At 35.4% G+C, this 71,932-nt stretch overlaps 5 protein-coding genes, 1 long non-coding RNA gene and 2 other non-coding genes across 9 annotated transcripts in view; 3 read left to right on the top strand and 5 right to left on the bottom strand.

The window, feature by feature from the left end:
* Positions 1–5,134: 5,134 nt before the first annotated feature.
* Positions 5,135–7,797, bottom strand: LOC129941327 (N-acetylglucosamine-6-sulfatase-like). The gene is made up of 7 exons (XM_056049926.1): positions 7,657–7,797; positions 6,968–7,399; positions 6,850–6,909; positions 6,577–6,780; positions 6,084–6,396; positions 5,388–6,034; positions 5,135–5,331 (listed from the first exon to the last, which is right to left on the bottom strand). The coding sequence occupies exons 2-7, from the start codon at positions 7,118–7,120 to the stop codon at positions 5,179–5,181; spliced, it is 1,530 nt and encodes a 509-aa protein (XP_055905901.1). The 5' UTR covers positions 7,121–7,399; positions 7,657–7,797; the 3' UTR covers positions 5,135–5,178.
* Positions 7,798–12,888: 5,091 nt separating this feature from the next.
* Positions 12,889–20,295, bottom strand: LOC129940014 (CLK4-associating serine/arginine rich protein). Its single transcript, XM_056048232.1, has 7 exons — positions 20,007–20,295; positions 19,837–19,934; positions 18,146–19,735; positions 17,946–18,087; positions 17,573–17,666; positions 17,400–17,505; positions 12,889–13,549 (listed from the first exon to the last, which is right to left on the bottom strand). The coding sequence occupies exons 1-7, from the start codon at positions 20,103–20,105 to the stop codon at positions 12,985–12,987; spliced, it is 2,694 nt and encodes an 897-aa protein (XP_055904207.1). The 5' UTR covers positions 20,106–20,295; the 3' UTR covers positions 12,889–12,984.
* A 6,430-nt stretch (positions 20,296–26,725) lies between these two features.
* LOC129943080 (symplekin) lies at positions 26,726–34,221 on the top strand. Its single transcript, XM_056052299.1, has 5 exons — positions 26,726–26,928; positions 26,987–27,180; positions 27,236–29,334; positions 32,895–33,808; positions 33,881–34,221. The coding sequence occupies exons 1-5, from the start codon at positions 26,842–26,844 to the stop codon at positions 33,989–33,991; spliced, it is 3,405 nt and encodes a 1,134-aa protein (XP_055908274.1). The 5' UTR covers positions 26,726–26,841; the 3' UTR covers positions 33,992–34,221.
* Trnai-aau (transfer RNA isoleucine (anticodon AAU)) lies at positions 29,558–29,631 on the bottom strand. Its single transcript has one exon. It is a non-coding gene; the product is annotated as a tRNA-Ile (tRNA).
* Positions 29,781–29,854, top strand: Trnan-guu (transfer RNA asparagine (anticodon GUU)). Its single transcript has one exon. It is a non-coding gene; the product is annotated as a tRNA-Asn (tRNA).
* A 5,280-nt stretch (positions 34,222–39,501) lies between the features above and the next one.
* On the bottom strand, positions 39,502–57,855 carry LOC129943081 (interferon regulatory factor 2-binding protein-like A). 2 transcript variants are annotated; one of them, XM_056052300.1, is made up of 4 exons: positions 56,231–57,855; positions 41,271–41,543; positions 40,789–41,198; positions 39,502–40,615 (listed from the first exon to the last, which is right to left on the bottom strand). In XM_056052300.1, exons 1-4 carry the CDS (start codon positions 56,985–56,987, stop codon positions 40,475–40,477), a joined length of 1,581 nt encoding a protein of 526 aa, XP_055908275.1. In that variant the 5' UTR covers positions 56,988–57,855; the 3' UTR covers positions 39,502–40,474. The 2 variants fall into 2 exon arrangements, with proteins under 2 accessions (XP_055908275.1, XP_055908276.1); XM_056052301.1 differs by having other exon boundaries at positions 56,240–57,854.
* On the bottom strand, positions 48,006–48,521 carry LOC129943082 (uncharacterized). Its single transcript, XR_008781160.1, has 2 exons — positions 48,229–48,521; positions 48,006–48,116 (listed from the first exon to the last, which is right to left on the bottom strand). It is a non-coding gene; the product is annotated as an uncharacterized LOC129943082 (long non-coding RNA).
* A 13,887-nt stretch (positions 57,856–71,742) lies between the features above and the next one.
* LOC129939876 (uncharacterized) overlaps positions 71,743–71,932 on the top strand; it is a 2,563-nt gene continuing 2,373 nt past the window's right edge. Inside the window, exon 1 of the mRNA XM_056048054.1 lies at positions 71,743–71,932. This exon is cut by the window's right edge and continues 925 nt beyond it. The gene's annotated coding sequence lies outside the window, so the exon portion shown is untranslated.

Here is a 71,932-nt window from a genome sequence, read left to right on the forward strand (position 1 = left end):
GTGTGGAAAAAAATGTATTAAAAAATGCATTTCAAATATTTCTGAAGGTAGGAGAATTGAAATAAATACTCAGTTTTGGTCCTTAGATTGGCTTGAAAGGCGACATTTTATATTAAATTCAACACGCAAACAAAATACTGCTCGTAATACAAAAAAAGATAAGTTATCGTCAAGGAGAAAATTTAGCTTTTTCTATTTTTTGAAAAATGAACAGGGTAATATCTGTGCTGTTTGCAAAGCCTTCTACCTTACTACCTTAGGGTTTTCCAAGGAAAACAACAGTGTAGTTTATGACGTAATTAGGACAACTCCTCAAAATTCATTGGCACCCCTTAATGATAAACGTGGACGATGTGGTCGTTCGCATCCTAGATTGGACACACAAAAAATAAAAGAGTTTATTGAGGCGATTTCTCACTATCGTCGAGAGCACGCTCCTCTACGCCGTTATCTTCCAAGTGACTTAACCAGGAAAGGTATGCACGATGAACTTATCAACAGCCATCCCGAAATTCGAACTTCGTACCAAAATTTTTGTAAGATCGTGCGTGAAATGAATATCTCGTTTGCGTCGCTTGGACATGAGGAATGTGAGCAATGTGAAAGCCACAAACTGCATATGGCTAGCAAGCATGTGAACAAAAACGTGGATATACAGATCAGCGACGAACAAGTCTGTGATATTTGTAAAGATTGGGAAAATCACAATGACCGAGTCAAATTAACAAGAGCAGAGTATCAAAAACACAGCAAACTCGATTCCAATGAAATAGCTCCGGATACACTTGTTGTGTCTGTTGATTTGCAAAAAGTGATTATGCTACCGCGGTTTGAAGGTTTTAAGGCTGTCATCTTTTCGAAGCGCATTATAGCTTTTAACGAAAGTTTTGTGCCACTTGGAGAAAAAAGCAAAGAAATCCCATTTGCTGCAATTTGGCATGAGGGTACTTCCGGACGAAAGAAAGAAGACATTATAAGCACTTTTAACGCTTTCTTTTTGCACCATCGGGATAAATTACAATTGCGCGGCTCAAAATAAAAATTGGGCATTATTTTCATATCTTGTAATGATTATCAATTCAGATGAGATATCTGCTACATCAATAACACTAAACTTTTTTGAACCTGGTCACTCGTTCATGTCTGCTGACAGCTTTCACCATCAGGTTGATTTCTCTATGAAACGGAAGGGAAAACTATACGATTTCCAGGATTTCTTCGATTGTGTTCAAGATGCAAACTCTTCAAAGATTTACGTTAAGCAAATGTCTGTATCGGATTTTTACGACTGGCCCGATTGCTCGTCCTTATACAAAATAAACAAATCCACACCAAGACCGTATTTACACGATATAGCATGCATAAAAGTAGAGAGAGGAAGCAAACATTTGTTCTACAAATTATCCTTTGAAACGGATTTCATAACACTTAATTTTCTAAAAAATAAATATATGAAGTCAGGATTTTATAGGCCGGCTTCAGTCGTTCGTTCTCAACCAAGAGGAATTGCCATCGAACGAAAAAATGAAATTGAAAAAAATTTGTTTTCTTTGTTTCCTGAAAACCGCAAGCATTTTTGGAATAATCTTCCATTGACCGAAGCTGAACCAACTCTGGATTGAGGTAATTTAAACGAATAAATAAAAATGTAAAACAATAAAACAATATAACAATTATTAATTGCAGGGAGAAATAAGTTCCAGATCAGCAGTATTTTTTTGTTTACGCTTTTTGAATTAAAACTGAATATAAAAATATAAAAATATGAATTTTTTAAATTTTATTTTAATAATGACTTTAAATTTGTGTGTCATAACTCATTAATAAAATATTTGAAATAAATTAATTTAATTTAAATTCTTATTTCATGTTTTATTAAGGATTTTTAATAAAGTATAACGTAAATTGTTGTACATAGGGCCTTTATTTTTTTTTCGTCCAAAGCTAAGAAGCCCTATCTACCTTGTTTTCCAAATGCATACAAATTTTGAGTTTAAAACTATTCCAAAAAATAAAGCAATAAAAAAGCTTTAAGAAAAATATTTTTTGGTATTTTTCACTTTTTACCTTCAGGTCGCGGTTAACGATTTAGTGTTTTCATCATTATCTCGAAATAGTGAAAATGTTAGTTAGGGCCTTTACGAGATTATGGGCAGCATAGGCTCTTGGAAAATAAGAAATGGACTTCAACTGTCTGTTAGCGCTGTCACAATACGAAGACGTCTTTTGAAGCGAAATTACCAGGTTGAAGTCCACGCAAGGTACCATTCTTGACGAAAAGCCATGTGGCAAAGAGAATGGAGTTTTCCAAAGCGCATATAAAATGGGCAAAAGAGAAATGGAGGAATGTTCTGTTGAGCAATGACAGCAAAGTCGTTCTTTTTGGATCCAAGGGTCGCCGGAAATATGTGAGAAGACCCCAAAATGCATCAAATGATCCACGGTACACTATAAAAACAGAGAAGCATGGTGGAGGAAAAATTATGATATGGGCTTGCTTTTCATACTACGGTGTCGGGCCTATTTATCCCATCGGGGGTATAATTGATGCAACCGAGTATATGAAAATTATCGAGAAGGTTATGTTACCCTTTGCTAAAGAGGAAATGCCGTTTGTTTGGGTATACCAAAAAGACTATGACCCAAAGCATACGCCAAAAAATGGAAAATCATGGTTTGCGCAGAAGAAGTTATCCGTTATGGAGTGGAGGGATGTTAAAAACACAGTTCATAAATTAAATCCCAAGAATTCGAAAGAATTGTGGGAAGCAGTGTGTGCGATCATCAAATGATCTTCAATCGAGAAGCTAGTATCTGGAAGCGAACGCAAGTTATAAAATGTTATGTATGCAATAAAAAATGCAAAATCATAGATAAAGCTCATGAAATGGAACTCCAGTTTAAAAAACCACGAAAAATACTTTTATCTTACCTTTTGTATTAGCTTGTAATTTAAATTACGTGTTAATAAATAATAATAATAATAATAATAAAATGTGCGGGTATTTCTACCGAAACCCTTGCCACGCACTTTAAGCTTCTTCTCTCCAATGATTCCAGCTTTACAACTTTCACAGCGGATAGTTTAATCTCTGACCAAATATTAGATGCATACATTGAAAGCGAAGAAATTCAAGCTTTGTTAAAAAAAAGCAAAAAACAACAAGGCACCTGGTGAAGATGGAATTCCTAACGAATTCTTTAAATATGTAACTTCTATGCTTCTCAACCATTTAAAAATTATTTTCAATTAAATTATGAGTGCCTACATACCTTCATCGTTCAAAAAATCCGTCATTTTCCCTATACATAAAAAAGGCTCACTATACTCACCCGAAAATTACAGAGGAATTTCATTCATGAATGTAATTGCAAAAATATTTTGCAGTATACTAGTTGTAAGGTTCGAAAAATGGATCGAACAGAACAATATTTTATCTGATGTATAGAGGCTGGTTTCAGAAAAAACTTTTCAACGATCGATCACATTCACATACACTATCATCTATAGTCAAAGCGTTTCAAGCTCGTAACAAAAAGGTCTTCGCATTTTTCGTTCACTTTAAAGCTGCTTTTGACCTAATCAATAGGAATGCTCTTATTTATAAGTTGACACAAATTGGTATATCTACAAAGTTCCTGAAAGTAATTAGAGAGATGTACAAGGGTACGAAGGATGCTGTTTGGGATGGAGTAAGCTTTTCAGAATGGTTTAGCACCAGCACAGGAGTCAAACAAGGATGCACACTTAGCGCTCTTTTGTTCTCGTTATTTATAAATGATGTTGGGGAGGAACTTCCTGGGGGAATAAGAATGTGAATATGTTACTATAAGCCGATGACTCGTTATACTTTCAGAATCACCCGGAGGTTTGAAATTGATGATTAATCGGCTATCTGCATATTGTAACAGATGGGGACTTTCTATCAACACGACAAAATCTAAAATCATGGTATTTGCCCGTACACAAAGCGCTTATAATGGAGGAAGCTGGAAATGTAATGGTACGCAATTGGAGGTAGCAAAAGAGATCAAATATCTAGCCTTGAAATTGAATAGAACATTAAATTTCAAAATTCATTTATCGGAGAAAGCCCAAAGCTCACAAAGTTTGATAAATTTAACATCGAAAAATATCTTTTACAGGAATTTTATAAAGAAACTTTTCAACCTTCCTCTGAATACGCCTAGCTATGCGATATATTTAGAAACAGAACTGCCAAAACTTCTTTTATATGAGCTGAGAAACAAGGACTGGTGGTTTGCAAGATAACAATCTGTTGGCAATGAGTGCGGAGTGAGATTAGATGATGATTACAGCAATGTAAACCATGTCAAAAGAATAAATGTACATCATCATAGAGAAAGATGAGGACATAATGAGGCATTCACTGATAGAAGAAGCTCAGCTATAATCTTGGTGCCAGAAATTATTTCAAGGATTCACTGAGTTATGAAAAGAGATATCCCTAATCTTTAAAGCAAGATGTGAAGCTTTCAACTTAAATGGAAGTTTTAATCAATTCTGTACGCTGTGCAACTTAAAATCAAAAGAAGATTGTCTACATTTCATTGGTATCTGTCACAATATTCAATTCTCAAAGGCCCTACTATACTAAGATATTTACAAGTATAGATTGTTATTAATAACAGAATTATATTAAGTTCAAAACATACACATACATACATATTTAAATATTCTTATTTTTTTTTTGTCAACCTGGCTGACGGCATAGTCATAGCATCATAACAGCATTTTTTGTGATTATTCAAACACTTGTACCTAGATCCAAGAAAAAGACAACAAAGTATTTCATTTTGTTTCACTTTTTAAATTCGTTGTTAACATATTGAAAGCATACATCTAAAGCTGCACTTTCATTGGCCAGTTTATTATTTAAAAAGATGCGAGTCTTAAAAAAATGATATGAATTCAACATTAATCCAAAATCTCTTACCCTAGCTTAGAGTAAAAGGTAGAGAGTAGCAGGTGTGAGCATCACATGTCTTAAAAATGACTTGTTGAACTTGGTCCAATAATTTATGTAGACAATGAACACTACCAATCCTTCAAAAACCAATCTTTAGACAAAACTAGATCAATTGATCAGCCAATAAAGAAAAAAAAATTAAATATATTTTTGTTTATGCTTATTTTTTTAACAACATTCATATTTATTAAAGATTTACAATTCTGCATGAACTACCAATGCAAGTTGTTAAATTATGCAACGCAAGGCTATAAAGCGCTCTTTCAATTGGCAGCATCTCGTAGCCAAGATTATCCATTTGGTATGGGTCTTCATCTAGATCGTAAGATTCGACAAATTGCTACAAGGTATATTATTAAAAATTTAAGAAAAAAAAACATATTCTGTAAAACAAACCTCATGATCTTGAAACTCACAATAGAGTTTATTGGTTCCAAATCTAAAGTGACGAATACAAGCATAAGTGTTATTCCATGAATCCTGACAGTGACAATCTGCGTCCATAGTGCATTCAGCTAAATTATCAGATTTCTTCCATGGACATTGGAAATTATATGTTTGACTATTGCCTTCACCCCAATACTGGACTAGAATCTCCCGATGGAAACCTCTATCTAGCAAAGGATTATACTTTGGATTCATGAGGTATGCCTGAAAGGATATGCCATCTTCATTGCCCCTTGGTATAATTCCTGCCCATTCATAAATCGTAGGAACTAAATCGATCAAACTAATTGGTGCTGAAATAATTGACTTTTTGGGTATATTTGGACCTCGCACTAGGAATGGCACCCTAATATCAGTCTCATAAGGTTGTCTCTTATCGAATGGTTGTGCAAATTGTCCAAGATGATAGCCATTATCGGACGTAAAAACAATATAGGTGTTGTCTAATTCTCCGGTTTGGTTGAGAGAGCTTATAATGCTCCCTACCATTTCATCTACCGCCAACAATGACTCCCATCGTTTTTGGAAGAATATGTCTAGGTTGCTTATTAGTCGGGTTGACATCTTTTCTCCAAAAGCAACCAACCAATGTTTATCTATAAAATAAATTTTAAGTATTTGTTTTGATACTCTCGTTGCGTCTACCTAAATTTCCAGAAAGGACATTGAAATTAGATGTTCTTGGTGCTTTTAAGCCAGCGAACGCATTTCTATGTCTTGGAGCGGGAGTGAATGGAGCATGAGGTGCTGGTGGAGCTATCATTGCGAAAAAAGGTCTCATCCCGACCTTGCGTTCTTCAAAGAACGAAACTGATTTTTCAGCTAGCAAATCGGTTAGATACCGATCAGTGTATGAATTTATGCGGCCGTTTTCATTTAGGCTGTAGTTATAATAGCGTGAATTACCCTGCAGCCCGTAGAACTCTTTCCAACCTGGAGGAACATGTCTCCCTGAAAACTATATACAAACAAAAACATTTCTTTTATCTAACTCGCAATCACTCAAATAGGTATTTTTTGGTGAAGTCTCAAAGCTAAAACGTTAACATCCCTAACCGTAAAAAGTTAAGTCATTTAACGAATTCTCTTCCCCACGCTACCCTTTAAGAAATCAATGCAAAAGAATTCTTATGCTTACATCATTGAGATACTTCCCAGCAAAGAATGTATCATAGCCACTCTGCTGCATAACAACAGGTAGAACCTTCGGTTCCACCTTCTTTCTCCAATACGAGCCATAACATCCACCTGACACAGAGTTGTTTAATGTCCGATGATTGTGTGCATACATTCCACTTAGAATTGAAGCTCTAGAAGGACAGCAAATCGGCGAGCTCGTAAACTGTTTATTATGTAAATAAACTTATAGCAATTCTTTTTTCTCTTTTAAAACAGAAATATAAGTACTTACAGCATTTGAAAATGTGGCTCCATTTGATCCAATCAATTGTTGGACATTATGCATAGGAGTCTACAAAAGCCCACAGTAAAACACACAATTCGCACCGAAAATCGTTGATTATACTCACCAACCCATGAAGCACAATGTCCTGATCATCAGTTAGAATTAGAAGAATATTTGGTTTTGGTTGATTCCATAAGAATCCAGAAGTGCTCACATAAGACACTTCAAGGACAACCATAAGTAGTGACAAAACTACGCTAAATACAACGCAATTCATTTTCCTCTCAAAAGTAAAAAACCGCAACAATCAATTTAAATTAATAATATTAACTTTTTATTACGATAGTGACGCTAGAGCACTACACAATGCATAACAAGCGAGTGTTTTCCTTATACTAAGTACTTCGTACTTCCGTGTTTAGTGACTTGATGTCTTTTTGTCAAACCTCTTCATAGCTCTTAAAGCGGTGTAATGGCGGGCATAATTTCCACACCGACGAATTCTTTTGCAATTCGCACGCCAAGCATGAATATTCCGAAGCTTTTGACCACTGACCTGCGAATATGATAAATATTTTCTTCACTTATGATTTCGTTTCGGTTTGAAAAATGCAAACAAATTGCAAATACAAAATTATTTATTCTTAAAAATTTTGACACTTCAGATTCAGATGATGACAAAAAGAAAAAAAAAGTGGGAATGGAAATGGAAGGGCATCGTGTTTCTTCTTATGTCAAAAGAATTCCTTTGAAGTTCTTTCTTTTTTTGAATATTATTTTAGGTTTTATGAATTAGTTTATTTGAGTATTTACCATTGGAATTCATTGTTGTAAATGCTCTTCAAAACTACGATGGGATTGATACCTTTTTGAGCCATTTTATGTGCGGTTTTTTCGATAATTTTACCAAATCAAAGTTAAGAAATAACACCTTTACGGTTTATCGATACTGATTCTAGAAATGAAAAAAAAAGATTTTTTTGGAAGTGTAGAAATCTGGACGGAGGATGGAAGGTGGAGACTTATTAAATCGATTGGGTCAGTTCACAATCCTGGAACTTTCAAATTATCCCCCATTTGGAGAAATAATTATTCAGAAATTAAATAAATTGCAAAATTTAAAATCTTGTTTAAAAATCTTACCCGAGACTCCACAAAGTAAAATCCAATTCAGCTTCTCTTCCGCAATTTCATCTGCAATCCATTGTTTTTCTTTTACTGGGCATATTATGTCTTGCCTTGAGCAACTTCAAATGTCACATTTGACATTAGAAACGGTTAATCTGTTGTTTACTTGTTTTTATTTACCTTTAGTGTCGCTTGTTATTGGTTTTGGGTGAATCGAAGTAAGGGAACTTCATGATTTGGAGGCGCGCCTACTCAAGGACTTACTATGGAGTACAGAAGAGACATGAAGACTGTGGAAAATGGACGCTCACCAACACATTCAACACAAACGTCAAATTTGATGACAGGATTTTGATCCGCTCGAAAAATCCAAACTGCGATGACCGGATCATGGGCTGGATGTTGGATTGTTGGTCACTATTGGATTATCTGATGATAGAAATGTTCAATGGAGACCACAAGTTAAGAGAAATGTTATTCGTCTTAAAGAAGTAAGCTTCTGATGCAAACGAAAAATTGGTCTTAAGGCTAGGCGCACACATGCAACTTTTAGTTTCGAAACTGTTTGGTTTCTAATCTGAGCACTATAGACTTATACGAGAGTCCGCGCACATGCAGAAACCATTCGGTCGCCCATTCGAGCAACTTTTTAGTTTGTGTTTTGACACAAACTAAACGATCACCCCAAACCAATTCCTTAGTTTGTGTCACAAGGAACTTTAGGTAACTGCGCCACCATTCAACTAAATCGTTGAACAATTTTCTTTAAGTGCAAGAGAGAAAAAAAATGAGTCAATGTTTTCCTTTCACAAAAAATTCTGAGGGAAGAGTACCACCTTACATCTCAATTTCACTAGTTTTCTCTTTCATACATTGAATGCGAAAATTTATTAGTTGCTTAAACCCATAAAAAATGTCTGTATCCTACTATGATACAAGTAACTGCGCGCACATGCAACTAAATAGTTTCTTTGGTATGCATGTATTAGTGCATTTCAGTCAAATGATTCTTTAAAGTGTGACGAGGCTAGTAGAATACTTCCAGACGCGCAGAATAATATATCCTTCTCGTAAGTTTGTTTTCATAATTTAATTTGCTACTTTTTAAACGTCAAATGTATTTATGCACTGAAAGGCGATGGTTATTATTATTTGTAACTCAAAACAAAAAACATTTTTTAATTTTTTTTATTTTAAGATTATTATGTACTTCAATCAAGTGCGTCATCGTTTAAAAAATGGAATAAATGGAATGGAATAAAGCACAATTATTTCAAATGAAGTTTCGCGTCTCACAAATGGGAATGTCAAGAGTAAAACAACGCTGTCGCCGTCGAATGCTATTAACCAGACTGCAAATGGAAATGTATACAATAAAGAGTAACATAAACAACACTGAAACGGAACACCCACAGGAGCAGCAGTATCAGAAAGAGGAGGATTCTATGATGATCCTAATCGGAGCAAATCTTCATTCGAAAAGGTTCCTCTACACACAGCCTTCCTAGTATATCTTGGCTTTTACCTTTCAATTGATCAATCAATTGATGTGTGCCCCAAAAGTAGCTAAAGAAAATAATCGAGAGGTAAGATGACGATTTGAATCGATTTGAAATTCACGAACTGACAGACTGAGTCTGAAATTCCATTTTTTTCCAGGGCTATGTTACGCTATACGATGCCTTCGAGGGCTTCTATTCAGGGTATGGATCGGAAGGTTCGAGATTGCTGGAATTTCCCAATTTGCAGATCGCATTACCAAGGATTACGGTTGGACATTTGAGTTTACTTTAAAAGAAACAAGATGCTTGAACAGCGTTGCAGAACAGACGGCTTGGCTTTTTTTTTCTTGGTGGTTTGTTAAATATTTGGTTTTATAATAAACAAATATAATTCTTTTCTCTTCTAAAATATATTAGTTATCCCAAAAGTTCACTTTGAGTCGAATATTATTTGATTATTTATTTGTAAAATGTGAATTATATAAATTTTATTATTTTATTTTACAGAGCTGTAGGTAGGTCGTACACAAACTTTCCGCAAGGTAGCGGTTGTTGGAGTTGGGTTTCCTGCCACTCCAATTGTGGAAGGACGTACATATACGCTTAAGAGTAGTTTGATTGATGAAATAAGTGATTCAGTAATGAGTTGGCCTAAAGTATTCATGTAAAGTAAGAAATTCTAATCTGATTATTTAAAAGGAATAAATAAATAATAATAAATAAATGAATAAGGTCATTTTATAATTCGTTTAGTAAGAATTTCATTTATTTGATGTATCTTTCCATATATATATAAGTATAAAGTTAGTTACTAAAGATCTATTATATTTCTATCAATTAAAATAAATAAGTAAAGCAAAATTGAAAGATGTTTTACTTTCATCGCAGTAGAAAAAAGCGGAGGCGTTGTGACTTCAACGGGTGAACCCAATATTGCCTTTTGATTGCAGGTTTATTCCTTCTTTTTAATTCAAACGCACATATCAGTGCCATTTCGTAAAAATCCATGTCTAGAAAATTTTATTGACTTTCAAAAAACAAAAAAATATATTTTATATAATTTTGTAATTTTTTTCTACTTTTTTCTTCCATAAGCAAAAGAGTAGGACAAATTTGAAACTATTTTGTTTCGTGTATATGAGATAGAAATAGTGAATAAATGTTTTCTGTGTATTGGTTTATTTCGTTGATTACTTTTGGAGTTGCTTATGTGCGCGATGTTTGGGCAACTGACGATCAAACTATTTGGTTTCGAAAAAGTTGCATGTGCGCGCCTAGCCTAAGAGTTATTATGTCTTTTTAAATTATGCAATTCTAAGAAGGCCCAAATCAATGAGATACAAAAAAAAGCTGCAGTTTCGCCTTACGTTTACGAGTTCAGCCATAAAAATTCAATGCATGCTATCACAATGAAGCTTCGACCTCACGTTTCGTTTGACAATCAAAAGGAAAAGAACGTAATGTAACATAATGTGACTCCAAACGGAAGCTCAAGTTCAATTATGTAAACATTTGCTTTATCTGAAAGCTCATGAGCTGTACAAAAATGTCAACAACCAAAATATTTGCTCTTTGGAGGGATGAAATACAAATGTCATTAAGTATACATGATCTTCCACTATTGGCAGATTGTTTGCAAAACATTTCAACCAATTTTCTATCAAGCAAATACCCAATTTTGTCTGTAAAAAGTGACAGAAAACAATTGTCAATCAATCGTCGGCAAATTGTCTTTCAAAAAATTGGCCGTATTCATGCAATCGTTTGTACTCAATAAAACACCCAATTTTTTGTATTTTTATTCCGCATATTGGATGATGTTCTTTCCAAACAATACTATCCAAGTTATATTGGCAGAAGGTTTTTGAGCAGGAAAAAACAGTTTACCGGATTTTAAACGAAATTGAAAACTACGAAAATTGAAAGAAATGAGAAGTCATCCTTAGGCAAAATAATGAAAAAGAAACTGTACGAAAAAAAAGGTTAAAAAGGATTGGACACACGAAGTTTTTAAAGTGTCATACATTTATAACTCACAACTTTCCTTCGCCTTCCTCTACCTTCAGTTCATTATAAAAAAAAAACTACCAACAAAAATAAAGTCCATTACAATTTGTATTTTAAAGTAATTGTACTTTTTTTTTCAAAAACATTATTGAGCTGAAAATAAATAATTCATAGATTAAAAAAAGTTCAGGTTTCAGTTGAATGATAAAAACATGATCAACTGTCATTCTGACATAAGGAAAGTTGACTTGATAGCTAGGGGATCCCTGCCAAACTTATCTGTTTGTGCAGAACGCACAGTGCTCTATTAAGTTCGGAAAACATCTCACCGAATCATTTTAGACAAGGCGATGCACTGTCATGCGACTTCTTCAACATTATTCTGGAAAGAATTGTGCAAAACTGAACCGTCAACACTAGAGGCACGATATTCCAACGGTAAATCCAATTACTCGGATAAGCAGATGATATTGACATAATTGGAAGATCCAAGCGTGATGTCAGTGGAGCGTTTTTGAGCATTGCGACTGAAGCGCAAGTACATATAAGCTGTCATCAAAAAAGGACACTAAACAACGACGTCTTGGACAAAACGTCAGTATGGACAGCTATAACTTTGAGGTAGTTGACTTCGTCTGAAAAACTCAGACAACGACACCAGCGCCAGCGTTGAAATAAAACGAAGAATAACTCTTGCAAATCACTGCTTCTTTGGACTTAGAAGACACTTGAGTAGTAAAGTCCTCTCTCGAGCATCTAAAATCACCATTTTTATCAGACACTCATCATCAGGGTTCTCATTTATGGCGCTGAGGCCTGCACCCAGCCAAAGAAAGATGAGGGGGCCTTAGGATGTTTCGAAAGAAAAATTCTTCTGCTGATTTTTGGTCCCGTGTGCATAGATGGAGAATGGAGGAGAAGATATAACGATGAAGTGTACGGGCTGTACAGCGTCACTAACTTAGTTAACAGAATCAAAGTCAACGGCTTAGATGATTAGGTCATGTAGAGCGAATGGACATCAACGCTCCAGCAAGGAAGATCTTCGAATCCAATCCCTTGGACCGAGACGCATGTTGGTTCAGGCCCAGGTCCGCCTCGGACTGTAGCTGTAGCGCCACCTTAAGTAAGTAAGTTTTAATTGGTCGTAATAATTACAATTACAAAACAATATTTTTTAAAAGGATTAAGTTGTCCTGAATTCAAATCTCGCATTTGAATTTCTCTCTCACAAAAGGTTTTTAAGATATACCCCTTCAAAAATCAATTTGAGATTTTTTTTTCTTAGAACTTGAAATGTCGTTGTGTTGATATAAATTACCTAATTTAAAAACTAAACAAGGACCTACAACCCAACTATAGGAATAGTTTTAGTCCTCCTTTATTCATCCAAGTTAATTAAAACAACTTTAATTTAGTTATTTCTTTTTATTTTTGTATTTACAGTTACACATGCAGTTCATTATATGAACTTTATAGTTGGTAAATAGAGAATTTTAATATTTCAATAGTCGACGAGCTTTTTTAACTTCGGCGGAGCTGAAATAACAACTCTGTAGCGGTTATTTCTCTCACTATCATTTGTTTGAGTTTGAGTTGAATTCGCGGCACCACCTCGATCATAGTTTCTTGAAGGAGGTTGATATCGATTTGTTTCTCGATATCGATTTATTCTTGTTCGAGATCTTGATCTAGATCTACGAATACGAGAATTATCACGATCACGATGATACCTTGTACGATCTGGACTTCGTATACGTTTGCGAGAGTTGCTACGTCGATTTCTACTTCTCGAACGTGAATTTCTTCGTCTATGTCTATGAGTTGATCGACTGCGGGAGCGTGTTCTTCCACGATATTTATCACGACTATAACTTCGTCTGGATCGGGTTCTATCTCGATCGGGACTATTTCTGTAATTGCTTCTAGTACTTTTTGAAGATTTTTTACTACACTGAGATGCTGAACGACTTCTGGGCTTTGCTTTTATTACATCGGCCGTTTCTTCCTCAGATGTTTTGCCATCACTTGATTTTGGAGTACCATATTTGTGTCGAAGTTCTCTTTGTCTAGTAAAAAGATAAAAAAAATAATATTAAATTAATTTTGATTTCTATCACATAAGGAGGGACATTTTAATACAAGTTATGGGAGGTTATTTTCGTTTAAGCTATTCACACTTTAAAGCTTTACAATTTCAACAACAAAGATAAACTTATGGGCATTCTTAGAAGCGCAAGTATTACGGTAAAACTATTTAAGAATTGGAATCCAACTGGCTTTATCGAATGGTGAGACAAGAAACTTTATAACGATGTGCAAGCGACGTAAATGATTCAAAGATGATATGATATCATTTTAAATGCTTTACGTTCTATACTTTCTAAGGACTTGTGTAAGTTGCAGGAACATCAACCCAAAGATGGTTGATACGTCGCAAAAAGTCAGTGTAATATATGCAAGTGCCACTTATAGATAGGTGCAAAAGTGGTCTATTATGTTTTTATGACAGTGAGCAGCATTGAGTTTTTGATTAATTTAATTTTATTTTTGATTCTCCATTTAAAAATGCTATCTAGGTCAGAATTTAATGAGTTTTTAACATTCCATATCCACATATCCAGAGCAGGATTGTGAATTTAAAAATAAATATGAATAGCTGCGAAACAGGATTAGAAATTTCAGACAGGAGATCCATAATACAAATTAAAAAGAGGGACGGAGAACTCATTTATTTTTTGTTTCTCAGAGTTTAACTGTCCAAAAGACAACTTCGAGGGCACGTATTTTCGATAAGAGGGCCTAATGCCAAGGCCTATCAAATGTTTTTTTAAATATCGAGTGCAATAATCTTACTTTCTCCAAAACAATGTAAAGATTTGTTCTACTGTTCGGTGAGATTGGTAGTCAAACTGACTTCCGTGTAGATGTAGGGTTGCTATATGGTTGTCTATAATCTGGAAGGAAGAAGCGCTTACTTGCACCTCCACGTGGTGGCTCCTGGAGAGCAAGTTAGAGAAATCAGTGGAGCTATCAAATTAAGGCTTACTGCCAGGTGTTGATGTTGTAAAGCATTATTCTCTCTGTTCGGTGAGATAAACCAACAGATAAGTAGTGGCCTATTGCTATGAAATCCGTACTGCAGGTGATCTTGAAATGAAGGGACGTAAGTGCAATCGGTCGTTAATAAGAGGACGATTCGCCTTTGGAATGGGATGGACATCCGCTTTCTATCTACTTGGATCGAAAAATTAAGAGTAGAAGAGATGAAAAAGCTTTTGCAGGTATTCCCAACGTTAGAGAAAATCTCTTCGAAACAAAAGCGTGGATGCCATAGGAGCCAGCAAATTAGTGTAAAGTAGACCCGTCAGCATAACAATACAATACAAGCACTACCTCAATACAATTTTAAAGTCATGTGTAAGGCATGAACTGCAATCCTTGTTGAGGAACTAGATCCATCTCGTTCTTAGGTGGAAAACAGAATCCTTAGAACACTATTTACTTCCGCAATTGCTAACCACAGTCACCTCGATACTCCCACTAGGGAATCTACCTCTAAGGCAAGTTGAACTAAGCCCACCAGTTACAATGAGATACCAGGACCGACAAGATCCAGGGGCTACTATCTCCCGTGATACCAAAATGAAGCTTTATAAAAAATTTCGTAAGGTTAAGTTAAGTTATGGTTACTTCCAGATAGACTCCTTACAGTTCAACTTGGCAGCATCACAGGCCAGCACCACATCGATCGGAAATTAACAAGAAGAATGAGCTCAGTATCGACCAGTGGAAGTAGGAAACTAGTGATTTATTAGCACAGAAAGAGAGATCTATACAACTAAATCTAAAGCAACCTTCTCCTACGAAAAGTTTATTAGAATACACTTCCAGAGAATACCATTGAATTCCAAGACTCACTCCGTCTGCGTATGATGGACCACCATCTCCATGAAGAGAAGATACTAATTTAAAATTAATTGAGTGACTTGTTTATATTCTTGTTGTAATTAAAAACAAATGATTAACACATTTATGGACAGTGAAATACTTAGCCATATGTCGTCGTTCCAAAAAGAGCTGGCATATGTTCAAAATCTAAACTTTACAAACCAAAATTACCGAAATGTATTTTCCTTCCTTTAACTGAAAATGTTTAACATATATTTAACGGAAGCTAACCGATCATCAGATCCAATTATTTGTGTCAGAAGCAGACCTTGCTTCGCGATAAATTAGCGCTGGAAAGCGCCGTTTTGGTACCATTGGTACCATTAACTCGTTTGACCTATGTTTTGAAAAATAAAAATAATTGTATGCCATTTCGTCGCATTCAAAAAGAAAATCAGTAAATCAGGAAAGCTCATATAGATCTTTAAGGAACGCCCTTCCGAATCTTAACATAATAGAACCGGCCAGGGCACGACATTTACAGAGAAAGTGTATCAAAGTTTCCCTTTCATGTTGGTGTCCGCAGCTACTACAGTGAGTATTGTGAGGGATACCCAGCTTTGCTGCATGCTATCCTATTGGCTAATTTCCGGAATTTGCAGTGAACCTGGCTGGGTCTGCATTAAAATTCGATAGAACATTTTTTGTTATAGGCCAACTCATCATCCCGTTTATGTCACTATGAACTGCAACTCAAATAAGAGTGACACGGATGTTAAGGTTGAGGCTGGATAATTCATCCCCACATTGTAGGACTAGTATATATGATGTTGTGGTCATATTAATAACCATAACAGCCTCCTGGCTGCTAATGCAGATATCCGTGTTTCTATTTTGGTTTGAGTACTTTGAATGATTCTTTCATTGCTAGTCATTTTGCTTGAAATAATCTTTCACAATCAGGTAACCAAAAAGACTTGAAAACATTTAAGGGCTCAGAGAAGATTCCCGTCCCAACTCCAAACCCCTTCTTTGAACCGTATTTCGAACCATCCTTCTAATCCTTTCTGACAGAAAAGAAGACTTGAAAATCTTTACCGAGGTTCTAGGGTGTGAAGTAGGCGGTGTCTGTTTCAAACAAATCCACTGGAATCAACTGACGCTAATGAAGAAATGAAGTTCGAAAGTTTTGTGAGCAGGTGAAACGAAATTCACAAGTACATAACCCTAGAACCGAACGCTGCAAAGACGAAAGTGGAAACATCATAGTGGAACCGCAGCCAATGCTGAGGATATGGAACGACCACTTCTGCAGACTGTATAACGGACGAAGAATCGAATTCCGCTGTCAGGCAGGATGATCCATTTAACACAGACGAGAAAAGCTAACAATCCCATCCTCCCGACTTAGACGAAGTAAAGATTGCCATATCTAAGCTGAAGTCTCACAAAGCCGCTGGCTTGAATGCAGAGCTCTTCAAAGCAGCTAGAGATAATTTGATTAGGAACATGCACCAACTTATATGTAAGATATGGTCGGAAGAAAGCATTCCCGATGAATGGAACCTCAGCATTTAAAGGGTTGAACTGTATAGAGCCATGTCAGTCCTAGCATCACTGCCAAACTCGTCCGTTTGTGCAGGATGACCATGGAGAATTCATAAATGTTGGAAAGAACTTAACAGAACCTTTCCTATCAAAAAAGGTTCTAGACAAGGTGGTGTGCTGCCATGCGAGAGGCGGCAAAAATGGGTTTAAATGAGGGAAAACAAAGTACATGCTGTCTTCAAGAAATGACCTATAACACCGACGTCTTGGTCAAAATGTCACCATCGACAGACGTAACTTTGAGGTAGTCAAGGACTTCGTCTAGCTAGGCTCCGCTGTAAACGCAGAAAACAACACCAGCGCTCAGATCAAACACAGAATAACTCTTGCTAACCGCTGTTTCTTTGGGCTTAGAAAGCAATTGAGTGGCAAAGTCCTCTCTGATAACGAACAAATCTGCAAATGATAAATAAAAATTACCTCCTTCGAAGCTTTAGCGCCAATTCACGCATCTCATCTTCTCGTTCTTGTTGCTGTTGAAGTTGACGTTCAGTCTTCTCAATTTCAGCTTTTTTATCAGCTTTATCTAAACAAAAATAAAAACCGAAATTTCATGCATTTAAAACTGATTTAATTGTTTTATTTAAACTTACATTGTTTATTTAGAAGAATTTGCATCTTGCGTTTTAACCGCTCCCTTGGATTAAGGAGTGTTTTGTTTCCATTTCCATTGCCACTACTTGATACCTGCAAATAGTAACTTTGAAATATTAAAAATGGGTAGTTTCAAATTGGAAGGGGCTTCGTGGTCATTTGTTTATTTTTTGTTTTTGTATTCTTTTTCTTTTTACGAAACCCCAACAACTCTTGGAAGTTGTTTCAATATTTTGATGTCATCATGCTGCTAATGGTCGCAATTATTATTTTTTTTTATATTTTTTTGTTTTTGAGATATAAAGAAATAAATAGAGAAAGACAACAAGGCAGACTGGTGCCGAAAGAGAGATTATTGTTATTCTTACTGACTTTGGTCTCGGTAGAGCTAGAAAGATTTGTGCCATGTGCTGTGAGAAGATTTTTGCTACTCTGTTTACCAGTACCAGATGGTGCAAGACCGAAGTTTACCCCCTGGCCAGATGAATGGGGGAACGGATAGGATTTATCAGAGCTTAAAGAAACAAAAGTTAAATTAGATAGTGACCAGTTGATGTTTGTGGGGATCTTACGATGTTTCAACGTCCATTAATCCTTGATCTTCCTGTTCGGCATCATTACTGTGTTCATCTTCAGTTTCGCCTGCAGCAAGAGTTGTGTCTTCATCTGAATCCGACGTATCTCCGGGCTTTTTTCGACCATAGTATCTCTTTATGGGTGGTGGTTCTTCGGGCAGAGGCTGAGGAAGCTCAATTTTAACTTTTTCGGGAGCTGGTTTTGTCTGAGCAGCAGCAGCAGCAACATTTCGACGGATTGGTAAAGTGGGATACTGAATCATAAGAGGACCCACTGGAGGCGGCTGCAGCGGTGGCGGTTCTGTGATCACTGGAGAAGGAAGAATTTTAGGAGGAACTGGCACAGTTTCGATTAATTTATCAGGTGGCCATGGTTTTGTTCCCGACGACTTCGAAGTGCTTTGATTTCTTGGTGAATATCTTCGTTTCTCCCCTCGATATTCCGGCGATGAATTACTGGATGAACTGCTTGATGAGCTATATCGCTTTCGACGATGAGATCGAGACGGCGAACGCCTTGATCTGGATCTTGATCGCCGGTATCTTCTTCCTCGCGATCTACTTCGGCTCCTTCTGCTTCGTTTCGATCTACTCGAACTCCGACGATACCGCCCACGACTGCGACTTTTACTTCGACTTCTATATTGATACTGCTTTGGACGTTCTTGTCTTTTTTCATTGACCTGTTTAAGCTTTTCGAGATTTTCTTTGACCTTCTGAGCATACGTTATCTGTCCCGCTTGCGATAAACTACTCTCTGCCATCGATTTTATCCCCTTGTTAAGATTAATAAGGATTTTTGAATGCGGTTGGAGTTCATCTTCACCTCCAAACGATGTTATGTACGTGATTTTGCCGGAATTCTCCGGCGATGGTGATCGTGAATCGCTTTCATTTTCCTGAGCTTCGCCTGTCGTTTCCTCTTTTGCAGCATAGCTGGGCGGACTCAATGGCCGCCCGGCAACACGTCTCTCCTTTTGAGCTCTTCGTTCTCTCCTACTTTTCCTTCCACTTAGCATCATCTTCTCTTGTTCCTCCTCGCGAGCCAGACGAATTGCATCTGCTTCGTCGACATCCTTTGTGAGATAGGAATAGAAATCGTTGCTAAGCATCCCATAGTTCCTGCCGCATGCATTCAACTCGTGGGCCTGAGATGTGTCAAGCTTTGAAATATCTATCGATACGTCCATATCAATCTCCGACCCCACCGAATCATTATCATCGTCATTTTGTTGCACGGTGGTCGCACTGGGAATATGGCTGAAGGGCGTTGAGCTATCTGCGTCGTCATACGAGTAAGCTATTGCAGCGCCTGATTGCTTTTTCTTGCTTAAATTTTTCTCCGCTTCTAACTGAGCATTGGCCCCATACTGCTCTTCGAGATACAATTGATGCAAGAATTTTTCTTCTGGTAAATTCAAGAAATCGTTCTGTGCTAATATACGATAACGTTCGTAATTACATTGCCTTTCATCGGATCCGATTTCCTCGCACGTCGTGGTCTTCGCAGCCACTGGTATATGGTCCAAATGGGCACGCACATCGAATCGGTCGATAAGATTGTCCTGTTGTCCTTGCCATGGAACTCTGCAATAAAAATAAAATGAGTTTTTGATATCATGGCTCACTTACAGAAAAACTCTGTAATTGTGTTGAGATTTTGTCGGAATATCCGAAATATCACTTGCATGATAGCGGCGCCGTCGCCTGCTGCAGCTACTGCTGGGTCTAAATGTATTTTGCATTTACGTCCGTGCAATTGTATAAATTGAGTTGGATCGGCTTTCTTTCAGATAAATCAAAAAAAAAGTTTAATTAGCTTTAAGGACTTTTTGAAGTTTTAGATAATAGATCTTACAATTTTTTCATAAAAATCTTGTCTCCGCTCGGCTCTTTTCCTATAATCCACAATCATACCACGAATTTTTCGTTCTTGACGCCGAGCTTCGTGCCACATTTTGGTTTAACTTTAGCATCAACTTTTCTATTTATTATACTATGAATATTTTAGGGAAAAAGTTTGTATTATTTGAGTAAAAATTAAACAAATCACAACCAAAAAATATACAAAATAAAATTATTCAGAAAAATGCCGCAAGCCACACCACACCACAGAAAAGGTACATACAAGAAATTACTTCGGTCTTCGGTTTGAAAATCTGTCATGTCAAACATTCATGGTATTTTTCTTGTTAACCGATAGCAGCGACATTCTGCGGCAAATAGAAGTTATATACTTTATGTATTAGGTGCGTTCGATATTAAGTTGTTCCAGATGGATTGTGATTTGTGATTTATTAAATAAATTATAAATTATATATTATTGACACTTTTGTAACTATATAAAATCTATGTTATATCATTTTTTTGAGTTCATCGTAACCACAATACGGCGTTTAAGGTTCTGCACACAAAAGGCCAAGTAATAAATCTGCATGACCAGTCACGATTACCACTTGGTTCCGTCGTCATTTTTGTATGGTATAAATCTGAAACTAAACGAAGTAGTTTTAAATTAAATCTCAAAGTGCTTGTGCTCACACAATCAGGGATGAAATCGGCTTAGGTGATTATTAATAAATGACAATCAAAATAATCGAACTTGATTTATGTAAGGTGATACTCAATGTTCGTCTTGACTTCAGTACTCAATTGTGAATATTGAATTGTTTTTCAAGTTAATAATATCCTACAAATAAGCTTGTTAAAAGAACTTAAATTTAAAAAATTATAACTAACGGCCTGTGTTTTGGAAATTATAATCAAATTTTATTTGTCAATAAAAAAAAGTGCGTTTCATAAAATTAAGTCATGGTCAATCAGAACATTGTCCAACGGGACAGTCGGAACGCACCACTACCCTAAATATTGTTGTTGAGTATGTGCGCAGAAAAAGATTCTACAAACTTCTAGACTAATCGAATCGAATAAAAACACGTCCGTTTTGGATGAGGACAAAATAGAGAGTGATTTATTACGTTACGTTATTTTATTAGTTAACAAAGAGTACTAAGAAACATAGGGTGCATGTACATCAAATAGGTATTGTATATTCTATTTCAACACCCCCACTGAATGTACAATCTATTTGAATTTAAGTCCAATAGCTGAAGAGCAAAACAAATGTTTTTGGTGATTAACTGCCTTCGTCAGAAAATCGGCTGACATCTGTGATGTATTGATGTAATTGAGCTTGACTTCACCTTCGTTTATCTTGTCTCGTACAAAGTGGTGCCTGACGTCTATGTGCTTCGTCCGTGGGTGATAAGCAGTAGTCAACGCCAAACAAATAGCACCTTTGTTGTCACAATTAATCGTTGTTGATGTTGAAGTACATGGAACAAGTTCCTTTTCCAAACTCTTGAGCCATATAGCTTCCTGCACGGCTGAGGATACTGCCATATACTCAGCTTCCGTTGATGACAGGGCGACAGTCGGTTGTTTCTTCGTATTCCACGAAACTGCCGCTTTTCCAGAATAGAAAACGTAGCCTGTAGTTGATCGACGGTCATCACTATCGTTCGCCCAATCTGCATCGCAAAATCCAATTACTTTACGATCCTTGGATTTACAGAACTCTAGCTTAGCATCAGCTGTTCCCTTCAAGTAGCGTAGGATTCTTTTGACAGCGGTCCAGTGTGGCTTGCCATAATTGTTGCTGAAACGAGATACATTACTTACAGCAAAACTTACGTCGGGCCTTGACACCTGCGCAGCAAACATGATGCACCCAACCGCCTCTTGGTATGGAATATTGGACAATTCATTTCTTTCTTCTTCACATTGAGGACACATAAGTTTTGTAAGCTTCTGGTTATGGTCCATCGGCGTGTTCACAGGATTGCAGTCTGACATTTCGAAACGTGCCAATATCTCCCTGATGTAATGTTCTTGGTCAATGCTGATAGACCCCTTCTCACGATTTCGTTTTATTTGAATTCCTAAAGCAAAACGGGCCTCTCCCATGTCCTTCATGTGGAAAGAACTGTGAAGATACAATTTTAGTTTTTTCTTTGTTTCAAAATCTTTGGAGAAAATTAAAATGTCATCGACATATACAGCTACAATAATCGGACTTGCATTCTTGTGAGAAAAATATACACACGGGTCAACTTTTGATTTCTCCAATCCAAACTGTAGAAGTGCGGTGTCTAGCTTCTCATTCCAAAGCCTACTAGCCTGCTTTAGACCATATAGAGATTTCTTCAAGCGACATACTTTACCAGTTTTATCAGAAAACCCTTCAGGTTGTAGCATGTAAATCAAGTCCGGTAAATCTCCCTGCAAGAATGCAGTCACTGCATCCATCTGGTCTATATCGAGATCATACTGAGCGGCTAACGAAATCAAAAAACGTATTGTACTGTAGCGCACCACCGGAGAAAAGGTTTCCTTGTAGTCGATGCCTTTTCGTTGTGAACAACCTTTTACTACCAAGCGGGCTTTATAGCGACAAATTGCACCATCGGAATTGCGTTTAGTCTTGAAAACCCATTTACAGTTTATAGGTTTTTTATCAGATGGCAAATCGACAAGCTCCCAAGTATCATTCTTCTTCAATGAATCTAGCTCATCTGCCATTGCTTGTCGCCAACATTCCGAATCTGCTCTACTAAGAGCTTCACTTAAAGTAAAAGGGTCATGCAACTCACCTGTTTTTACTGCATACGATATGTAGTCGTCTCTCTTTATCGGTTTCGGTATTCGATTGCTTCTCCTCATCTGGTCTGGTGCTTCTATCGTGCTCGAAACTGAATGCGGTAGAATGTATTCGATTTCACTATTCTCACTTCTTTCAATGGTTGGCTCATCAATGGTTTCCGGAAATATCTCGTCGATGTTGTTGATCTCACTTGCAGCATCAGAATATTCATCAGAATCACACTCAGAGACCTCGCTGACAACGCCTGGAACTTCACCATCTTTACCTGAAGCTGAACCAATCTCGAAAAAATAGGAACTTAAATCATCATCCACTGGATATAGATGCTCATCTTCGAAAAATATAACGTCACGGCTAATCACTATCCTGTCTTTGTCTTGATTGTAGAGTCTATAATTTTTCGTGCCATCACAGTATCCAAGGAATACACATGCCTCTGACTTCGCATCCAACTTCTTCCTTTTCTGCTTCGGTATGTGCACCATCGCCTTGCAACCAAATGTTCGCAAGAAATTCATATCAGGCGCAACACCAGTCCACGCTTCCTCAGGGACTTTACATGTTGATGAACTACTCGGAGATCTATTGATAAGGAACACTGCTGTAGAGACTGCTTCTGCCCAAAAATGCTTTGGGAGATTAGCATCAAGGAGCATACATCGTGCCTTTTCGATGATAGTTCTATTCATCCTTTCAATTAGACCGTTGTGTTCGGGTGTGTAAGGTGCTGTTGTAAGATGCTGAATTCCTGACTGACGAAGTAAACTCTGAAATTCTTTTCCACAGTATTCAGATCCATTGTCTGTTCTCAGTGCCTTTATATTCTTGTTGCATTCGTTTTCCACACGGGCCTTAAATTCTCTAAAACGATTCAACGTTTCTGACTTCGCACGCAAAAAATACACAAACGTCTTCCTTGTGAAATCATCCACAAACGTCAAAATATAACGTGCACCACCCATGCTCGCAACATTGATCGGCCCACACAAGTCGGAGTGTATTAACTGCAACACATCACTTGCCCTGGCACCTGGTTTCTTAAATGGCCTACGGCACTGTTTGCCCTTGGCACAGACCTCACAATTTACATTTTCCTGAGTACTTTCTAAATTTGAATAACCAAAACCATTTAGAATGCTTCGAACGCTACTAAAATTTAAATGACCCATTCTTCTATGCCATAAATTTATAGCATGATCTACACGATTTGCTGTAAAAGCAAAATCTTTATCTGTACAATCCAGCTTGAAAAGCTCTCCATCAAGAGAAGCTGAGGCCAATAAATTATTATCTGGATCATAGATTTTACAACCTTTAGAGTCAAAAATCACTTTATTTCTTTTGCGTACGATCTGACTCACAGAAAGAAGGTTAGCACAGAGGTCAGGTATGCATAACACATTTTCCACCTTGACCTTGCAATCATCAATTGGTAAATACACATTTCCAGTACTCTCTACATTCAATCGCATATTGTTAGCCACTACCACCTCGCTGTTCACCTTCACACCTTGATTGACATCCGACAAAAGCCTTGGGTCTGAGCACATATGTGCGGATGCACCGGAATCAACATACCATGCACCTGGTTGCACGGATGAAACAGAAAACGATGTGTATAAAGACGTCGGTTTGACTACCTGTTTGTTGGATTGCTTCGAAGGACAATTTCGTGCAAAATGTCCAAAGTTGTTGCACTGGTAACATCTAGGACCACTGCTACCACTAACGCCACCACCAACGCCACCACCGCCGGTACTACTGCCAACATCACGACCACTTGAACCACCACCAGCACCATTGTATCTCTTCTTCTGAAAGCGACGTTTGCCACCATAAAAAGCAACTGCATCCGACTCATTCAACTTCACATCCTGAAGTATCTTTGTCTTGACTGAATCGCCAGTGATTTTCATGCCGCAGCTCTCAATACCCATAATCATAGGCTTGTAATTGTCACTTAATCCAGCCAATAACAAAGTACCTACCCATTCCTCCGTAACCTTTAGACCGATGCCATTCAGTTTGTGTGCTGTCGAGATAATGTCGTTCACGTACACCTCCACGGATGAACAGTCTTCTAGCTTTGTGCTAATGAGTTTGCGCAACAAACCCACTCTCCGAGACAGCCCGTTGTCTTCAAAAGCAGACTGCAATCTATCCCAACATTCCTTTGCAGTTGTTGTGTCCTGGACATGGACATAGTTGATGGGTTCTAAGAGAAGGATTATTCTCGACCTCGCCATGGTGATTCTCTTGATGTCTTCTTCCTCATCGCTCACAACGCAGGACCACAAATCCTCAAGCTCGAGATATGCCTGAACTGCGAAGCGCCACGTGTCGTAGTTTTCTCGCCCTTTGAGTTTCTGAATAGATGGGAGGCTGTTAGCCATTATTATAAATTTCGTCTGTTGTTAATATAATAATATAAATGAATAATATAAATGCTTTATCTATTTAGGAGCTTCTGGGCCCATAACCTGTTGTTGAGTATGTGCGCAGAAAAAGATTCTACAAACTTCTAGACTAATCGAATCGAATAAAAACACGTCCGTTTTGGATGAGGACAAAATAGAGAGTGATTTATTACGTTACGTTATTTTATTAGTTAACAAAGAGTACTAAGAAACATAGGGTGCATGTACATCAAATAGGTATTGTATATTCTATTTCAACAAATATTCTGATACGTCAAACAGAAGAAATTAAATAAACCATGAGAGATCAAGGTATGTATGTTACCTCTGTCACCTCTGCGGTGGAAAATGTGTGAAGATCTTTGTACAAATATTTCCGAATGTCTCGAGATCAATTGAAGGAATATACACTGTTTGTTTTTGTTTTTTTTTTTTTCAATCTGGTTTGACGTTTGACCGTTGAAGTTCTTTTAAAAATCTACAACTTAGAATTGTATGTCGTGTTTCAATTTTTAACCACAGGCCTTGATCGTTTTTGAACGAAAACGGATAATTTTATAGAAGGCAGAGAACACGATGGGCAAACTTTTTTAATGTTGACTTCAAACTTATAGTAGACTTGTTTAAGGCTAGGCGCGCACATGCCACTTTTAGTTTCGAAACTGTTTGGTTTCTAAACTGAGCACTATAGACTTATACGAAAGTCCGCGCACATGCAGAAACCATTCAGTCGCCCATTTGAACAACTTTTTAGTTTGTGTTTTGACACAAACATTGCGGCTACCGTAAAAGTACAAAAATGCGATGGCGATCGCAAATCCACTTACGCTTATTCGCAGTTTAAAGTTGGAAAAGTGCGTCAACTGTATGTGACAGATGTCAAACTTTGGTGCTTCCAGTTCAAAACCACGAAATAAATGACGCTTTACAATCAAATGGAATTGAGTTGAATCACGCTACGGAGAGACATGTATGTATTAAAAAATTCTTTTAAATTAAGTTGGGTATGTCTGAAGTACTTTATATCTCTTGCACGCACCTAGTCTTATTTACACTTTACACAATTGGGTAGTTTATATTTCTTAATAAAATTTCGCACACAAATTTCTCACTTTTCCTGTCAGAAATTTTGAGAATAAAGTTTTTAAGATTCAAGTTGTAAGAAATTCCATATCGTGTATTGCAAAAAGGAAAAAAATAAATGTAGACTCTACACAATTAGCTAGTTTATTTTTCTAAGATCTCAAGGATGTCCGTATGATAAGAAATATAAACAATATTTCTCACTTTTGCTAAAAATTTATCGTTTACTCTCGAAAGGAAGAAAAGAAATGCAAAACTAATATGATTGCTAGGTGAAAATGAATTGTATTTATATATCATTCTTCTGCTCTGTCAATCCCTCAATAAAATCTTCAGAAATATAAACTGACCAAATTAATTAAAACACTTGGCAGCACTTAAGATAATACAACTGTCATTTTTTGAGAGCCGCGATTTGCCGATTTGTGTAGACAAAAATTGTGTGCTGCTGTACTTTCTTCAATATTACTTAACTTATTTTTTTAAAATTCCAATATTTTATAAGAAAACACACATTTTGTTTTGCTACAATGTCTGGAATACTCGGGCGCACACAATTCCTGGGTGAGACATCGAATCTTTTCACAGATGAAAAAACGGCCACGGCTCGAACCAGGGTAAGACAACGAATTTATGGGAAGTACCTATTTTTGTGGATAAACAAATCTTTTTCAGGTTGTTGAATGGTTCAATGAAATGATGGTGGCGGAACCAGCCACCAAATGTGAACTCCTAGCCAAAATCCAAGAAATTATATTGGCAACCTGCCCAGAGCTGATAGAAGAATTTCTAGAACACATTCTATCTTTTGGTCATGATCCCCACACAGATGTGCGGAAACAAATAATCGGATTCATGGAACAAATATGGTATGTAGACTTGCACGATCCTAACTTTGAGACCAAACTAAATTACGCTCTTTAGCAAATTAAAACCAGAATTCATGCCGCAGATTGTGAATGTCATATCAATGCTCCTTCGAGACTCTTCGGCCCAAGTAATCAAACGTGTCATACAGGCATGTGGTTCAATTTACAAGAACGGTTTGAAGTGGATATGCACTCGAGCAGAAATCACAGACAGCACTGAACAAGCTTGGAATGTTCTTAGTTTAGTCAAAGCTCAGATCCTTGACATGATCGACAACGACAACGATGGTATTCGTACAAATGCTTTAAAATTCCTCGAAGGAGTAATCATTCTTCAGACCTATCCCGATGAAGACAGTCAGAAGCGAGAAGACGACTTTTCCTTGGAAGATATTCCACTCACTTTGAAAATCATGCGAAGAAGGAAACTCGAAGAGGAAGCTATGAATATTTTCGATATCTTGCTAAAGTTCCATGCTGCCACTCATGTATCGTCTGTAAACTTAATAGCTTGTACCGGTAGTCTGAGTACTATTGCGAAAATGAGACCTAGTCTCATGAGTCCCGTGGTTGAAGCTTTCAAGAGTCTCAACGCCAATCTTCCACCTACTCTCACCGATTCTCAAGTCAGCTCAGTTCGAAAGAGTTTAAAAATGCAACTCATTGGATTACTGAAGAATAGAGGGTCATTCGAGTTTCAAAACGCCATCAAAAAAATGTTGCTGGATTTGGGTTCGTCTCAATCGGAAATAAGTCGTGCTACTCCAAAAATGGACAGACAAGAAGTGAATTTACGTCAAAAAAGAATTGTCGAAAATGCTGCACACAGTCTGAGTAAAAAAATGCGCCTCGATAAGGACGATTCCAGCAGCGGTGCGGTTTCAAAAGACGGTACCGTCATTGATTTAATGGAAGTTGATATGGTTGCGTTGGAGAAAAATATAGAAACCTCAACTAAAATCAATGAAAAGTTCATTGCGGATAACATAAAAAATTCTGAAATTGCGGTTAGCTTGGTTTTGGCTTTTATGAAGCATCTGCCGGCCGAAGTACCTGATGTTTTCTTCGAGGAATATGTACCCGTGAAGGACACCCCGTTGCCAGCACAAATAACAAAAATCGCATCCCTATTGGCTTTCCAAATGACCGAGAAAAAAATTGGTCCAGGTGGATCAGTCTTTTCAAAGGACTACGATACTAACGACGTGGAAATGACGGATATACCTCATGAGATGGATGAGCAACAGCGCAAAGAAGAAGCAACCAAAAAGCTGCGTGAGAACATGGAAAGGGTGAAGGGGGAACAAGCATTGCTAGAACACATGAAGCAGCGAGCGAAAACGCTTAAACTGCAAGAGGTGACGAAACCCTTCCCCAGAGCAACAAAAGCAAAGTTTTTAGTCGATGCTGTGAAGAGAATTTTAAGTGCAGAACGCCAGTGCATCGTGGGAGGAGTTTCCGTGAAGCGCCGCAAGATTTTAACTGTTATGGCCGCCACTTTCCCCGACAGCGTTAGAGTAATAATTTTTGATTTTATTATGATGGACATCAAGGGACGCATAGACTTGGCCTTCTCTTGGCTCTACGAAGAATACTGTCTTCTGCAAGGCTTCACCAGACACTCGTATGTTAAATCTGAGCATCGTCCAGATTACGCTTACAATGAGCTTCTCAACCAAATCATCAATGGAATTTGTACAAAATGTGATTTCAAAGATAAGTTGATTCTTTTGCGGAGGGTTTACCTTGAGGCACCTTTGCTGTCAGATGAATCTGTGAATAATTTGGTGCAGATGTGCCTTAGTGAAGATACGGGCAATTATTGTGTTGACCTAATAAAAGAGTTGACTCTTCTACGTCCTCCGAGAAAGCTTCGTTTCGTTCGAATTTTACTAAACTTTTGTGTGCACGAGAAATCGGCTTTGCGGGAAAAAGCATTGGATCATGTTCGCATTTTGTACTCAGAAAATAAAGTGCTTCCAGTTAAAATTGAAGAATTCGGAAAGGAATGGTTAAATCATCTGTTGAAAGAAACTCCACCACCTGAAATATTCGGTGCCGATTATGGGCGTGATACAGTGGAGATTGCCTGGAAGGAGGATCTAGCAAAAATTTGCTTGGGAACCATTTTAATATTGCTGCCGTATTCAGAAAGTGAGTAAAAACTAAAAATTTATAATCTAAGGGAAGAAATTTCTCAAGGTCATTTCTTTTCGGCAAAAGCATTTTCTTTCTAAAGTTAATCGTAATCTTTTACATTTCTAGTTTTTACAGGTCACATTTAAAAAATGTGTACAATAATCATTTTTAGATAAGACTGTGATTAATTTTTGTAATTTATTGTGTTGGAACGTCAAAAAATTAAAAAGGAATTTCATGGCCCATGGGGGGATCGAACCCACGACCTTCGCGTTATTAGCACGACGCTCTAACCAACTGAGCTAATGGGCCAGTTATTTGTCAGGTGTAAAAATATGCATTTATCGACAAAATTCAAGTTTAAAAAAGTTTATTAAAAGTTTTCTCTCGGTGACAGAGGTTTCGTGAGCTTTAAAGCACTCAAAAGTTTATGTAAGGCATCACATAGTTGAAATTTCGTAGCCTCCGTGGCGCAATTGGCTAGCGCGTTCGGCTGTTAACCGAAAGGTTGGTGGTTCGAGCCCACCCGGGGGCGGTTTCTTTTTTAATTACAAAACATTTTAAATTTATTTTTTTAAAGAAAAAATGGATTAATCATAAATTTTCCCTTAGCCATTTCAAAATTTTGGAGGAAACGCACTTATTATAAAAATTATACAACTTTCTGTATAGCAGGCATATGAATAGATCGTAAATTAAATTTCATATCGCTGAATTTTTACATCTTACTTACTTAAGGTGACGCTATAGTCTGGGCGGACTTTGGCCTCAACCAACATTCGTCTCCAGTTTTGCACGCCAATTTGATTGAGGTCTTCCTTCACCCACCTGCGTGCGCCACCTGAGTCGCGGTCTTCCTCTAATGCGCCGTCGTCCCTAGGGATTGGATTCGAAGCCCTTCCGGGCTGGAGCGTTGATGTCCATTCGCTCTACATGACCTAGCCATCTAATCCGTTGGGCTTTATTTCTGCTAACTTCGTCAGTGTCGCTGTACAGCCCGTACAGTTCGTCGTTATATGTTCTCCCATATTCTCCATCTATGCAGCCGAAGAATTTTTCTCTCGAAACATCCTAAGACTCTCATCTTTCTTTGACAGGGTCCAGGCCTCAGCGCCATAAATGAGAACCGGAATAATGAGTGTCTTATAGATGGTGATTTTAGATGTTCAAGAGAGGACTTTACTGCTCAATTGCCTTCTAAGTCCAAAGAAGCAGCGAGTTATTCTTCGTTTGATTTCAGGGCTGGTGTCGTTGTCTGAGTTTATAGCGGTGCCTAATACTTGGTCTTGCCCTCATTGACCACTAAACCCATCTTCTTCGCTTTCGTACCAATGCTCAAAAACGCTCCATTGACATCACGCTTTGATCTTCCAATTATGTCAATATCATCTGCGTATCCGAGTAATTGGATGGACCTTTGGAAGATTGTGCCTATAGTGTTGACGGTTGAGTTTTGCACAATTTTTTCCAGAACGATATTCAAGAATTCCCATGACAGTACATCACCTTGTGAGATCTTTTCCGACCATGATAGAGCAGCGTGCATTCTCCATCGTCATTCTGCACAAATGGATAAGTTTGACAATGATGCAAAAACTAGACATTGCTCTGTACAGCTCTTCCCTATGGATGCTGTAGTACACGGCTTTAAAATCGATAAAGAGATGGTGAGTATCGATTTTAAGCTCTTGGGATTTTTCCAAGATCTGCCGTAGTGTGAATATTTGGTCAATAGTGGACTTTCCTGGTCTGAAGCCAAACTGATAAGGACCTATCAGGTTGTTGACGAACGGCTTCAAACGTTTACATAATACGGCAGATAATTTTGAGGGTCTCCTTTCTTATGTATCTGGAAAACTGCGTTTCTACTACGATGTTTCCCTGATTACAGGCTTTAATTCATGGCTTCATTGTAGCCGTCTAACGTAGAAACTTCTCACAGTACTTCCTTGTTTTGGCTTGGATCCGGATATCCGGCTACAACGAGGTAGTGGTCCGAGTCAATGTTGGCCCTTCGGAAAATTCGGACATCCTGTATACTGGAGAAATGTCGTACGTCTATCGCAATGTGGTCAATCTGGTTGACAGTTGATTAAGATTTCCATGTCCCCTTGTGGATATCAAAATCGATCAGCCTTAACCCTATGTCGGAAGTAGTGTCGTGCAGGCTGTATCTCCCGATTGTGCCACCAAAGATGTCTTCTCTTCCTAGCTTGGTGTTAAAATCTCCTAAGACAATTTTAATGTCATAGCCAGTGCACTGCTTATAAGACTTGTTCAAGAGCTCGAAGAATATGTCTTTGGCGTCTTCATCTTTCTCCTCTATTGGGGCATACGCGCATATTAGGCTTGGTTTAAAAGTTGGTAACTATTTCAAAGAAAAAGTTATTTGTGTTGTATGACAAATGATGCCACGCATTATGGGACTTAATGAGCTCGAAACGTTTTTGAAAAATTTTATGAGTTGAAAAATATAAGGATGGCGTCTTGAACTTGTTTTTCCTTAAATTGTAAAACAAATTAGTCTCGCCTATTCCAAATTCCATTGCAATCGGAAACTTTAACGAATTCCGAAATAAACTATCCCGTGTTGAATAATGACTGCTCAGTCGATTTCAATGGTATTCCCCCGATATTAGTTACTCTAAAAACAGGCAAATTTCCCAGTATATGGAAGAAGTCATTTCTAACTCTAATTTTAAAGAAAGGTTATCAAGGCGGATATAACAAACTACTGGCCCATTGCAAAGCTCTCTAACATTCCTAAATGGTTTGTGAAAGTGTAGCATTTTTAAGTAAGAATCTCATTTGGGAACAGCAAAATGGTTTTTTGAAAAAAAAGATCAGCCAAATCTCCTCACATTCTCAAACATATGTTGAAACGCTTAAGAATAAGGTTATGAAGTTGTGTATGCACTGACTTTTCTATAACTTCGGACCAACTAAGCCGCGGAATTATTTTATTTAAACTTAAAGCTCTTGTTTTTCCACTATTTTTCTTATATTGGATCAAATCATACCTCGAAAAACTCATTTCTCATTTGCAGCATTAGATTCATAGCCTATTGACCATCAACTGAAGTGGGTGATTCTGCTAGTAGCACGAAGGCAAATCGAGAATCGAAATTATAAAATCCGCGAAGATTCTAAATAATTCGGGTTACTTTTTTAACAAGCCCCATACACGGCAAAACAATGCTCCCCTGGTCAGCTAGTACATATGCACATATATTTATAGCTTTTTACAATAACTAAATATGTGTATGTATTTCAAAACTTGAATACCTTTAGAAAAAACACGCCAATTTTGCTTTATTTTGACTAAAACAATTTTTAAAGATTCCATTAACACAACCTAAGAAACACGCATTTTAAGAAAACCCTATGTTATCGGTTTTTGAAGACTTTTCCTTTCAATAAAATCTCCACAAAACGAAAAACGCCTTGACACAATGAATATTTTTTACCTACTAGAAGAAAAATGCTGAACTTATTATATTACAAAATAAACACAATACGCGACTTTTGTTTTTCAATACTGTATTTGTTATTTTCTTATTTTGTTTTCTTTGCAGATCTACTTGAAGACCTTTGTAATGTTTACACCAAAACGTCACCAGATCTTAAACGCACAATTTTACGTTCTATTGAAGTGCCAATCAAGAAGCTGGGCGTTGAAAATCCAACACTTTTGAAACTAATCGAAGAATGTCCCAAAGGAGTTGAAACCTTGGTAACAAGAATAATTTACATTCTTTCAGAAAGCACCATACCCACAGCAAATCTAGTGAAAAAAGTACGCGATCTCTATCAAACTAAAGTCAATGATGTTCGCCTTTTGATTCCTGTTCTGAGTGGCTTGACCAAGGCTGAGATTTTAACTGCACTGCCAAAACTTCTGAAATTAAATCCAATTGTGGTAAAAGAAGTTTTCAATAGACTTTTGGCCATTGGCACAGAATATACGAATCAAAAAATGCCTATATCTCCAAGTGAGATACTAGTTTCTCTTCACACTCTAGACCAAAACAAATGTGAGCTGAAATATGTTGTTAAAGCAACATCGATGTGTTTGGCCGAAAAGGATGTCTACACGCAAGATATACTTGGTGCTTGTTTGCAACAGCTTGTTGATATTGTACCGATTCCGACGCTCTTCATGCGAACGGTTATTCAAAGCTTGGCCCTGTATCCACGGCTGTCTAATTTTATCATAGGACTACTGCAAAGGTTAATTTTAAAACAAGTTTGGAAGCAAAAAGTCGTTTGGGAAGGGTTTTTAAAGTGCTGTCAGAGATTAAAGCCGCAGTCATCATCAGTTCTTATACAATTGCCATTGCCTCAATTGCAAGATGCTCTCAATCAGTGTCCGGATCTTCGGGCTCCTCTCCTTGAATACGCCGAGTCTGTTGAGGAAAATCAAGCTGGTATTATATCCCAACAGACTATGGATGTTTTGACTGGAAATGCTTTAGATGTTATTATAACGGTATTTACGATTGTTTTGTTTTAAATTTGTGTAAGGTAATTAATTTGTTTTTTTTTTTTTTTTTGCGAACAGGATGATTCTGGTGGATTTATGATGCTAGAAAATATAAAACTGGAAAAGGAGGAGCCTGTCGAACCATTTATTCCGGACCATAGCCAACCTCTGCCACCGGGTGAGGACTAATAGACTTCCCATTGTGAACTATGGGCTCGATTATCTTTTCAAAACAAATTAATAACCTATTTAATACCACTGAAGTAATAAAAAAAAATTGAACAGATTGTTTCTGTATGATAATTTCATTGATTGAAAAGTTGAAATAATTCTTTTTGTTTGTACTAAGTAGGCGCTGCTTCTTGTTAATAAGAACTTTGTTTAGTAAAAATAAATACCTTAAAAGTCTAAGAAGTAAATCTTCGGAATCTTTACTTTATTTGACATTTGTTTCAGTATTTTGGCAAAACAAAAAGTCCATAATCAAGAGTGTCTAATTCCTAATACAAACAACCTCAGTTTTCCAGCCTTCCAACAGTAAAGCTCAGGAAAACTTCATAGCCTCATGTTTTATTTAGATTGTAGAAAAGCATAAACTCATTCAAAACGGTTGAAACTGAATTGGGACTTGGAACTATAAAAAGTTTTCCATTCACTCTATTAGTTTAAATTCCAATCTTCTGGTTGCTCACTTCCAGAATTTATTTAACCCAACAAGAGTGAAACTTGATTTTCAATATGCTACTCTGAGCTTTACAATTTAAGGTCTTGATGCTGCATAATGCCTCCAAGAAGTGATGTCAGCTATAAGGAAACTATAAGATGCAAAAGCAATTAAATACCAGCTGAATCTTATAAGTATGAGAGCAGTTTGGCAGTTATATATAACAATTTCATGAAAACCGGAATAATAACAGTAGAAATCAAGAAGTTCATGATTTTCCCAAGCTGAGCTTTTCAATTATGGAGGCATTTTTTGTAATACTTCATACGCTAGTTTTGCAAAAACGTTTCAGGCAGGATTGTTGACCGTTGCGTTGGCCACATTTTTACCCTAATAAGAATAGCAAAAACAATCAAGACAAACTCCTCTATCGGTTTTTCATCGACTTTAAATCTGCATTTGATATGATTAATAGACAAGCGCTCTTATAAGCTTTATTGTTAGTCATTTAAGTTTGGAAAAGTAATTTTAAATCTGTACGCAGACACAGTGGGCAGGTTCAGGCGACATAAGGGACTTGAAAGTAAGGCAAGTTTCTAGTTTCTGATTGCCCAGCTTCCAAAAAAATGCCTTCCAACTAAGGCAACTTTATTGGAAAGTTGACTGGAAAGTAAGTCAAGAAAAATCTCCCTAACTACACTGAGTTACAAAAAAAGTGGCGCAGTCATACTTTTTGATGTGTTGTTATTATTTTGATAATATTATTTTTTCGTTTAACTGTATATTTGTGTGTATGTTTGTATATTCTTTTTCGATTTTCTTTATCACATTAGTGCATTATATTGAGGAAAGCATCATTTTTTTATAATAGACGCGAGTTATACAAATTTTGGCTTCCGTGATCTACTAAAATATTTTAATAAGTTTATTGTAATGAGTTTATTTTAACTTGATTCTTTATCAGTGTTTTAGTGATTTTTGCGAACAAAAATGCAAATAACGGCAGAAAAAGTCATCAGTGTGCTGGCTTCAGTTGAGGATGGTTGAAGTGCGCGGTATGCCGCTGTTATGATCGGAAAACCGGAAACCAACTCCTGCAACCGGCGGAAAGGCTCAGGTCGCCCCAGAGCAACATCTGCAAGGGATGATCGATATTTGGTGCTTCATAGCCTTCTAACTGAGCTGTCTAACAGACTTCGATTCGTTAGGGGGAGAGCTGTGAATGGTCAAACGATGAGGAGGGGGTTAGTGGAGAGTTGCCTGAGAGCAAGAAGACCTGCTCGTGTACCAAGACTCACGTTACAGCACAAGCCACGGATGCAATTGGCTCAACTTTACCGAGACTGGACCGAGGCCGACTGGGGTAGAGTTCTTTTCACTGATGAGTCCAGGTTTTGTCTACGCTCACCAGATGGACGAAGCAGAGTGTGGAGACGATCAGGTGAAAGATACTCTTCGGAAACGGTTTCCCACCCCGAAAATTTCTGAGGAGGTTCCGTCATGGTGTGGGCGGGAATTTTAATGCAAGGAAAATCCGAGCTATACATCGTGGAAGGATCGGTAAACTCCAGTTACTACATCAACAAAATTCTGGAAAAATATGTGGTTCCATTCGCACAATTTATTGCTAATACAGGGCAATGCTAGACCACACGTTGCTAGGTTCGTTACCGACTACTTACAAGAAGTGGACATCGATGTAATGGCTTGGCCTGCGATGAGCCCGGATATGAATCCCCAACGAACACGTTTGGGATCTACTGGGAAAAATGATAAGGTGGCGACCTGCCCTTCCAGAACAACCAATGGCTGAGATCTGCCCTTGTAGATTAATGGGAAAATTTGGACGATACCATCGTAACAAACCTTATCCATGACACTTGAAAAGCTAACTAGTTGTTTTGGTCAAAATGTACGTTCAAAGAATGCAGTTAACTGCAAATAAAGCCCCTTATGTTTACTGAACCGGCCAAATCTGTGACTATTTACAATCGTACTGAAGCAGGTCTCCAGACGTTGTGCAGAATAATGGTGTTCATTAATGCAACAAACCAGAAATGTGATTGTACTAACGCAGTTTTTCGACGTTTATGAGAACACCATTTATCTGGAAACTTTAGTTCGCTCCGAATTTTAAAAGCCATATTTTGAGTTGAATCTGATTTTTAAAATAATGTTCTCCATTCGAAGCTAGAATTAGACATTAGCAGAAAATGAAACAAATGTTTTTGAAGATTTAACTTGTATTTTATTCATTTTTTTTTCTTTCAAGTATTGTTTTTTTTTTATATTTACTTATAATTCAATACCACATTCGTTATTTACTTATTTATTTTCCCAAACTTGACGTAATTTTAAAGATTTGTTTTTATTCTGACTTCGAAATTATCATATTACAATAATGCACACTATTATATTTCAAAATGCCCATTCCAAGAGGATAGATACAAAATAAATAAATACAAATTATTATTTTCAATGATTAATTCTACAAAAAAAAATCCTATTACAATTACAAATTACATACAATTGATTACACAATGCACAATATTTATTTACTTTAATTTTTATCTCAAGCTTATCACGGTTACCAAAAGTTTTCTAAATGGAAGTTATTCCATTTGTATTTTCATTTTTATTTTAATTAAATCGTTTTCATCGTTTTAAACATGAAGTTTTTTTTTTTGTTATGAAATCGTTACTATTCAAAAATGTAATAATTTAGTTTTATGTGTTTATTTGAATTCCAATGGAAAATCATTGTTCTAGATATTTTGCGTAATATATTTTTGCTAATTTTATTTTTTGTTTCATTTTTCTTTATGAAATAGTTATATCTTTTTTTTTAAGGTTTTCTAACTTGAAAGTATGATTTTTCAATGCGGAAATTTGTTTCAAATAAAAATTATACACATATTTACATGAATATATGGCGAGTTTTGAGTTCCAATTATTTGCTACAAAATCCAATTGTTTTGAGCTAAGTTCTTAGCTTTTTATCTATTTCTTCAATTGTTAACACTAATTTTCTGCTGGCTACACATGTTTTAAGTTTTTGTTTGCTGTAAAATGCGTTTCATTTTATTATTATGTATTTTATTTTTAAATTGCTTGCTATATTAACAAATAATAAATCACCTGTCTGCCTTTTGTAAATAAAATAATTTATTTGTCTTAATGCCAAAACCAAATGCTCTTGAGGTCTACTCTTAAAAAAACTTAACAAATTGATTTTAAAAATCCCTTACACTTGATGTGGGTAGCCAAAAGTTTTCAACTTCAAAATAGGGAAAACCATCAGGAATAGCTTTTTGAAGTTTACTTCCTATGAAGAGCGGTGTTTTGAATTCAATCTTCAATTCCTTTCGTTTTAACATCTTCACTAAAAGCAACCAACCTTATTCCTTCTTATGCTTCTTTTAGTTCGCCATCTCAGTATGATATTCAATTTAAAAATGCTCTAAATTTGGGTTTTTAAAACCAAGTATTATGTATATCATTGAAAAACAAATTAAACTTCTGAGTACTTTTGTATAAAATCTCTACTGAACTGCTCGCTCTTCAGAACCTTATATGATCATGTCCACAAACGAAAACCAACTCAGCAGTGTGAATGAACTGAACTAAGACCTTAGGTATCGATAATATTTTATTTTATTACACAGTTGATAATCTTTTTTGATATAAAACTAAAGTGGATAGAAATACGACAAAGGCATTTATGTTGTTGTTCCTCTGGAATTTCCAACTAGATATGTATACAAGTGTATTCTATTAATTTGTGTTATCAAATGATCAACTGAGTTATCATCACCGGAAAGGCTGAACAAAAATCTAAGTAATGGATTCTCAACCTTCTTTTCTCGTCAAACCCGCTGCTCCTTTTAAAGTCTTCTTGAATACAAATATCCAAATATTTAGTAGCATTATAAAAAAATGTCTGCACTTTAGTCTTTACACTGGATTCTGTGTATAAATTGTTCGCAATTTCGAAAAGAAATCGTCTTTTCGTAGAAACTTTAGAGTGAGAATACACCAGCTGACAGGATTATTCTCGAGTTAACAAATAAACTGGCTGACAAAAACAAATTAAATCATAAAATAAAACAAAAATAGGCAACTTTTTTTTAAGATTTATACTTTATGTATTTTTTCTGTTTATTTGTGTTTTTGCTAAAAAAAAAACAAAACTTAGAAAAATATTCCACACAAAAAAAATCAACTTTGTACAAGTGTGTTTTGTTTGAAAAAGTATAATGTATAATATTTATTAATATTATTTCCAATAATAAAATATCTTAATAACTAAAAGTTTTATTTGAAGAACAAAAAAGGTTTTAAAAAAAAAAAAATAAAACTAAGATAAGTGTTATGCTTTTTTGACGTAATTTAACAGGTTAATGTTTTCATTTTTTTTTAAGGTTCTTTCTTTGCCATCATTTACGAAAAAGCCCATAAGCTCAAACTATAAATATGAACATAGATTTGTGCAATTAGATTTTTGTCAGGATTATATTTTTATTGTTGACTTCAGTTGGATTCTTGAGACAGCAGCGTAAATGAATTGTGATGTTTTGTTTTTATGATAATGCAAAATTCAAAGAAGATCGCGACATTGTGTTATCTCTTTCGACTCAATAGACTGATTTCCGGCAAGTTAGGCTTTCAAAAACAATTTTGTTCTAAGCAAACATTGACTTGCATATAGTAATATCCTTGTGTAAAGGTGATCTCTAGTTTCTTTTCCTTTCAGGCACAATTGTACCCGCAAAAGCTTCTTTGCACAAGACGCTTCGGAACTACTGAAAGCCATTCCTTAAGTCAAAACACTAAAAGTCTAAAGCCGACATCATCAACACTCCTCTAAGAGATGATGTTTTAATTTTTAACGTATTTTTTAATTTAAATTTAAATTCATATAATCAAAAGGATTAGAAAAAAAAACTAAACTTGAAAATCAAAACCGAAAACTATTCATTTGAGATTTAAATTTACAATCAATGAAAACCATTGTTTTGATTTTTGTTTTTGTGTATTTTGTTTACTTAACAATTTAAAAATAAGGAAAAACTCCACCCGCCAATCAAATGCACGTCTCAATTTTACCGCCGAAATTCAAAAAAAAAAGATAATCATGTCAAAAAATCTTGCTAGCACTTTAATTTTACACTTTACATTTATCGTTTAAGATTTTATTTGCTACCTCTTTGAGGTTTTGTTTACTTATTCCAATACACATAAATATATTTAAAATTAAAAATAAAAATATACAAAAATAATAAGATTTGAACAACTACAATACGTTATAATAATTATTATAAAACACACATTCAGAGGTTTAAGCTTATCTTTGCGAATTTTGTGTAAAAACACAAGACGAACAATTCTCACTACCAAATATGTTATTGCTATTTTCTTTTTATTTGTTTATATATTATTACACATTTTTTTATTTAGTTTTTTTTTTCTCTAATGTTTGTAGCAATATCACAAAATTTTCTCATTAAATATAGTTTTTTTTTGTTTTGTTTAAGTTTATATATATATTTGATTAAATATTACTCATTCGGTTAATTTGCAATAACAAATTTTAATTGTTGTAAAATGTTATCAATTTGTATTCAAAAAACTGTGTTTTCATATACATATAAAAACTTGAATTGTTTCGTGTACAAAAGACGTTTTCTTTTAATCGAAATAGAGTCGTTTCCAACTTTAAGTTGCTTGAATATTCTTTTTCGTTCCAGACTAAAATGTTTTCTTTTTTTTGGATTTCTTGCAACTTTTTATAATCGAACTCTTTCTCTCGATTTGACCAAAGTTTTGTGTTTATTTATTTTTTTTTTATTTTAAATAAGACAAAAATATCCACGATTTGAAATCGTAAAAAAAATCGACTGTTGTCGGACTTTTGAATTTGGATTATTTTTGTTTTTGCGGGCGCTGGTGTTGTCCATTTATTTAAAATATTTCAAAATTCTCCTAACTTTTTTGGAGTAAAAGAGTCATTAAGATTCACGTTCCTTTTTTACTTTGACCTCTTCGCCTAAGATCGTCGCAATTTCTCCTTGCATAAATGCCCATGGTATTGTTGAATTGGCTAGCGGACAGCGCTCACCACTTGGACAATAGACTTCGTTACCGGAGCCCTATGGGATAAATAAGGTTTTAAATATTAATAATGAACTTCGCTTTAGTTAATATTTTTTTATGAAATATAAGTTATAAAGATCGACATGAAAACGATCTCAAGTTTGCTCTTTAGCACTTTCCAAAGGTCAAACTCATTTTGATATAAAAATAATTTCTCTATTTTACTTACATTTTGCCTTTTAATACTTTCACGACTGCAGGGGAAACAAAACTTGTGATGATTGACAGAAGGACATTGCACAAAATGAGTGTCTTCGAGCCTTTCTTGACACAACGTACATTTAAGGGTAGTATTCTGTGCAGAGGTTGGTGCTTGAGCTGCTGACGTAGGTACTGCATTACCCGGTGGACCACCGCCATTGGAACTGTTTCCGTTGCCAGTTGAGCCGCCACCATTATTAACTCCACCGACACTTCCACTGTCCGAACCATTCGAACCAGGTGGCATTGGTCCCACTGAACCACTTCCAACTGATGCAGGTCCAACTTGAGGCCCCTGATTCGATTGGGCCTCCGTGCTTGTGACTGTAGTGCTGGAAACATGTCTTGAGCCTGATGATCTACGACCCGAAGATGATCCTTTTTTAAAAAATAAAAATAAATAATATTATATTATTATTTCTTATGGCTTATAAATTTTAAATGGCTTACCAGAACTGTTTGGCGAATGTTGACTGCCTCTTGACGCTGTCCTCGGTGGTGGTGGTCCTGGTGGGCTTGGGCCATTTCGAGGGCTTCCCGGAGGTAATGTCTCTGTAATTGACATTAAATTAGCCATCGGACTTTGAGCTAATTGAGTGACTGAAGAGGCAGATGTTAATTGTGGCAGAGGTGGTGGTGGTATTGATTGTGGTTGTGATGTTGGTAATGCTGGTGGCGTTGAATTACCCAGCGACACAGGCGGATGTGGCATTGTTGGATAAACTAAAATTGAAAATCACCATTGGTATTTTTGTGTAAACGAAAAACATTTTTTTCTTTTTGAAATATAGGAATGAAAAAGAACTGTAATAGAACAATCAAAATTGTCCCCAGTTTACATAAATTATATAAAAGAAAAACCTAATAAGCAGGAACCTTTGGTGTTATTCTTTTAAATTTTTAAAATTAAAAAAACTTTATAAATAAAATTGCCACTTCAGGAATTGGTTGTGGTTTGGTGTTGTGGAGTGGAAGAGGATGAAAATCTGCACACATCTCTAATTTAATGTTTAATTGTAAGTTAAATCAAATCAGAATTGAATCAAAACTCATGCAATTTTTGTATTCAAACTAAAGTCTTAATTATTAAAACTAAAAAAGTAATAAACTACAATAATAACCCAATTATGTAGAACTTTCTACCTACCTAATCAATTTTTCCTACAAGTCTATATAGTTCTAGAACCTCACCAATGGCCAGGTTCAGGCGACATAAGGGACTTGAAAGTCTGGTATCTGATTGGCCAGCTACCAAAAAACTAAATTCCAATTAAGGCAATTTTAATGGAAAGTTGACTGGAAAGTAAGAAAAATCTCCCTAACTATTAAGTCAAGTCTACTTCTATCAAAATGACAGTTGATAATGTTTTTTCATTCAACTTAAAGCTGAACTTTATTACTCTACGATTTATTTATTTTCTGAACAACTTCATTTAATACTTTCTGTAAAAGGGTTCCTTGTCAATTTGGAAAAGAAATAAATAATATTTCTTTACAATACAAAATACAAGTCGTGATTGACTTGTATCTTGACAGAGGAGTGCTTTGTAGACAATAATTTTGTTAAAGTAGAAGTTTGTGAAGTAACGTTCTGAATTTCAAATTCATGACACTTGAAAAACTAAATAGTTGCGTTTGTCAAAATGTACGTTCAAAGAATGACATTGACTATAAATGAAGTCCCTTGTGTTGCCTGAACCTGTCCAATGACTGCTCAGGTTATCTTCTAGGTAAGAGGCTTTTTTTTTTAATTCTGTTTAAGAAACTCTATTTGTACAGTTCTACAGATTTAAATGTCATTGTGATATTTATTCACGTTGAAAAAACGTGAGATCATTAACAAGAAATAATAAATGTGAATGAATACATATTTAGTATTGTGTTCCATGTTAAATTTTGGTTTCTTACTAAAAATGTCAATATGTTCATGACAAGTTAAGATTAAATAAGAGCTTCCGAAGAAGTTTCATACGCAACGCAGTTTATAAAAACAGCTACACTCGAAATAACTTTTAGAACATATAATTATCTATGTATGTACTTTAATTTAAAATAGCAACCTGTAAGTCATATGTTTTAAAATTAACGTTGCATAGATGGAGTAATTTTTGTTATTGAAAAATTAAGAACATTAACCTAACTGCAAAAGTTTTAAGCCATTACTTAAAGTACAACATTTAATAATTTTTGTTATTCCTTTATCATTCAACCCATTTCGGTTTAGAAGGTGGTTTGCTGGTTACCTATTATTTTGGCCTAAATTGGAATAAGAATCTTAGACGGCATGTGGTTTTAAAAGTTTATCAAGTCCTTATTGCAAAATCCGAAAACTGACAGAAATTTATTTTCCTTAACAGCTAATCTTTAATGTCAAGAAAAAACCGGTTCAGTCCACTGAATTGTCTTTTGATTTTATGTAAATATAATGACACATGTCTGTCAGATAAAAAGGTTATTCTGGATTTCCATCAAGACCTGTCAAAGAATTTTCAATCATAGGTTTCAACGATGAAAACTAAAGATGGCTATTACTTGCAAGTTACAGAGCTTTTATTTATCTAACAATGATTTTGACATTAAACAAGTTTTTGACCCGTGATACCAAATATCAAGAAAATGCTATAATTTATGATTACTAATTTTATAACTTATGAAACAAAATAACTGCGCAAAAAGAACACTATATATATTTGTATTGTAATTCTGTCGTGAACTGCAACCATTGTTAGTTTAGTTTTTTTTTCAAGATTCCCTGTTTCAGCAAAAAATATAAGAAATAGAAAATTATCTAATTAAAAAAAATTTCAAAGTTTTGAGCATTCATATGGCCGCCTGGAGAAATTTTACGGAATGCAATCCCTATAATGTAATATTTAAGCAATTTTGGGCGATTTCTCAGCCACAACTTGATTGTTTTTGATTCATTGATTATTGTCAAAAATACTGTCAAGTAGCTGGCTGACTAAGTTCGCTAAAACCGTGAAATTACACGACCGTGAGTATCCACAATTTACTGATGGCTTGAGTGCTTAGTTTTTTTTGATAAAAAGTCTTCTGGTCAACGATGTTTGCTTGCTTTCACATGTATCGCCACCAGATGGCGAAAAATCTTGAAAGCGAAGCAAACAATATTTTGGGCTTAGGATTAACAACATGAAAACGTAAATCCTCAACATTTCTGGAAACTCTGCTCAAGTTAACGTATGTCTCTGTAATATGCTTAGGATTTTCTGGTCGAATACGATATCCAATAGCTCAAACTAATTTTCGAAAACAGAAGAAGATGGCGTGTAGCAAGTTAACTTAACTATGATGACACTTCAAATAACAGCTGAGTTTGACAGGTGTCAAATGCCAGCGCTACTAACTTGAAACCACGAATCAAATGACGATTAAACTTTTCGTCAAAAATTTAAAACTTTTGACGTGATTCGATATTGTTTAGTAGGTATACCCGGTAGATAGGTTTCTTTTTGTACATACTGTAAAACTTGTAGGTACCTAGTAACTACTCCTACTATCTTCATATCTTATGTACCTACCTCCGTATATATATATTTCAACTTGTACCTCACAAAAATTATATGTCTATATTTTTAACCCCACCACACACTAGCATTCACTTATAGCCAGACACATAATATTGCAATGCATTAAGTTCGATGTTCGATGCGATGCCAAATTGATGTGGATAGGAGACGGTAGGTAGGTATCTAGTTTTGCAATTTTGCTGAAACAAGTCAAGTCACAAGTCACCCTCTGCGCTCCGTATTGGTAGCGACGACGAAGACGACGACGTCTCTCTTGTGTATTCAATTCGTAAAATTTTCATGACGAAATAAAAACGAAACAGCGTAGAATGAACGAAATAACAAAACAACAAGAAACAAACAAAGGCACTACCAACAAACTGGTTTTTCGGGTTCCCTTTTGTGCACATCTGGCCTCTCTGACTCTCTGTTGTAGCTGTATCTTGTAGGCAGTGCTGTATTCATAATATTCCGATTCTGAATAGCGAAGCCTACCGCGACGAAGACGACGACAACGAGTCAAGTTGTCAGTTGAGTTGGGCTACCTACCTACTGCTACTATAGGACATACGTCATTTTTGCGCCACTAAAAGATAGTACATATCTATAAATATGTATTGTTGTCAGTATATAGTGTGTTTGTTGTATGCCTGTGTATGTGTGTGTTTTTTTAGATGTGTATGTGTTTTTTTTTTTAATTTTAGGTTGTTTAACTTTTGAATGTGAACGAACGCCTTTTTCTTTCCATCAGCAGCTGCGTAAATTTTACATCAGTATTTGTGTGATTATTTTGTCGTGTGTTTGCATGTAGTTGTGGAATTGTGTACATATTTGAGAAATAAAACTAGTTTTTTAATTGCAGCGTGTAAATAGAAAGGCGCATGATAAAATTACAACACCTACAAATACAGTTGCAACCTACTGTGTCAAGTGCATTTGCGAATAGAATGAAAAACAGGTTACGTGTAAACGATAGTGTGTTGGTGTTTGACATTCCATGTTCGTTTTTATTTTTTTTTTTTAGAGAAAATTTGCAACGTAGTCATCGTCGACGTCGAGTCGAGCCGAGAAAGCTTTTTAAGAATACTTTTTAGATATATGTATCTATCTAGATCTATGTAGGTATAGTTAAAGCAGTTACCTATACTTAGTTGGGGTATGTATCTACGTAACCAACCCATCTAGTGGGTTATAGGTATGTACATACCTATCTATTTTCTAAGGTATTTGCGAAACTATTAGGTACAGATGATGCAAAGAACAAACGGAAACTGAAAAATAAAGCAGAACTTATCTAAACAGGTATGTAAATAGGGCCTTATGTGTTCCTAAATAAGCAAGTCTAAATGACCTGTTCCTTTTCAAAATAAACTTGTTTCTGAATATCAAGATTGTTGCGATTGTAAACAATATGACGTCATCACAACGTTCCCAAAGTCATTGTTTAAGTGTCAAGACAAATAGTTACGAATTGCCAACTCAACTCAGAAGATGAGTTATAAGTGTTGAACTGTCAATGTTAAGGAAGCTACCATTTTTCTTTCGTTGTTCATTTTGCTGTGACACCATTTCCTACAAGAGTCGTTCCTTAACGATTCTAACAAATTTCGAGAAGTCGCAGCAATGACTTTTCAACATTTTTTTTTGACATAACAATAGTTAACCAACTAGAAAAGAACGCACAAGGTATTATCTATTAAACCAAAACACAAGATTTTAAAAATTTAGTAAAAACTTGATTTTGTTTTATTTTGTAATCAGTAAAAATATGTAGGGACCTACATACATGGCTAAAATAGGAAAATTTTGACGTGTGGATTTCAGAAAATTATTTATCGCATTACGTAAACCGTTATACGTTTTAAATACATCTTCCAATATAACGAATACTTACGTTAAGCACTATTCACATGAGCACGACCAACGAATGAACGAATATTCGTCGATTTTGACATTTCTTTCACATTTGAGTTTTTAATTCATCGCGAATGAAGTTTGACTTTGACAATTGTTTTTTTTTATCATTATTGTGTTTTGCTTGAAAACAAACGATTGAGAAAATGCGGTCGAAGCTACCTATAAATGTTTAAAAAAAATTTTGGTGTCCTTGTAGATTTCATGTGCATAAATTTAATGCAAATCGGAAAATTGAAGGAGAATATGTTTCCTTAATAAGAAAAATATCCTGAAAAGTTTTTTACATATTTCAGGATGTCAAAGGAATCATTTGCATACATTTTGAGCTTGGTAAAGACCAACTTGGATGCACAGCCGATACCATTTACCACCAAAACAAGAATGATTTTTTTTAGGTTAAGTACGCGCGAATATTTTATTCGTTGCGATTGTGGATAATGTGGAACGTGAATAAAGTTTGACAGTTCGCATCAACTATATTTTTTTAAGTTTATTTTCTTAAATTTATTAATATATGAAATTGAAAAGTAAAAGTATGCATCATACTTTGTTAAGAATTTGTGTGAAAATATGTCTTCAAACTTATGTATATTTTGAAATTAATTCGTCGTTCGTTGGTCGCGCTCATCAGAATACTGCTTTACCTGTACCCATGTTTTATAACTCATACGGTCGCATCATTAAAAACTGAAGAAAAACGCGAAAAAATGTAAGTTTCTGTAACTGAAAGCGTTTAGTTCAATTCTTAAACTATTCTGACTGGAATATACACTGGAAGGCGATATTAAATTGTCAATCTCCTGTCACAACAAAATCGAAAAAGAAAGTGTGAATAGACCAACAACCGCGACTAAATAAGAAACGCATACGAACAAACTTGCCCATTCGAAATGCCGAAAGAACGATTGAGTTCAAGAAATGCGTCCACGTATAAGTCAGGGTGCATCTAGGACTTAGCAAAAGGACAAAGGACAAAGAACTCCCCAGCAACAATTAGCTAACTTTGGATGTCCCGGATTGTAACCGAAGTTTGCAAAATAATCAATAAAGTTTCGTAATTAATTATTTATTATTTTTCTTGGTTTTTTTGCTTTCGACATGACATGTTCATTGTGTTCTTTATCCTGCTTTGGGTATGATTTTTGACGTTTGATGACAAAGTTTTCGTCTTTTCAGTCAGCGATTTTCATTCCATATCGCTTTATTCGATAAAATTATCGATTGTCAAAGTGACAGAACCCCAATAATGCGATAAAATGACTTTTGTTCAAAATTTCAATAGTTTTGGACACATTTTATCGAGTTGATAGTTATACAACATTGGTACTGCATACAAGCACCATTCAGTGACCACTTGCCCTGCTCACATGCTATAACAATAGTTAGGTATGTGAGTTTAACTTTAGATACTTACAATTCTATAGATCTTTTGAATCATTGAACTTTCATAGTACCTAGATACCCTAAATCAATAACTAGGATGACAGGAAGGTATGTCACTAAAAGGTAGAATGAGCTTATTTATACCTAGTTAATGCTTACTCTTTGGCGTGTATGTAGGTACCTAAGGTAGAAAAGAACATATAAATAAGTGTGTATCTACCTTTAAAACATAAACTTTTAAATATTAAAGGTAGGTACCTACCTAGGTAGGTCGCTTAAATAAGTGCATGCGCGTAAATACCCAGGTATAATACGTAGATATCGATATCTATTATAAAGAAAAACAAAAGCCTCCTAAGAATTTATTTGTTTTATTTATTTTTTTTAATAAAATCCATTTAGTTTTATTTTAACTAAAAAACAAATTCAAATGGTCCTTTAAGCCTGAAATTCCCAGTATAGGTACCTAAATAGTTTGAATAAATTATTTAGTTAAATAAAAACAAAACAGTATTGAAAAAGACAGTTTTATATGAAACTTCAACAATGACTCTTAAACAACTCTACCAACTACCTACCTACCTTCCTAGTAGGTATAAATATGCACTTAACCACTAAGAACGTTCATCTTTGAAGTTCAAGGGCAGATGACGTTTGAATTGTGAATCGTGACACTTTATTTTACCCTCTTTTTCTTACTACATCCATCCATCCATCCATTCCGCTATGCTATTCTGTTAGTCTACGACAAACAACCAACAACCATCCCAACCCACCGCCACCAAGCCAACCGAACCGAACCGACAACGACGACTTTGACGTTGTCGGCCGTGTTGGCGGCGTCGTCGTCGTTGCTGTTTCTGTTGTTGTTGTTATCGTCAGCCAACTACGACGACATAAACAGCTGCGAATTTTAATACATCCAAGCTTTTATAAAATAAACAATCATACATACATACATATACATATATATATATTTACATATGTATATGTTTAATACATAATACATGCATGTAGCCATGTTATGTATATATGTATATTGTACAGTGTACTGTGGAGTACACGTACGACCGAATGACTATGACTCAATAAATGGAAAAAAGTTTCTTCATTAAAGAAGATCGTCGTAATAATTTGGTCGTCTACGTTTTTACTTTTCTGAACAAAGGGTTTTTTTAATTATGTACATAATTCTGTGTTGTTGTAAATTTAGATACCTAGATAAGTTTCCTAAGTTTCTATGATTTGTTAAAATTGCTTCAAAACGCTGTTGTCACATAACGCTTTTTTAAGACGTCATCTTTTGACGTCTTATAATTTTATCTCAATGGCTGCGTTCAATCTTGGGTTGGATAGGGTATCTTGAATAAGTGGATTTTTAGATACCTTGTTGAACGAGGCGGCTGAAAACAATTTTCAGCTGTTCACAAAAAGCAGAGAAACATTTCAGCTTCGAAGTCAAAATTCGTCGAACGATGATGAATTAATAGGTGCGTAACAATTTAATAAATAAGAGATAACCTTAATCTGTAATCTATTTTAAATTAGCAAATAGGTTCTTCATGGTCTATTATGTACAGAACATCCTCAAATACAACTTCAACAAACATTTTGTATCTTTTTGTTTACCAACAAATACAAAAAGCTGAAATCAAGTTTCTTGAAATTCAGCCATGTGTTGAATCAACTGTTCTGTCAGATACATACATACCCCAAAAATTCTTGGAAATCTTTGGATTCATTTTTTGACAGTTCATTTGTTTTTAATCAGCTGTTATTTACACGTAAAACACTAACAAAAAGGTATCCGGATACCCAATCTGCCTGAGATTGAACGCAGCCATTGACATCCAAGAGTATCTGCCATTGTTAAATTTTGAAACTAAAGTGGTGAATAAAATGGATTAAAATTGAACCTGCTCTGGATGATTAAAACAATTTGGTAAGACAGGTTAGGTATAGAGAAAAGATTGGTCGTATTCATGAATGTAGTCACAACGTAGTCAACAAGCTTTGTGAATGAAAAATTGCACTAAAAAGCTAAGAAATAAGGAACTGTCACATTAATGACATTTACATAAATACAATCAAAATGAGTGCGTTCATTCACTCATTGTTATAAAATACTGAACGATTAATTTTATTTTCAATTGTTGTGTCTTTAACGAGCAGCTGATTGTAAAACGTCTAAATCAGTGTCCAATTTTTAAACTTTACAGCCAATATTTTTAGAGGGGGTGCAGAAAACGGTCTTTTTAACACCGGCCATTGTGGGTGAGTGCATTTATTATTATTATTATTGCTGCCTTTGTTCTCAGAATTAGTGTTGTTTACATTGATTTTCCTTGGTGAAGTTCTTCTTCATTTTTTTGAGTGTTGGTTTTCACTTATATAAATGCAAATCTTAATAACTGCTCACCTTTGAAAATATGATGTCCTTATGTTTTATCACTTAAATAAAAACTGTTTGCACAACAAAAACTTTTTAATAATAAATAAATATTTTCTGGAGCTTTAGTACAATGTCAACCAAACTTTTAAGAACCAGCGTTGCAGGATAGAAAAATCCTATTATATTTCTTAAATATCCGAGGTCTATAAAACCTGCACTTGATTTAGGAAACCAGTATTAAGTAGTATATTTTCTTTTGTAATCCTTTGTTGCTGTCAAAAATTGGCGCACACAAAAGAGTTTATCACTACATTTAACCCTGCAGTCGTAGCGTGGATTACTATTGCAATCCACTCATACAAAATAGAGTACCTATTCCTGAAAAACTAGTAGTGGGGATTTTTTTGCCTCTTTTAGTATTTACAGTTAAATAGTTAGCACATGCTAAACTTAGCTTAATATTGTAATTACATTTTAGGACAGCACAGTAGAGGAAGAACGCGAATCAGGTGGCCCGCATAAGTAGAAAGTAACCTCACCCAACTTGAAGCGCGAAACTGGAGACAAATAGCTAGGGACCGATCTAGATGGAGAAGTTTGTGTGGTGAGGCCCTATTTCACACAGGACTGTAGCGATACCTTAACTAAGTACATAAGTAATTACAGCCAAAATAAAATTGACAAAATTAAAGCATCTTGGTTTTAAAATGGGTTAATTCTTTTAAAGTTTAAACACAATACGCGTATTTATATAATAGGGAATGATTTAAGAGTAGACAGGAATTCAGATCTATCTTAAAGTTAAAATATCTTAATGAGGGTCATTTTTAGTAAATTAAATTGTACAGCATTCCATATTCTTGATGTGCTGATGAAAAAAGAATCTATACTTGACAGTACGTTCAAAATAGTGTACAAGAGTGAACTGCACTCTAGTGGTTGAACTTTTTTAAAATTAAGAAACATTTATTACTTTAACTATTTTCTTCATGAGATAAAGAGAGACGATACTGTTTCGTATCTTTTTAATCAATTCTAAAGGGTATTCATTTATTTTAACAAACCATTATAAAATTGATTGGAACGTATGTACAAAGTTGAATTGATTTGTTTCAAAAGATTAATACTAAACAAGGACCAACAAATGAGAAAATCTCATTATATCTTTATAAATACTTATTTAAAAAATAAAAAGATATATAAACAAAAAAGTACTAATGAATAAAATAAGTAAATATGCAGTTAGATTTGACAGATCAAAGTTTACTGGTATTTAAAAACACCACAACTAGATGTCTCTATATAACCTACAGTTACTCTCATTATTGAAAGTTCACCCACAAGAAAAAACTGCTTTGCTGTTTAAAGTTAATGCAATAAAATGTTTTTTTTTCTGATTTTTGTTTAAAATTTTGATTTATTTTTATATTTTCTGTGATAGGTACATACTGTTAAAACAAATTACAAAAAACAGAATTACAGTTAAAAACTCAAAAATTCTTCAAATACATGGCACAAAATTAAGCATACGCTTGGAGGTCAAAGTAAGAAGAAATTTTGAATTGGGGTAAAATGCCGGCAATCACCACGGTATCAATTCGACAAGATTTTTTGGAAAGACTGGGGTTTCATTGGCTTTCAATGAATATTTGTGGCTTTGGTTTCATTTCTGGAGCCTTGGCTTGATTTTTTTTTTTCATAAATACTCAATCAAATTTAAGTCCGAATACTGAAGAAGGGTTTTGAGCTAGTTTATGGCAATGTAAGGAATCCATTCCTTAACAACAAACGATTTTCACGTGTTTCGGATCGTTTTCTTGTTGAAAGTAAAATGTTGCTTGTGAATTAAGTTTTTCTATGAATATAGGTATTACGCATATTTATTTTAAGAATATCCAGAAATTTCCTTTTGTCCATAATTGTGCAAATGAATTTAATGGTGGCCTTTCAACTTAATTGCATATTGGGCTTTCTCCAAACAATTTGCCTTCCCTCAACCCCAAATAAGTTAATTTTTATGTAATGAATAATGGAAAGTAAAAAGAAATTGTCAAAAACGTCACATCTTTAAGGGGCGACTTTCCATTACCGCAGCACGAATTTAATTCTGTTTTTTTTTTTTTGTTCACAGTTAGTAAGGGGTCTCAATAGAACATATTTTAAAAATTACCTTTAAGATATAAAAATAAATAATTTCTTTTTCGGACTTAACCTTACTTTTTTTGCATTTCATTTTTTGTGCCTAAAACAAGTTTAAGTTTAAGGAACTGCAACTCCCCTGCTTGGGATCACTATAGGATTTGGTGTGGGTGCGATTTTGGGTATATGCAAAGTACTTCTTGCATTTGAGCACTAAAATCAAAGAAATCCACAACAAAAAAATCAAGTATGGCAACACTGAACAAAAAACATGGAAGAAATGTCAAAATCAACCGTTTTTGCGTGTTTTGTATGTAAAAATGTTACCTTCGAAAATTAATTTAAAATAGAAATAAATGTTTCTTCGCTCTAAAATTGATACAGTTATTATTTATTTGCACATATTTATCAAATAAAAAAAATCGAGCGGCGAAATTCATACTGCTGTAATGGAAAGTTGAGCCATCTTAAAAATTAAAAGTTACTAATTACATATTTTCATATGAGTGTAGGATGAATTTTGGAAGTAACTGTACCTGGTAAACCCATATTCCTGCCTGTAACTTAACTAAGAAAAGATAAAACCAAATTTTGTGTTCTAGTGAATGCACCTACCTTCCTATCTTCTTATTGTGTTCATCCCATTACTTCAATGCTAAAAGCTAACGGTACATAATTGAATTCCACTAGGATACAATGGTTCTTTAGTCAACTGCATTCCAAAGCATTATACACCATTTAATCTCATTCTCCTTTTTGTTCGCAGTTTTCATACGAGTACTAAACCTACCTACCACCCAACTAAAGTAGATTCCTGTATACCTACCAACATCCCTTTTTCAAAACGTACAAAGTACAGTAAACCAGTATACTTATTTACTGCACGGACACAACACAACAAAACAGTTTCGCAGAAATTTCCAATTTTTCAGGAATAAGGAAGTTGGTAATGCAGTTGGATAGGTAGAGAAATGTTGATGGAAAAACTTGGATGCAATGGTCAAACTCTATTCTCTTGTTTACTTTCATTCGTATGACCGTTTGTGCGAATATATGAGAAAAGTGTATAGTCTAGAAATATCCAATACACTGTGAAGTAAATACACCACACCAAAAAAGATAAATGGAATAGAAAAAAGAAAAAACTCACAAAAAGCTTATGAAAGAAAGCGCAGTAGCTAGAAGGTAAAGATATTATACCTACAAACTTAGGTATAGAAACATGTGATTATACTACTACGGATATGTATAGGTACATATATAATTTTGCAGGCGATGTCAGTTTTGTTTTGCTTTGCTTTTTTTTAACCGCCCCTTGAGGACGTAGTGGCTTTTTAAAGTGCGCATGTGACGTTTTGCCCCATTCTAGAAAATCCACAAAGAAATAAAGATGTGTGTAGATATTGGGAGCACAGAAATATTCAAAATCAATTTTTGCGTATACCTACCTATCTATCTGCTTTTGTTAGATACATACAATGAAGGTATGTAATATGTTTCGATATACCTATCTACCCAATGTTTGAGCAATTCATATTTTCTGTATCTATCCACTCTCAGAAAAATATCAATGATTCGGTATTGATTTTTAGGACAAAGCTACTAGGTATACAATTTTCAACAACTTTAACTCGGAAAGGAAAGGAAACTTTAAAATTTAAGAAATAATTACGTATGATATAACCATCGACCTAAACACTAATTTCATGTCGCTTTTTCAAATGTGAACATTTTAATATTTCAATTAAATTTTATAAAAATAGATTTTTAATGTTGGTTTCAAAATTAAATACGATGTGAAAGAATGTGCCTTAGGGAAAAACCTACTATCCTAGTGTTGTAAAAACAAAACTGTCCATGTTTGCAACTATTCACGAGTGGCGCTTCCATCAAGGACATTGAAAACCTCGAAATTTTCTGTATGTGAATAACCAACCACATCTTGTAGAAGGATCACATACGTGATGTCACCAAAAAATAGAAGAAATACAAGAAATGTGTCTTCCTCTTCGATTTGGCTATTTCTATAAGACTTACACACGTCCAAAGTTTGAATATAATTCGCATCTCTGGGCTAGGGCTCCAGCAACTTACTTATGTCTCTTGAACAGTATTAAACGTAAAGCATTCAAATAGATGAGTGATGATACCATCGTTAAATCATTAATGTTCGCTTCAACACCGTCGTTCATAAAGTTTCTTGTTTCACACTTTTTTACCGTTATATTAATAGATTTTGCTCTTAAGAAAAATCTAGTTGCATTCCTTAAGCAAATTAGCCGAAATACTCAAGCCTCCAGACAAATCATAAGTATACTTTCGAGCTTAACTTCTGTCGTGCTCTCAGTTGCATATATTTGTTCTTTCACCGTATTTCCGAATGTGGAATTGTTTATCACATTCTATCTTTCCCGGTCATTACAATATTTAGGAATTCAAATCCAATTTGCACCGACATCTCCTTTCAAACCTTTTATTCATCAAGAAATTAAGCAGGTTTCAAAAGATTACTTAACATTTTCTTGGCTGTTAAAATTCTACGTTTTGAAAGTTATCAACTATGAGTTAATAGAGTAACTTTTATAGTTCCATAAGCTCTCTGTAGGCTAAGCTAATTTCAAGAGCATCTTACTACTTATTATTACCAAGTAGTTTTAGATAGGCTTTAAAGGTAGTTCACGTAGATAGATAAATAAAAAATATAAATTAGCTGGCGCAACAGTCCGTAAAGAACCAGGGCCTAGTGACTTACAACTTTCAAACATTCCTGTGTGCGAGTAATTGCAGGGATGGATTGGACCTACAGTTTATATGCCGAATCCAAACGGCTAATTTGAGAAAGCACTTTTTCCATACAAGAATTACTCTTGGAAAATTTGTCAATTACTCGCAAGAAGCAGTATACCCGTGAATAAAACTTTAGGTGGCACAGGCACAGATCGAACCCAAGACCTATCGCATGACAGTCCAACGCACTAACCATCATGCCACGGGTAGATATATATCTAGTAGAAAAAACTTAAAAATCGTAAACTTGCTAATTATAGATACGATTGTCAAAACAACTAGCAACATTCTATGCTCTTTCATTCTTTTTTAAAGCATTAGGTACTTATACTGTTAACTGTGATCTACCTACCTCTTTACTACATTTTCTATACACTCGCGTCCACTAACACCGATACCTGTCCACAAATCTAAGAATTCTTGTTTTTTTTTTCATAAACAAGTTAAGAAACAGTTAACAACAACAAAGAACTATGTAGGTATATAAATCGTTTAAAGGTCAACAAACCTCTTTGGTCGATACACATTTCATAAATTCTTTTTATTTGTAAGGTAGGTTTTAGATATCAGTGTCACTTTATTTAAGTTATTTTAGTCCAAACCAATTAATAAAGTTTGAAAAATTAAAACATAAAAGATTGGAAAGCTTTAAGCAGCCAATTAAACTTAAATTACCTCTATTTTTAATAGGTAGTCATGTATTCACTCACTGTTTTTTAACACAACTTAAAGAAAATAAAATTATAAAGAGGTAGGTACCAATAGAGTTCCTGGGAGGTATATATTTAATAATTTATAAAATGATTGTTATTTTAAATAATTTTCTAGGTACCTTGGAATGGTACAAAATTTTCGATCTGCCATCTCTTAAGCTTTCATTCAAACTTGTTGTTTGTTTTTATTTATTTGCACTCAAGAAACTATTTGGGACGATCATATTACTAAGCTATCCTCAGGTTTCTCTACCTCACTTAGCTACTTAATTATCGAATATTGAAATATTTTAATGTAGGTAGATTAGGTTCCTACTAAAGTTTACGTTACCTATTTTTTCATAAAAGTTATCAACGACTGTTTAGCAATAAATACAAATTAAGTCCTTAAGTAATTCAATTCTACATAAATAAATACCTACTTACAAGAATTCAAACTAAATATAAAAATAAATATATAAATAAATTTAAACTCTTTCAAAAAAAAAATAAGGCATAGGTAGGTATAAGCAACAATTAAAATTATAAAAATAAAAAATAGGTACTAACAAAACTTACCGCCTGGCTTAAAAGTAGTTGAATCAAAGGACGGCGCCCTAACGGGTTGATGTTTATCGCGTAATCCTTGTTGTCGATCTTGGACAAATGACACTGCAGGCAATGATTCGCCTCTAGTTAGCGGTGGTCGTCCACCCGACGGCGAATCATCCGCACCCGATGCACTGCGTTTTATACCGCTGGGCGCGTCATTATGACCATGTCCGTCGTCATCGTCTGGCGGTGGTCTTTTTAAATTAACTGACAAAGAAGGTGGAATTGGTGGTCCGTTGCCAGAAGCAGCAGCCGCCGCTGCAGCCACCGCAGCACGATTTGGCATTGTCATGTGATGTGGCGGCATATGTGATATCCTAACTGGACGAACTGCTGCTTCGTGCGATTCAATTTTTACAGGAAAATCCATTAAAGTGGGTTGCGGTGGCGGTGGGCCTATCCGTTGTGTTGTGTATGCATGATGGTGTTGTTGAGGTCCGGCATTGCCGACGGCCACACCACCACCTCCACCACTATTCCGATGTTGCTGTTGTTGTTGTTGTTGGACAACCTCGCCATTCTCATGACTGCGTTTGGCTGCTTGGTGCAAGCGTTTCATTTGTCGCGCCGCGTCCAAAACCAATTCGATACGATCGGCACCTTCATAATTGACGCAACCACGACATACGGCCTCCGAAAAATCGTTAATCATTGCCCACGGCATACGCGGCAAGTCGCACAGGTAGCAGTGTTGTCGTTTTGTTTGCAGCGACATCCTGACAAACCGGGCGGAACTTCCGACGTGATCGCGATCTATTTTGACGGTTAGTCGTTCAAATTTTCAAAAAAAAAAATAGCTTCTCCCTCTATACAAGGCGATTGTACAAAAACCAAATTCACTACACTTGAGCAATCTTTTATTTTCTCTGTTGTTGCATCTTGGTACATATATATAGGTATATTCAACTAAGGACTCTTTTAATTCACACTACATTATTTCCTTTATTTTTTGTTATACTCTTGATGCCGTTATCGTTATCACTTGGGCTTGGAGATAGTAATATTATCAATTTATTGATAGAAAACGAGAATACACAAACTTCCGTTTTATTTTTTTGGTTGTTGTCGTGTAACTTTTGTTTCTTTGACCAAAGCAGAGCAGAATAAAGCACAACACAAAAACACTTGAATAACAAATTCTCAATTCAGAATTCACACCAATTGCCTTTTCACTGAATAAAATGAGATAAATCAATCTCTAATCATTCAGGCCAGGTTGGTTATAATTAGATTGAATTATCTATCTATGATTATTTTTAAATATTCTTTTTTCTGCTTTCAAAGACCGCGCGCGAATTTGAATTTGAATTTCACAGATTATTTTATTATTATTATTATTAATCCACAGTGAAAATTATATATGTAAAACAGATGTATACATATAGGTTTGTGTGTTGAAAGAAATATCCAATTGGAAAATTCTTGTCTAGAGATTCCTTTAAAAAAAAGAATGAACGTTGGTTTTTTCGATTTGTTCTTTCTGTTTCTTTAAATTTATGATGAACTTGTTCCTAATTTCTGTCTGGGCGTGCAGCGCGCTAAAAACGTACGCTCCTTCCTACCGAACTCAGAAAATTGTCTGCGGCAAAATAACATTCTTGAAGTCACCGAAACATGAATCAGACGACCAACAACTCGCACACATTGAAAGTAATGAAAAATATGGGCGATGAAAAACCAATACCTACAAAATTATGTTTATACGCGAGGCGAGTTGTGTAGTAGTAGTGGTGTGGTCGTTTCGTCGTGCTGTTCAAAAAGAATTCCTAGCATTTGCCACTGAGTCGAGCCGAGAGTGGTGTATAGAGCGAACTCGTGAGATGTAGCTTGTAAGTGCACGGGACAGGATGTAATACACCCTATGTTTTCATATCTATCTAGGAAGTAACTGAAAAAGACATTCCAGTATACGTCATTTAATATTTTCAATTTATTGTAAAATCCGAAATTGGTTTATTTTCTTTACGAATTAATTAACTTGGTAGCATGATTTGCTTTTCTTTTTTAGCTCAGAAAACGGGTTTAAACAGAGTTCGAACGTTGAGCATATCTTGCTTTCTCTGAACAATTTCTGAACAAAGTGTGTTATGAGCCTCAGATTTTGTAGGGATATAAAACCGAGCACAAAGCTGTCACTATTTGGTATTTTTCAATTTACTTGCCATTTTCCTTTTACAGTAACAAGAAATAAGATTAAATAGCATTCGACTTATGCACATATTTTTCGAAGAAAGAAAGACTGAGAATTCTGATGAGTTTTGACATTCTACAATGAACTTGATGATCAGCAGCGGAAAAACGCTTCAAGCACTGAGAGTCAGGTAAGGTGAATAGACTAATTATTGTCTCGTTTAAAATATCAAACTGAGTACATTTTAGGTCCGTTCGCGTACTTTCTGCACTAAAATTCGTAAAAAGAGATATTTTAAAGGGTAGGGGTAAAATTCTCCCACCAAAAAAAAAAACTACAAAAAAGTAAGCTAACGGAAAAACAAAAAAAATTTCACACAAAATTACTGCCTTGTTGCTGTTCTTTGAAAATTTGTTTTTAAATTTTATGACAGCAAAAGCGAGCAATTTATTTAATTTATTTGAATTTTTATCAAATTAGACAATCTTCACAAATCAGCCCAAAGAAATTTCTTGGGATAAAGTTTGTAGGTTAGGGAAATATTTTACTCTCTCGTGAACGCCCTCTTTTACGAAAAACTACGACATTTTTGAGTACGCGAACAGGATTTGGTTAAATTACGTATTTTTTCGTAAAATTGGCCTGTTTTAGTAGGGTACGCTAACGGAACAACTGTTTCTACGTTTTTTTAAAATAAAAAAAAAATTCGTAAGACACAGATGAATTGCAAAAGATATTTTCATAAACGTTATAAATGACCAGTAATGTAAGTGGATTAAAATGTGTTCGATTTTTTTCTAGGGAAGAAGGTGCTTTGTGTGGAATATTGAAAACAACATTGAATAAAGAATTTAAGTCTGAATAAAACTCAGCCTGGAGAATTGTGCGTCTTGAAATCAAGAAAGTTGATCCCATCTTCCTTTGACATTTTGAATATCAGCAGAAAAACTTCTCGCGACGGCCATATTTGATTTTTGTCTGACGTTTACCGAATATCTATCGAAAATTGAACTAATTTAAGTACGTAGAATTCTTGTGTTTATTAATGCACCAAGGCAGAAAGGCGGTTTTACTAACTTAGTTTTTGACGTTTATGAAAACACCAAATGTGTCAGTGGTCTGTCCTGTCAAAATAGACATACACTTCTTCAAAAATCGGAATTCTGCGTATATAGATTCATACCGCATCGATGTTCATATCTTTTGAGGTACGTACCTACCTCAATTGATTAATTTAAAAATGCAATTACGTATTATGCTTAAACGTTATAATGTGATGAAAATATTCCAACATACCCTACACTTGATGTGTACAGAAAAGTATTTTCTACACACCAAACATCCACGTACTGCGTCACAGAACCCAAAAATACTCTTCTCGCACACATTTAAACATGCGCTTAATAAAAATCGATACTATCTTACACATACTCTTGCCATTTGCAACAGCCGAAGCATATAAATGCATATACATATGGATGTAGGTATGCCTATGTATATAGGACTGCATATATAGATAGATATAGCTGTGTATAGAGGACTATATTATAGTTATATAAATAGAGAATATAATATTTGGCCTTATAGCTAAATTGCATGTTAGTGTAGTGGTATCTACATATACGTTTTTAACAATCAGCTTATTGGATAAATGGATACGTGCCAACATCAAATTTTATTTTTGTGACGACGACGGAACGGACGACGAAATCGTCAACCTCAACTCAAACAGACACATCTTAACATTTAACGATGATCACTAAAATAAAAATAGAAGCTGAAAACGATTTGAAAATATATGTACAAATCTAACCAAAAGTATAGGCACAGTGATAGACTTCTATCTACTCGTATGTACCTCAGCCTCAATCATGAAATGGTGTTTTTCAAAAATATCCATTGAATTGAATGCATCACCAAGCTCAACAAATCAGCAGAAGTGGAAGTATTGAAAGGCAGAAGAATCTAAGCAAAATTGAATATGTACCTACCTACCTATGTACCTATTGCTATTGGGATTGCGAGTTGCGTTTTCGAGAACTGTTTCTGTTGTGAAATGTAAATAGAACGAAATATGGCAACGTTGATTTCTGGTGAGCTAAACATGCAGAAGATAAAAAATGAGTCCTCACATAAATCCACGTACACTCCGCTTCAACTAAACAAGGACACTCATTTAGGAAAATTTAAGAAAAATTCAAGATTTCCTTGTAAGTAATTGCAATTATTTTGGGGGTTTTAAAATTACTGTAAACGGTTGCAAATTAGATTACAGCTTTCCGACTTCTTAGACATAATCATCAAATCCATCAGGTACCTAATTCAAAATTCAACTTCTTCTCGAAGGAAAAACCACGAGACGCCATTATCTTTTGTTTCAGAGCTCATATGGAACCGAGAGAATTCTAAACGTTTACTTTTTCCATGCTCCTTAAGGGCCTGGTCACATAGAACGCAGTCTGACGGGATGGCAAACAATTATGCCCGTCCTTTTCACTATCTTCTATAGAATTATATGTTGTTACGATCTAGACCAGCGGTTAAAAAAGGAACGCGCCGGTCATTCTTGTTAGGAAAAATAAGCATTAAATTATTGTTGATTTTTTAGCTATTATCATTTTTGTTTTAAAGGGAACATAAATAAGAAGAATTATTGATTTTGAAGTGGATATCAGCCAGAAGAATTGCATGAGCTACCAATGCATCCAGAAAAAGTCACAGTTTGGTGCGGTTTATGAGCTGGTGACATCACTGGACCGTATTTCTTCAAAAACGATGCGAATCGTAACGTATCTGTGAATGATGAGCGTTACCGAGAGATGATATCCAATTTTTTTTGCCAAGAATGCAAGAGCTTAACTTGCATGAGATCGAGATGTGGTTTCAACAAGACGGTGCCACATGCCACACAGCACGAGCAACAATGCACTTATTGAAAGGCCATTTCGGTGAACATTTTATTTCACGTTCGGGACCGGTTAATTGGCCGCCTAAATCGTGCGATTTAACGCCTTTAGAATTTTTTTTTATGTTAAGGCTCATGGCTTAATGCATTGAAAGACAGCATTTATTCGTAAGATACCGGCCGAAATGTTGGAAAGAATATGCCAAAATTGGCATACTAAGCGGATGGACCAATGAAGATATAGTCAACATTTGCATGAAATAATCTTCAAACATTAAATAATATGGACTGTACTATCGCATTTTTCTAAACTGCATGTGTTTTTTTGAAAAACTTTCTTATAGCTTTTAAGAAATCAACCTTCATAAATTTAAAAAGTATGAAGAAGCACCTCATCTTCACTGCTTCAATACGCCCGTAAGTTCTTGTTATCCTTATTAACTGGTTTAAGCCTTTTCAACATTTTCTTTAGAGGTTTTGATCTACACATCTTTCTTTTATTTTAATTAAAACGTCTAATTTCACTTAAACTTATAACTACCTATCTATACTTACTGTTAAGTCCATTGGGAACCCCTTAAGGGGCATAGGGCGGTTTCCGGAGATGTGTCTCAGCTTCCTCCCACTTTTACCTAGTGACGCTGATTTCACCTCGACTGTCCTGCGCCATGTGCTTATAGGTCGTCGAGATCTTCTTCCTTCTTGTGTGAGCGTTACCTTTTCGAAGCGTATGTCCAATCCATTGCCACTTACGTCTTCGTATTATAGATTCTATAGATTCCTGGTCTGTCCTTCTATTAAGGACCTCCTTTGAAATACGGTTTTGACAGAAAATCCTCAGGATGTTACGAAGACAATCTATTCACGAAGGTTTGTAGGTTTCTTGTAATGGCTGAAGGATCTATGAAGGACTTCATTTGATATACGGTTTGGCCAGAAAATCCTTAGGATATTACGAGAAGACATCTATTCAAGAAGGTTTGTAGGTTTCTTGTAATGACTGAAGTAACCTTCCAAGTGCTGCACCCATAAAGAAAGACAGATTCGACATTTATGCGAAACATTTGTAGTTTTCTTCTTAAGCTGATAGAGTTATTCCTCCAAATTTTTGACAGCATACCGAACGCCACTTTTGCTTTACTGATGCGGTGGATGACGTCTTTCTCCCTTCCGCCTTCGATGGAGATGATACTTTCAAGGTATTGAAAGCTCTCCACTTTTTCCACCGGTTTCGAGGAAATATTTGTTTGAGTGGATGGTCGGGTTCCGAGGCTGGTCATTTTTGTTTTGCTTAAATTAATTTTCAGCCTCCCAACCTCTGCTTCTCTCTCTATGCTAATCTTTTTTGTCAATCGTTTTAGAACCCTCGTAAATAAAGGCCTATGTCTATTGAATTGACGCAAAATAGAACTTCATTTTTTTTTATATGAGAAAAAAGTAGCGGTACTTTTATCAACATCATTAAAATTGAATTAGTCCGAAATTGAGAAACGTCAAATGAAATGCAGAAAAAAACTTGACGTTTAGGTGTGGTTCACATTCAACATCAGCCCTCAAAGTTTAACCACCCTTTGAAATAGGTTGTACCTCAAAAACCTGACGTGACAGATTGATTTTGAAGTCAGATTCACCATTAAAAACCTTAGAAAAAGATTAATTTGATTGAAACCTTTTTACATAACCTTGTTGACCACTGTAACGGACAATGTAACTCAGACAGAATTTGGCTTATTCAGTTGAACCGGAGTGTATATACATTCATATATGAAAACGCAACATATAGATTGCTTGCTTGAAAACTATCCAATCTACAGATACTTACCGATTCTGTATCTTTTAACGAAACCGAACCGACAAAGCTTCTTTTATAGGTACCTAATGGAAATATGGAAAAAAGATACTTATTCGTTGCATATAAAATAAAGTTTGCATGTGTAAATGTAAGAGTATAAAGAAAAAATGAATAAAATGTGGCCAGTGTCGACATCGACACGACATTCGACAAGCCCCAAATTGTATCCGCCGCGCGCCGTTGTCGTGGCGGTAGCGGCGTAGCCGTAGTCGTAGTCGGCGGCACGAAGCAGTTTCATCACGGTTCCTTCTCGCTTCCTCTTTTGTTATTGCTTTGTGGTGGTTTTCGTTTTGTGCCGTTTCCCGTATGCCCGTATACCGTGTTTGTCATTGTCCAAAGACCAGCAAGGGGAAGGGAATACGTTTTGCGTTGTTGGAATAATTTTGGTTATAAGAGCTTAGAGTTGGAGGGTTTGAGTTAGACAAATTAAGAAGATATAGCTACAGTATACATATGATATTTTAAGATTTCATATTTGGATGTATGGGTATTGTTTTGTGTGTATGTATATAAAATTCAGCCTTTGTTTCTACGTTTGTGTGGTAAAATAAACGTAGAAAAATCTATAAAATGGGCAATGGATTCAAAAGAAAGAGCTCAAATACAGATCTAAACAAATGTAGATACATACATACATACGTAGATACATTTTTATCAATATACATTTTTGTATATTTAGATAGATACTTACGTAGGTAGGTAAATATATCGTAAGCCATGTTCAAGTAATGACATATTTATTGTTTCATATAGCTATAGATACTTTTATATGTAGGTATATCTTCATATTCGTTTCGTAGGTATAATACAATAATTTTGTAGGTATTATATGCATACAGTTATTTCATGCTGTAAACTGTAATCGTGAGGAATGATATAATAATGTTTAAGTGTTGGTGCCCATATCTTATGAGTGCGTTGTTTGATTTGGAATTTTTAGATACATTTGTTGTTGCTCCGTCCGATTGAAGACGTAGATATGGTTGAGAAAGAAAATAAACATTATAACAATAATAGAAATTCCAATGCGCTATGCTCTCTTGTCTTGTGGTCCAGACGAGCATACGCTTAGGTACCGTACCGTATAGCTATGTACGTCGTCGAGCGAATTCTAGGGTACTCACCTACCTTACCGTATCAAACACGTAATTAAACTAGGTATTTCGCAGTAAAAACATAACCTACAAATTGGTAAGAAGGTATATGTACATGTATGTAACTGTATTTTATCAATTTGAAATCTTTTTCTCTCAAAAAGCTTTGATCCTAAAAGCTCCATACCTACTTAGCAAAAACTTACCTACACCATCAATGGGATAATGTTAGCTACAATTCGATGTTCCTTTTACGAAATAAAGGCATAGGAACAGTACCTACATACATACATACATACATATATGAAAATTTGATAATTTATGGATCAGACGCCATGTTTCCAGGGACGATGCACAGTGCGTCGTCGATTGTATGTAGGAAGAGAGTTGACAAAAATCAATCAAATCAAACTTTTTTGAGATAAATTGAAAATTGCACTCAATTTAACGCGTTTGGACGCCCCCTGCCACACCCACTATTAACAAAATTATAGTTGTATGAAAACCTTCACGATTATTTACGTATTTCATAATTTTTCGCAGTGCAAATGTAACAATAAAATATTTTATGAAGCAGGTTAACCCATATTATCAGCAGGGCCGGACTAAGAGGTGAAGAGGCCTCAGGGCAATGAAGAAGGCCAAGTAGATTCCTTTTTCGTCGAAAAATCGTTGATGATGTTGAAATCCAGTTCTCGGAGTAAATCGCTTTCAATGCTTCGAAAGACGGCGCAATTTATTACCATCAAAGCCAAATACATTCTCAATGCAATTTGGAGGTTTGGAAATGTGTGAGCTCTGAAATTTTGATGTTCGAGAATTTGGTAGTAAAATAGTTCCGGCGATTGATCTGTTACATAGTCCTTTTCCTTTTTGCATGAGGCAATCAAAGACACAAATTGAACCAACTCATTATCAAGACAAGGGTCTAAATCATCTGGATACACTTTCACCAATGCCTCTGTTGCAGCGTGCAAATTTTCAGCATCCAGCTCCTCGATGTGATTCAGGAAACCAAATCTCGAACGTACAGCTTCATAGGCATGCAATCTTTCAGTAAGAGAAACGGATAGCTGGTCAATCACTGGGATCAAGGCGGACACTTTGTATTTTTCCTTCGTGACAGATTTGCGTCTTGTACTTTCCCGTAATCGAGCGGATTTAACCTCACATTTCTCGTTCTGGTGCGGGTGTGTGATTGTACGTATTCATCAGTATGGGATATTTTTTTGGCTGCTTCCTTGTATTTATCAAAATCATTTCGCTTGGATTCCACGAATGATTTCAATGATTCTAATGCAGGCATTGGAGATTCAAGAATCATTTTTGGGTCTTCCAACATCTTGTTTGTAGCGTTGAATCGCTCATCTTGGAGCGTTCCAAAATGTTGCAAACAAAGAGGTTTCGAGACCAGTCATCTTCCGTAGAAGTTGCTTTGCTTCATTCCTCACAACGACGTCTTTTTGCTCTTTATTGTAAGTGGTTAGAGCTTCTTCGATTTACGGATAGTTGACTAAAGCTTTCGTAGCTTCAGTTCGAAAAAAAATAACGAGTTTCACTGAGCTTTTCCAAGACTTAAAATTGGCCGCTTTTCTTCTATGATAATTTCTTAATTAGTATTCGATGCCGCTATTTACTGGATGTGAAAAACGTGTACAAATTCTGCACAAAATCAAAGAATTGAATATCCGATGGACAAATTACCAATTAGTCAATAATAATTAATTTTTCCAAGAATTCCAAATTTTGTACAAAATTGTCGAGACACGGAATCGAATACCTAATCTCCGAGGTTGCGGGCAATTACTACCCCACTCAGCCATTAGGCGATTGGGGTACTCCTTCAAGATGGGTAGTGAATTGGAAGTGCTTCCATTTGAGATTTTTATATTTCACTTATTGATTGGAATGAACAAATATATAAGATTAATATAAATAAATTATCATGTATGTACAAAGTACTGTAGGGTGTAGATAAAGGTAAAAGAGGTAAAAAAAAAGATATCAAAGGAAAAGATGTTTACTAGTGTTTATTAGTTGGAATTGGAATTTTCCAAGCCTCTATTGTGGGGGCCTCCCGTTTATGGAGGCCCGGCGCTTTCGACCTGGTTGTCCTTCCCTAAATCCGGCTCTGAGTATCAGAAATATTTGTTTGTGTCCAAAAAAGTAAATATTTTGTTTCAAGAAAATTAAAGAGTCTTCAAGGGTTTGGTTATCTTTTCGAAAGTCTTGAAGCCGTTTGTCTTAGAGGATCTTAAAAGGATCAGACTTTAAAAGTAATGTTATCAAGGAGTGGTCATTTGTATTGGCCCCAGATGATTTTTTTGTGGGCATGAGAAAGAGAATATCAAACATAAAGTAAAACTTCGCTAGAAAAAGCCTTAACAGTTATTTGTTAGACCCATTTGAGCTTTCGAGCACCAAGTAATGATCTTATTATACTCATAACTGCATTTTATGATAGGAATTAGGAAATAGGAATACATTTTAGATGGGCTTATGCAGATGTGTACTTACAGAAGATGAGGTACAAAAGTCGTAAATTGGTTAAAATATTACTTTCTAGTTGTAGGTTAAAAATAGTTGGTATTCTAATATGGCAGGCCTGGTAAAAAATGGTACCATAGTTTATTGAATCGACGTAAGAAGGTAATGTTAAAAACTTCTCAACCGTTATAAAGGCCAGGATGAATATTATGGAGGAAAATATTTAAAATTTATATCGCTATTTGAATAGAAATTTACACCAGATACATATATTTTGGATAAGCTGACTCTAATGTTAACTGAAGCAAAATAATCGGCCCTAGGTTTTTAAAAACTTATACGTGTTGAAACAATAGGGGAATTCACGATCGGGTGTTAATGGTCTTGCATAAGTGCATGTGCATATTTTTTGTGCATACAGATGCTCTACACTAACAAAAATTATGAATATGCACATGCTTTAGTAGTGCAAATTTACTTCGTTGAAACCCTAAAGTAAACAAATGCACAAACATGAGCAACACTATTTTGACAGCAATAAATCAATAAATAATTTTTGAGATATTTTTTTTTTATTAAAAATTATGTATAAGAATAATTGACTTACCTTCTTCAATAATTGTAGCAGCAGCTTCTTCTATAAGCGAATCAATAATTTGTTTTTTTTTTTTCAGTTTTCCACGGCATAAAACCAAAATAAACTTTTGAATTTCACACAAAAATAAAAATAACAATAATCAGCTGTTCTACCAACTGTCAAAAATCGTTGCAAGTACACCTTGCTTTTTTATTTGCTTTTCGGTCGTTGTGTTGTGCATATATTTACACTCAAATGCAATTCCCAGACTAAATGCAATAGATCGTAAATTCCCCTAATATAATCTAAAAAGAATAGTCTGAAACACCAACGAAGTACCTAAAAAAAAAGAATTCTAAACATTATTTTACATAAGAATATATTTTTATTTATGTTTTTGTATGATTTCTTTACCACTTAAATAGGTATAGAATATCTCCCGCCCATTTATCGTAAGCGCCAAAATAAAATATCGTAAACGACTTATCAAAAGCCTACTGCTGATCCTTAAAACAACTTGTACCTATAGTCAGAATTGGAAATTATTAATCAAGGCTCTATAAATACCTTTTGATCGTTATGATTCATCATAACGTTAGGCATTCTCTATTAATAAGTATTCAACTACCTATATTTATCTATGGATCAGCAGGTATTGACTTCAAAACATTTACTCAAAAGCGATGGGACTCCTATAAATCAGCCTTATTGAGTTAGTCTTTGAAAGCCATAGAAAACCCCAAAGTATTTTCGGTATAACTTATGGCGTTCAACGCCAATCGGAGTTTTTAGTTTTGTGGAATGCCTTCATTTAGTGACATTTATCGTAATAGGTACTGTTAAAACCTTTTCACACTAAATCCAAACCGAAAATTGTTCACACCGAACATTTACACGTTTTCGTTGACATTTTAATTTGTTTAACACCAGCTGTCAAATTTTGTATTGATGAAAAGATTTGTGAGTAAATAGTTTTGTTCTTTTCATTTTTTTTTGTGAAAATTAAATGAATTCTAACCAATTCAAATAGATTTTAACGCAACACTAGCTCGTTTAGAAAAAGAGTTTCAACTGTTGGCCAAATGTGCCTTCAGAATCGCCATATATTGTGGCGGTCCGAGCAACTTATGGGCGGTTGAGAAGATTCTGAACGATTTCGTGTAGGTCTTTATAGCCGAGGCAGAAAAGGTCAATTCCTAGTTCCAGATTCGAACCAAAAGCACACTCATCCAGAGCGATCACTAAAGCTTTTATGATGGGCTGCAATTTCTCCATGACTATCTCTTTAGTTTCTTGCTTTAAGGACTCGCCTGACTTATCAAAAGGACTGAGAATCTTCTTGATTTTGGCATCGCTGTCCATCAAGAGGCGATAGCCCACTGTTGTGGTTTTATTTACTGGGACAACGATTCCCACATTGTGGAATGTTTTGGCGCAAATTTTCCTAGCCCGCTGCGACATAGCCTCCACCAAAGATTTTCTTTCATACGAGTACTTATTCTCCTCCACAAATGAACTTATCGCCTTTCTCATATCTCCCAAACCCTTGTAATGTAACGGAGTTACCGGAGAATCTTTCTCCAGGTAGTAAGCGAAAGCGTCGAACATATTTGTGGCGATGAGTTCGAAGACGCATTCCTTGGAAACGTTATTACGAACTATGAGCAAGTTTTCCTCGTCCTTGCGGTCGTTACGCCAGTGTGAATTCCGGTTCCTCGCTTAATAAAGAGCGTTTGAAACTCAGGAGGATCATAAAAGAACCACCAGTGCCGCAAATAGTCACCGGGCTTTTATTCTTGACGTTTCTTTGTTGCCACGGAGCTCCCCCAAAGTTTTCTTTTTTTTCTCTTCCATACTCTGTAAATAAAAAAAAGTAATAATTCTTATTTTGTAAGGAAATTGTATAAATAATATTTCTTACCACGGCCAAATTTATTTCAAAATGAAATATTAGTTTTGACAGCACCCATCAGCTATTTTGTTTACATTAATTTGAGCGCTGAATGTTTCGAAAGGTTTGTTTGTTTGGTTCAACTTTGAATTGCTACTAGTTTTCGAGAGGTTTTATATAAAACTTGTGGTTTACCAATGTATGGGAAAATTTTGCGAAAACCGGGTTTTGGACTTGGTGTGAAAAGCCTATGTCAAGTAAAACTCCAAATTTTGTCCAAAATTTAAGTTTTTTTAAATAAAACGACCTGTGGAGCTTATGGAGGCAAACGAAAGCCTGGTAAACAAATTTAAAAGAGGCGTTTCCACAGTTAAACAAACAAAGATTGAATGAGAGTCTTTGGGCAAGGAATTAAGTGTTAAATGTATGCAAACAAGTCCAAATGGTTTATTCGAGGCCAATTTAAGGTTGAACAGCAATTGCTATTCAAAAAACGATTTTTTTTTCATAAATTGCTAGTTTAATATGTCTAGAACATGGTTGTAACGGGATTTTTCAAAATTCGAACTCGTTTTAAGATACGACTTTGGGCTGTTAAAAAAGATAAAACAAATAAAGGAATTTGGTGGAAAAAGACCAGTTAAAGTTATTCAGGAAATCTTTAATGGAGGTCTTAAAGGTACTTTGAAAGTAATGTTGGTTATGGGATGCCCTATAGACCACGAAGCCTATACATATGTTGAGAAACGTGATGAAAAGCGAATCTCACGTTCTGAGTGGCGCGTAAGTGATGCCGTTAAACAAGCCAGAATTGATTGAAGACCTAAACAATCTGCTTTCAAAGAGTTTTAAGAAGAAGAGTAAGGAATACTCTATGGACCAGGCATCGCCGATTGAAAGGTAAGTCGATATTTTCATAGTTAAGAGGACTTGAAACCTTAAACGAGTTTTTCTCCAAAACTGTGTTTTTCAAACTTTCCTCCATTGTAACTCAAAAATAGCTTGACCGAATGACTTGAAATTTGTTGGGTTGGATTCAGCACATGTAAACACATAGAATGTCTCAATTTTTGGTCTACTCATTTGATGATAGTTCATTCCACGCATTTAGGATTACAGATTAAAACGCCGTTTACTTTTTTTTAGATAAGACAATCAGCCGGAGTCGTAGAGGAAGTGCGAGCCCATTTTTTAGAGGTGGAATTGTTAACACCGGTGTAACTCGTGTGCTTTAGAATATTTTTAATTCAAATTTTGTATTTATTCTGTCGGACTATGTTAATAAATGATAATAAACTTAATAAAGTTGTATCTATCCTAAAAATTCTTTGAAATGCAGGCTGTCACATGGGATGACTTCCTGAACAGAAAAAAATATAAACTGCAAGCGGATGAGGCTTTTAACTATTTTTTTTTAATTACGTTGAGGAAACGATAGAAAGGATCTTGTCGTTCCATGATATTGTGAACCCAACCGGATTTTTGGCAGGTGTCTCTCGTAAGCTATTTCTCTCCACCTCCACATCAAACCAAGAAAACAACGCTCCGCTTCTAAAACTCCTTCAAATGATCTGATTCCAAAGACTTGCTAAAAATGTTAGGTGAAACAAATTCCATTGAATCGGCAATCAGATCGAAAAACCTACATACATACATACCTACAAGCTACGCAATATGTACCGTTTAAAAAGCGGCACGACTAAAAAGACGACAACTGGCGTTGAAGTGAAATGACTATCGCAACAAGGGTGAATGTCAATAAAAATCACTAATCATTCAGAAGCAAAGATTAGGTTCAACGGAATTGTTCTGTTCTACCTACCCTACCTAGGTTTACCAATTCCATCACTTATTATTATCTATGTATATTTACGTTTAACCCAAATATAGGTTCCTGCCTAAATAGAAGCCATTAAACTTGGCAACTTCGCCCTCGGTAGGTATTTCAGTTTTCAGTATACATTGTAGATAAAGATAAACGCACAAAACATAAAACAAGAAATCATTCAACTATACCTACATACATATATATTGTTTTTGATGGGTTGCTGTGGCTCGATTTTTTGAATACATAATACAACAGCTGTAGCTATTGCTATATGCTATACCTCCATATACTGACACTCGTTTGAGTTCGTTTCTTTTTCCTCCCTTTTTCTTGCAATTCAAAACAATTTTGTTTGCTTTTTTGTTTTCATCTATATTTTCTGTTCTTTTGTCCGCAAATTCGCATTCTAGTTTTTATATATATATATACGAGTGCAGCTCTCGGAGTTGGAACAACTCAACGACATGATGTACCTACTATGGATGGTAATGGTAAATAAGAGAAAACTGAAACAGGAGCGACACGACAACGCTACGCCACGACTGCGACGAAGTGTTTGCTTCTGTATGCGAGAGTTTTCTTATATACGACGCGACGTATATTTACCTAAACACATTCAAAAGAAATATAATTCCAAGCTATACCAGACACAATACCGTATAGCAGCGTTGGGCTAGCGTACACAAAATCATGCCAAGCAAGAAGAAGAAGAACTCCCTTGCGGGCCTTGCCATGTGCTGCGCTGCGCTGTGTATACACGATGGAGTGCCAGTGTGAACTTGTGTTGTGAACACAAATAGCATCTAAAAACGGCAACGGCTACGGCGGCGTCGTATAGTTTGTTGTGTACGTACGACTGTTGGTTTTCATTAGTAATAAATTAGTATTCATTCTT

Source organism: Eupeodes corollae, chromosome 1, assembly GCF_945859685.1.
Source record: "Eupeodes corollae chromosome 1, idEupCoro1.1, whole genome shotgun sequence".
In the NCBI taxonomy this organism is placed as follows: Eukaryota; Metazoa; Arthropoda; class Insecta; order Diptera; family Syrphidae; genus Eupeodes; species Eupeodes corollae.

Excerpts from the sequence above, each read along its gene's own strand:
- LOC129941327 (XM_056049926.1), bottom strand. The coding sequence starts at position 7,120 with ATGAATTGCGTTGTATTTAGCGTAGTTTTGTCACTACTTATGGTTGTC. Across the intron at positions 6,781-6,849 it reads GAGCCACATTTTCAAATGCT|TTTACGAGCTCGCCGATTTG; the intron begins GTAAGTACTTAT and ends CATAATAAACAG. Across the intron at positions 5,332-5,387 it reads GTGAGTTTCAAGATCATGAG|CAATTTGTCGAATCTTACGA; the intron begins GTTTGTTTTACA and ends TATACCTTGTAG.
- LOC129940014 (XM_056048232.1), bottom strand. The coding sequence starts at position 20,105 with ATGTGGCACGAAGCTCGGCGTCAAGAACGAAAAATTCGTGGTATGATT. Across the intron at positions 19,935-20,006 it reads AAGATTTTTATGAAAAAATT|AAAGCCGATCCAACTCAATT; the intron begins GTAAGATCTATT and ends TTTATCTGAAAG. Across the intron at positions 17,506-17,572 it reads AATTCTTCTAAATAAACAAT|ATAAAGCTGATAAAAAAGCT; the intron begins GTAAGTTTAAAT and ends ATTTTTGTTTAG.
- LOC129943080 (XM_056052299.1), top strand. The coding sequence starts at position 26,842 with ATGTCTGGAATACTCGGGCGCACACAATTCCTGGGTGAGACATCGAAT. Across the intron at positions 26,929-26,986 it reads CGGCCACGGCTCGAACCAGG|GTTGTTGAATGGTTCAATGA; the intron begins GTAAGACAACGA and ends AATCTTTTTCAG. Across the intron at positions 29,335-32,894 it reads ATTGCTGCCGTATTCAGAAA|ATCTACTTGAAGACCTTTGT; the intron begins GTGAGTAAAAAC and ends TTTTCTTTGCAG.
- LOC129943081 (XM_056052300.1), bottom strand. The coding sequence starts at position 56,987 with ATGTCGCTGCAAACAAAACGACAACACTGCTACCTGTGCGACTTGCCG. Across the intron at positions 41,199-41,270 it reads ACATTCGCCAAACAGTTCTG|GATCATCTTCGGGTCGTAGA; the intron begins GTAAGCCATTTA and ends TTTTTAAAAAAG. Across the intron at positions 40,616-40,788 it reads AAAGTATTAAAAGGCAAAAT|GGCTCCGGTAACGAAGTCTA; the intron begins GTAAGTAAAATA and ends TTTATCCCATAG.